At 49.0% G+C, this 56,748-nt stretch overlaps 2 protein-coding genes across 3 annotated transcripts; both read right to left on the bottom strand.

The window, feature by feature from the left end:
• Positions 1-3,681: 3,681 nt before the first annotated feature.
• TMEM95 (transmembrane protein 95) lies at positions 3,682-23,374 on the bottom strand. Of its 2 annotated transcripts, XM_053362246.1 has the most exons (7): positions 22,941-23,374; positions 21,826-21,882; positions 21,189-21,269; positions 17,856-17,876; positions 7,952-8,032; positions 6,946-7,033; positions 3,682-4,172 (listed from the first exon to the last, which is right to left on the bottom strand). In XM_053362246.1, exons 1-7 carry the CDS (start codon positions 23,194-23,196, stop codon positions 4,127-4,129), a joined length of 630 nt encoding a protein of 209 aa, XP_053218221.1. In that variant the 5' UTR covers positions 23,197-23,374; the 3' UTR covers positions 3,682-4,126. The 2 variants fall into 2 exon arrangements, with proteins under 2 accessions (XP_053218221.1, XP_053218222.1); XM_053362247.1 differs by lacking the exon at positions 7,952-8,032.
• Positions 23,375-30,893: 7,519 nt separating this feature from the next.
• KCTD11 (potassium channel tetramerization domain containing 11) lies at positions 30,894-47,310 on the bottom strand. The gene is made up of 3 exons (XM_053362228.1): positions 47,046-47,310; positions 39,734-40,831; positions 30,894-32,169 (listed from the first exon to the last, which is right to left on the bottom strand). The coding sequence occupies exon 2, from the start codon at positions 40,807-40,809 to the stop codon at positions 39,823-39,825; it is 987 nt and encodes a 328-aa protein (XP_053218203.1). The 5' UTR covers positions 40,810-40,831; positions 47,046-47,310; the 3' UTR covers positions 30,894-32,169; positions 39,734-39,822.
• Between the last annotated feature and the right edge of the window lie 9,438 nt (positions 47,311-56,748).

The following is a 56,748-nucleotide window of genomic DNA, read 5'->3' as shown; positions in this document are numbered from 1 at the left end:
TAACCACATTTTTGCACCATTGCAGCCCCAGGCAACAGTGGGTGCGTGATTTTTTTGGTGCAGGCTGTAGCCATGGACATGCTATGTGATCTGATGGTGAATTTGGGTGACCCAATGCAAATATCCTGAGGATCCTTGTGGATCCATGCTTTTTAACCACGTTTTTGCACCATTGCAGCCCCAGGCAACAGTGGGTGCGTGATTTTGGGGGGCAGGCTGTAGCCATGGACATGCTATGTGATCTGATGGTGAATTTGGGGTGACCCAATGCAAAGATCCTGAGGATCCATGTGGATCCATGCTTTTTAACCACATTTTTGCACCATTGCAGCCCCAGGCAACAGTGGGTGTGTGATTTTGGGGGGCAGGCTGTAGCCATGGACATGCTATGTGATCTGATGGTGAATTTGGGGTGACCCAATGCAAAGATCCTGAGGATCCATGTGGATCTATGCTTTGTAACCACATTTTAAGTGGGGAGGGAAGGAAAAACAAAGAAGGGAAAAGGAGCATGAGAGGGGTGTGCAGAGAAGCAGCTGGCTAAGAATGCAGGAGAGGGGTTTAACGGGAGGGAGGAAAGAAAGGCAAAAGTTTCCCCCCACCCAAGCACCCAAACCAGCCAGCGCGCTCTCTCTCTCTCTCTCTCTCTCTCCCACCTGCATGTTTTCAGCAGCACCGGAGCACAGAGAGGAATTAGAAGGAACGACGCTCTGCTTTCCCCTCTGCTTGCCTGGAGGGGAGGGGCTTTCCCTGCTCTTTGTTCCGTTTGAGCAAACACAGCAACGAAACAGAGGCGGGTGGGCAGTAAGACCCTGAGGCAGAATGCAGGAAAGCAGCCGCTTCCTCTTTTCAGATTTCCCTTCTCTGTGACTCGCGATTTGATTTTTGCCTGATTTTTTTGCTCCAGGGACCACACATTCGCTCAATAACACGCACAGACATTTCCCCTTCCTTTTTAGGAGAAAAAATCTGCGTGTTATAGAGGGGAAAATACGGTACTCTATTCCAAACTTTAAAATGGAAAGCGTAATGCTGGTGGTCAACAAAAGAGGTTTAAAGCCTGTCTCAAGGCAAATCTAAAAAAATGTAGTATAAACACCGACAATTGGGAAACACTGGCCTGTGAGCGCTGCAGTTGGAGAACAGCCTTTACCAACGATGTCATGGACTTTGAAGACACTCGAACTCAGGACGCAAGGGAGAAATGTGCTAAGAGGAAGGCTGTTAGTATTCCTGCTCCGTGATTGCAGTCATGGGATTGTTGTTTCTCACATATGTTTTGACTCTACAGAGTGGGAAGTGATGGAGACAGGATGTTTGTGTTCCTGTGTTCCGTGAAGTGGGACTATTGTCCTTTGTTCTTTTCCTCTTTGCTGTCTGATGCTAGAGAGAGAGGGAGCCATGTTGCAGTGCTCCGTGTGTGTTTATATGTAAATAAAGTAAAGGTAAAGGTAAAGGGGCCCCTGACCATTAGGTCCAGTCGTGGCCGACTCTGGGGTTGCGGCGCTCATCTTGCTTTACTGGCCGAGGGAGCCGGCGTACAGCTTCCGGGTCATGTGGCCAGCAGGACTAAGCCACTTCGGGCGAACCAGAGCAGCGCACGGAAACGCCCTTTACCTTCCCGCCAGAGTGGTATCTATTGATCTACTTGCACTTTGACGTGCTTTCGAACTGCTAGGTTGGCAGGAGCAGGGACCGAGCAACGGGAGCTCACCCCATCATTGTGGGGATCCGAACCACCGACCTTCTGATCAGCAAGTCCTAGGCTCTGTGGTTTAACCCACAGCGCCACCCGCGTCCCATAAAAAAAGTAGCTTAGCCGAAATGCTGAGTTGCTGAGGTCTGTCACGCGAACTGCGAAGACTCTGCGGATCCCTAAATGTGCCGGTGTCTGTTGGCATCGGTCGCTGTGATGTTCTGGCTGAAGAAAGCTTTTGAAGTCCTACTCAAGTGTAGGATGAGCTCCTGACAAATCCACACCGTGATCAACTCCCGCATGGGAACCAATGTCCCCACTGTGGAAGGACGTGTGGGTCCAGAATTGGCCTCCACAGTCACTTACGGACTCACTGTTAAAACTGTGTTCGTGGAAGACAATCTTACTCGGCTACGAGGGATCGCCAAAGAAGAAGAGGAGGAGGAAGAAGAAGAAGAAGAAGAAGAAGAAGAAGAAGAAGAAGGAGAAGGGGGTTTGGCTAGATGTGCCAGGAACCCAGAAAACCACACCGGTTTGCGTCTAAGAAAGTGCAGGAAAAAACCCCCAGAGGTTTTCAAATTGGTAAATTGAGCATTTAATTGGCGGAGGCAACACTAATTAACTGGGACCTGTTATGTAATGCATTGACGGCAAAGCATCTCAGCAGCACCCCTCTTTCCACCTGCCATGCGCTAGCAAGGCTCACAGCGTCTCTTTCTCTCCACCAGCCGCCGGGTGCCAGTCCATAAGCGCTTGGCTGTTTCCCAGAGCCCACGCACCAAACGCCGGCTGGGGTTGCGCAGCGGTGCTTCAGATGAGCTCTGAACGGTTTGCAAAACACGGGCGGCGAAGGAGCCCGAGAGCATGAGCCCCGGAAAAAGCCGAGCTCGGGCGAGCAGCCCTTTGCACATGCTAAGACACACCCTTTGCACATTCCGGAACTCGTATTTGCTGGGCAGTGGTTGGCAGGCTGGCATCCTCAGGGCGTTCTTGTTTTTGTCATTACAAAAGACTGGCCAGGCTCCGCAGGGTATCCAATCAAGTAAGCATTAACAGGTAACCTGCCAGACAGGAGATAAACAACGCGCTCAGATTTCTGCTGTAGACCGCCTCTTCTGTGATGTAGGTATGATGTGTCTGGGGGTGGTCTTGGACTCCAGGGTGGGGAATTTAAAATGTCTATATAAGGGCGGACACATCTGGGTTCTGGGTCCTCCTCCGTCCTCCTGCGTGAGAGAGGGGCACCTTGTTGCAACAGTTCAATAACTTACTAGCTGCTTTGCTTCTCAATATTCTCTGGCTGGCCTCTGTTATTTTCTCCGACCGATGGAGAACCTACAAAGGACTCTATAAGGGCTCTTGTGTCCCCCATAAGGGAATAAGGGCAGATGTTCATTTATTACAGTGTCATCTGCAAATTTGACAAGCATCCCCTCAACTCCTTCGTCCAAGTCATTTATAAAGACGTTGAATGACAACAGGCCCTTCACCTTATATTTGTGCACCTGGTTCTTCCAGAATAGGAGAAGAGGTTGCTGGATCAGGCCCGTCTAGGCCAGCATCCTGTTCTCACGGGGGGGGGGGGAGGACAACCAGATGCCCGTGGGAAACGGGTGAGCAGGATCCGACCTCAAAAGCCCTCTCAGAGCATTGGCATATTCGCTAGTAGCCACCAATCGACTTCTCTTCCTCCATGAATTTGTCCCATCCTCTTTTAAAGCCGTCCTCCTGTGGCAGGGAGTTCCACAGGTTAACGCACGAATAAGTATTTAAAAAACCAGGCAGATTCGTCAAGGCAGGGTTCGGTTTTATGACACAACATTTGTAACAAAGGCAATGAAATAAATTCCCCCCGCCCAACCCGATATGCTTCAATCTGGAACTCGTTAAATCGGGCGATAATTTAATGGATTGGGCATTTTAAACACAAACAGAGTTTGCTTTTTTTTTTTTAAGACCTCCACTTTCTGATTTCCTTACCCGTGGAGCTTTTTAATCAGCCTAGTAGTGCCTTTGTGGCTGATTGACCTGGAATATAAATAAATCTACATTTCATAACATGGGATAATTTTGCACCTCGGGAGTTATACCAGTGGAGAGGGGGGAATTATCGGTGCTTTCTAGTGTTCCTGTTTGCATCTCAATATGTGCTTTTTCCCCTATATATAACTGAATAAAAATGGTTTTTTGGAATTACATGCGGATCTGTGCATTTTTTTAAAAAGTGCAGTTATTTTGCACATGTGCTTATGGGACGCAGTCACAGCCAAGACCTTTGTGTCCTGAACATTGCTTGCACGATGTTGGGTGTCGCCAGCATCGCTTCTTCCAGCTCGTGCCTCACGTATTTTGACTCTTATACAGCGCCCCCCCCTTCATGTGCAAAGGAGGAGATTATGGAGGGGCCTGCAAGCATTTTGCTCCCCTTTCCTAACCCGGCCCCTCCTCTTCTCTCGTGTTCGCGCGGAGCCAAAACCTGCCAAAGAGGAAAGGAAAATATTCATCATCGGGGAAACCGGTTTGCACAGACTCCCTCCCACCCCCCTTCTCTTTTCGTTTCTTTGCAGAGTGATTCATTCAGAAACTATGCCGGGTGCGTGTGGTGCTGTGACGCTTCTGGTGTCGCGAAACAGGTGTGGAAAACACACACACACACACACACACACACACACACACACACACACGGCTGCATCCAGAGAGACTGGCTGGGAGATTCAAGGCAGAGAAAAGGAAGGATGTCTTCACACGGCACACGGTTAGACTGCGGAACTCCCTGCCACAGCAGGCATCATTGGCCAACAGCCTGGATGGCTTTAAAAAGGGGACAGAAAGATGTTAAACTGTTTTTGTATGCCACAAATGCGGCTCGAATTTTACTAGCTAAGAATTGGAAAACACAAGCAGTACCAACAATGGAAGAATAGCAGATGAAGATGATGGACTGGCCAACCTGACTGGAAGTGTCCCTGACTATTTACTTAAATATGTTAAACTAAACTAATTGGACTGCCTGCAAGTATCAGATAGGCTTAGGATTTAATTGCATAATGTGATGAATTAACATGTTTAAAGTTGAAATGTGAAGAAAAAAAGATGTTAAGTGAGTAAGTTAATTGTTTTAAGAATTTAAGGTAAAGGTAAAGGGACCCCTGACCATTAGATCCAGGCGTGGCCAACTCTGGGGTTGCAGTGCTCATCTCGCTTTATTGGCAAAGGGAGCCGGCGTACAGCTTCCGGGTCATGTGGTCGGCATGACTAAGCCGCTTCTGGCGAACCAGAGCAGTGCACGGAAACGCCGTTTACCTTCCCGCCGGAGTGGTATCTATTTATCTACTTGCACTGGTGTGCTTTCGAAATGCTAGGTTGGCAGGAGCAGGGGCTGAGCAACGGGAGCTCACTCCATCGCGGGGATTCGAACCGCTGACTTTCTGATTGGCAAGTCCTAGGCTCTGTGGTTTAACCCAGAGAAACCGTTAAAATGATTTACACTGAAATCCAACCCGAGGGATACGAGGAAGTCACTTAACAATGTTATGAAGCTTAGTTTAAATACAGTTGAGATGTATGTTTGTTTGTTTAATTTTTTTCTGGAAAATTAATTTTAAAAATTGGAAAAAATAAAAATAAAAAGGGGACAGGGCAAATTCACTGCGTTCTGCAGGCGGAGGCAGTGATGCTTCTGTATGCCAGCCTCTGGAAACCGCAGGAGGGGAGAGTGCTGCTCTTGAACTCAGGACCCGGTTGCGGAGTTCCCCTAATGGGCATCTGGTCAGCTGCTGTGAGGACAGAATGTTGGACTAGATGGGCCTGATCCAGCGGGCTGTTCTTCTATTCTTCTGTTCTGATGCGGAAATTTAAACCTAACTACATCTTGGGACATAGGTGACGCTGTGGGTTAAACCACAGAGCCTAGGACTTGCCGAACAGAAGGTTGGCGGTTCAAATCCCCGCAACTGGGTGAGCTCCCGTTGCTCGGTCCCTGCTCCTGCCCACCTAGCAGTTCGAAAGCACGTCAAAGTGCAAGTAGATAAATAGGTACTGCTCCGGCGGGAAGGTAAACGGCGTTTCCGTGTGCTGCTCTGCCAGAAGCGGCTTCGACCGGGAAGCTGTACGCCTGCTCCCTCGGCCAGTAAAGCGAGATGAGCGCTGCAACCCCAGAGTCGGTCACGACTGGACCTAACGGTCAGGGGTCCCTTTACCTTTACCTTTACAGTATATCTTGCCAGCCTGTGGAGGTCTGGCACGCAAGGCGTGTGAGCCCCAGGCCTCTCCCGCTCTCGTTCCCCAGGAAGCTGGTCTTCAAAGATAGACTGCCATTGAGAATGGAGGTTCATGTGGATTCTGTAGAGCTATCGTGACCCATAACCGCCGGCAGACCTCTCTCCTCCGCCATGACAATACCATTTCGGCACCCTCCCTGCCCGCTGTCTGTCTCGCCAGAGTGGCGCACGCTCTAGTTATCTCCCGCTTGGACTACTGCAATGCGCTCTACGTGGGGCTACCTTTGAAGGTGACCCAGAAACTGCAATTAATCCAGAATGCGGCAGCCAGACTGGGGACTGGGAGCGGCCGCTGAGACCACATAACACCAGTCCTGAGAGATCTGCATTGACTCCCAGGACGTTGTGAGGGTCAAAAGTGGATCATGTTCTTTGGAGGAAAGGCAGGACAGAAATGCAGTAGTGAATAAAGTGGTACCTTGGTTCTCAAACGCCTTGGTTCCTGAACACCAAAAACCCAGAAGTTAAGTGTTCCGATTTTCAAACGTTTTTCGGAAGCCAAACACCCAATGCGGCTGTTGGCTATTATTTCTGGGGCACCTGAGCCTATCAGAAGCTGCATCTTGGGTTTTGTATAATAATAATAATAATAATAATAATAATAATAATAATAATAATAATAATAATAGTTTATTTATTTATACGCCCCCATCTAGCTGAGTTTCCCCAGCCACTCTGCGAGGCTTCCAACAAAATATTAAAATACAGTAATGCATCAAACATTAAAAGCTTCCCTAAACAGGGCTGCCTTCAGATGTCTTCTAAAAGTCAGGTGGTCGTTTATTTCCTTGACATCTGGTGGGAGGGAGTTCCACAGGGCAGTTTTGTAACGGACTTCGGGAACAGATTAAAGTTCGAGAACCAAGGCACCACTGTACTGTCCATTATCCCATTAATTGAGGTTCTCTTATCAGCAATGCCCCTCCCCCTTTGCCCCCTCCATCCTCCTCCATGGGGCGCCCCACTTACTCAAGAGCGCAAGAGACGATGCCCAGGAAAAGGCAGGAAGCAGAGATGGAGCAGATTAACCAGGTGATTTTTTCCAGACCTCCGCCCTCTGTGGGGAGAAAGAGAGGGGGAGAAATGGGCAGGAGAGGAAGGTGTGCTTGGAAGAGGCCAGGAAGGTTTTGGGGTGGAGAGATGAGAGGATGGGGGCCGGGGAGAGACCCAGTGTCTGGAAGGGCAATGGGGTGGGGGATAAGCTACCGTGTTTTTCGCTCCGTAAGACACACTTTTTTCTTCCTAAAAAGTGGCCATCAACATCATCATCATCATCATCATCATCATCATCATCATCATCATAATTTATTTATACCTCGCCATCTGGCTGGGTTCCCCCAGCCACTCTGCGTGGCCCCCATCTTCATCATCATGTGATAAAACATCAAACACTAAAAGCTCCCCTGAACAGGGCTGCCTTCAGATGTCTTCTGAAAGTCAGCTAGTTGTTTATTTCCTTGACATCTGCTGGGAGGGCGTTCCACAGGGAGGGTGCCACCATTGAGAAGGCCCTGTGCCCGGTCATAAGGAAAAGCGGGACATACTGGGATCAAACCAGAAACCGGGATGGCGTCTGTCAATCCCTGGAAAATTGGGATGCGTGGAAGGTCTGCCAAAGGCCTTGGCAAGTAGGGTGGACCCTGGAAGATAAAAGGGGAGGGAGGGAGGGAGGGAGGGGGCAAAGACTGGCTGGGAGGGGGCAATTGCACACCTGGAGGGTTTGCATAAGAGACAGGGGGCTTTTTAATGTTTGAAGTTTTATTCTGTTTTTAGTGTTCTGTTGGGGACTGCCCAGAGTGGCTGGGAAACACAGCCAGATGGGCGGGGTATTATTATTTATTATTTATTATTTATTATTTATTATTTATTATTTATTATTTATTATTTATTATTTATTATTTATTATTTATTATTTATTTATTATTTATTATTTATTATTTCTATTATTGCAGCAAAGGAGAGAGAAGCTCCTCACCTGGGTAACAGGTCTTCATATCCCAGCAGCGCAGCTCAACTCTCCGGCAAGTGGTACAGTTCCACACCAAGGCTGATCCCTCTGGAAATGAGATGGGGGGTCAGGTGAGGGTGTGGGGCAGAGGCCTCAGAACCCCCCACCTCCTCTGACGGAGGGGAAGGACCATAGTTGTCAACCGTCCCTTATTTGGCGGGACAGTCCCTTATCCCAGCGCCGTGTCCCACTGCCGTCCTATTGATGATGTCCCTTAAATTTCCCGGGTTTCAAAGGAAGCAGCTCCTCTCCCTCCCTCCCTGCCGGCCAGGGAGGAGGGAGGTTCCAACTGGGTTGCTTGGCTGCGTTGCTCACCCAATAAGGAGTCTAAGAACGACTGGGGGGTGGAGCTTGCATGCCTTGTGCCAATCAAATCGGCCGTGTTGCCTGGGGACTCGCCTTTGCTCAGCGCTTCCCAGCAGAGAGGGGACGGTGGTTTTCCTTGCTGCATCCCCTTTGCCGGGTTGCTGCGCTGTGGGAACCACCGCTTGAGGCTTCGTTTGGCTGCTGGCTGGGCTTTCTGCCTTTGGCTCAGAAGCTGAACATACCTGTGCCCAGAAAATCCCTTATTTTGGCTGCTGATCCCCTATTTTCGAGGCTGCTGGTCCCTTATTTTCAAATCTGTAAGTTGACAGCTATGGGAAGGACCCCCTCAGAAGCTGAGGTCCATGAAACTCCATGCTGTCTACACACTGGCCGGCAGCAGCAGCGGCAGCAGCCATCCCCTGCTTTTCATTAAATAAGTTGGAGTTCTTGTTATTAAATATACCAAGAAAAAAGCACACCAAGAACTCAGGCCAATGTAAGTTTCAGCAGTGGGAGTGGTCCCTACTCGCAAATCAATAGTCAACTGTAACAAAAACTAATCCATTCAAAAGTATGTATTCCGACAAGGATTACAAAGTCAAACAGAGATTACAAACTCAAACTCATACGCATATGTATAACACAATAATTCGTTACAGTATTAAAAATAACAGTTTATGAGTAATAATAATAATAATAATAATAATAATAATAATAATAATAATAATTTATTTACACCCCGCCCATCTGGCTGAGTTTCCCCAGCCACTCTGGGTGGCTGGAGTAGAGATGTTGTTGTTGTTGTTGTTGAGTCGTTGAGTCGTGTCCGCCTCTTCGTGGCCCCCTGGACCAGAGCACCCCAGGCCCTCCTGTCTTCCACTGCCTCCCGCAGTTTGGTCAGACTCATGCTGGTAGCTTCGAGAACACTGTCCCACCATCTCGTCCTCCATCGTCCCCTCCTCCTTGTGCCCTCCATCTTTCCCAACATCAGGGTCTTTTCCAGGGAGTCTTCTCTTCTCATGAGGTGGCCAAAGTATTGGAGCCTCAGCTTCAGGATCTGTCCTTCCAGTGAGCACTCAGGGCTGATTTCCTTCAGAATGGAGAGGTTTGATCTTCTTGCAGTCCATGGGACTCTCCAGAGTCTCCTCCAGCACCAGAATTCAAAAGCATCCTTACCTAATTTTTAAAGGGTTGTGTAAATTTGAAGACTTTCAGATAAATATACAGTGGTCCCTTGGGTTACATATGCTTCAGGTTACAGACTCCGCTAACCCAGCAATAGTGCTTCAGGTTAAGAACTTTGCTTCAGGATGAGAACAGAAATTGTGCTCCAGCGGCGCTGAGGCAGCAGGAGGCACCATTAGCTAAAGTGGTGCTTCAGGTTAAGAACAGTTTCAGGTTAAGAACAAACCTCCGGAATGAATTAAGTTTGCGGAAATAAAACCCCTGCGTCCAGTCACGCTTCCCTTGCGTGGCTCTGCTTGGGAGCTGACCTGGCAGGAGAGCAGAGTAGCAGCGGTCCTGTGTCCGTGTGAGATGAGGGATAAATCAAGTCCGGAGTCAGTTCGGTTCTTATCTCTAGAAGCGTTTATTTACAAGCCATAAATCAGTCTCATTCCATCGGAACTTGGAGGCATTCTCAGCCGTGCTCCAAAAGCACACACGCAGCCTCTGAGCTGAGCTGCGTCTCAGTCAGAATCGAACGCAAGTCTGAAAGCAGACACACGCTGTGACTCACTTCTCTGCGACAAGCTCCTCCTCCCAGATACAGGACACCACGGAGTTTTAACCCTGCCAGTTCCAAACTCCACACCCCCTCTTGTCCTGCATCTGGGGACAGTAGCTAACAATGCTTTCCCCATACACAGACCCTCACAGAACTCGTGCTTCTGGAAGGTTTTGTGAAACCATCAGCGAGGTTCTTGGTTGAGGGACAGTATTTCAGAGCAACTAGCCCCTCATGAACGCTCTGACATACATTCCGGAAACGTATGTCCAAATGTTTGGTCCTCGCCTTGAATTGCCCCGTCTCGGCCAATTTGAGGCATGGTTGATTGTCTTCATGCACCACAACGGGCAGACAATTCTCTCCACAGATTTCCTCGACCAAACACACATAGAACTCCAGTTCTCTGCAAACCTCTGATAGCGCACTGAACTCAGCTTCAGTAGATGAAAGCGCTATGAGACTTTGCTTCCGGGACCTCCACCCAATCACTGAGTCCCCAAACTTCACCACTAGGCCTGACACTGATTTGCGGTCCTCAAGGTTAGCCCAATCCGAATCCACCCAGGCGGTCAGCTTGACATCGCCCTCAGCTGACATCTTGAGGCAAAAGTCTTTGGTATCTTGCAGGTAACGTAGCACCCGCTTAATACCATTCCAGGCCTGCACACTAGGACTTGAAGCCTCTCTACTGAGCAGATTGACAGCAAACGCTATGTCTGGTCTGCTCCACTGCGACAGATACAACAGACTACCCAGAGCTGACTGAAAGAGTTCAGTATTTTCGAACACCACGCGTTCTACTTGCTGACACTCCTTCACGTATCCAGCCTCCATGGGTGATCTGGCACCTGCACAATCAGACATCCTGAACTTCTCAAGCAACTGTTCAATCTTACCTTTCTGGCGAAGCAAAAAGCTTCCATCACTTGCTCTTGAGATCTCTACGCCTAGATAGGACTTGACATCTCCAAGTTGCTTCAGCTTGAACCGCTTTCCAAGCTCCTTAGCAAACTTCTCCACCTGTTCACCTGTCCGTGCCATGATTAAGATATCATCAACAAACACCTGAACCACTTGCTGTTGCAAGCCTGAATCTCTAATGTAAAGACAACTGTCTGCAAGAGATCTCTTAAAACCTAGCTCTTCTAAGGCTTCATGTAGGCACATATTCCAATTCCTGGCAGATTGGCGTAATCCATAGATGGATTTGTGCAACCGCCACACGACGCCTGGCTCACTGACTTCAAACCCTGGAGGAGGAAGCATGTACAACTCCTCCTGGAGATCTGAGTTCAGGTAGGCGACATCTACATCAAAATGGTTCACCTCCCAACCTCTCTGTGCTGCTATCGCCAAAAGCGTTCTCAAAGTCTCCGCCCTTGAGGTCGGCGAATATACCTCTGTGAAGTGGACACCCCTTCTCTGTGTGAATCCACGGGCCACTAATCTTGCTTTGTACTGTGGTTCTCCTGCTTCTGTGGGTTTAAGTCGGTAAACCCATCTGCAGCCTACAGCTTGCTTATTGACCGGCAGCTGTGTGAGTGAGAACACTCCAAGAGACTCCATTGAGTTCATCTCCTTCTGCATCGCCTCATGCCATTTGCTGGCTTCTTCCCGAGGCAACTTCTGAACATCCTCAAAGGATTCAGGTTCACATCTAGCCACACCAACCCAGACACTGGTGGCTTCATACCTTTCAGGTGGCTTCCCTTTGGTTGATCTTGCTGACCTCCTCAGCGTGAATTCTGGAACTGCGCCTGAATCACCTGGATCAACCCTACTATCCTCTGTGGCAGAAACATCCCCCTCTGACCTGCTGCGCCGTTTAGGGCGAACAGCTGGTTCTGCTGGCGAGGATGGTTCACTCCTTAGCTCAGACTTGACAGAGACCTGTGGAGGGGTCCTGGGACTCCCTTTTGGAGAGATACGGAGCCTCTCCCTTGGAGATCCCGGCTCTGGACTCTGTGGCTGTGGACTGTGCACCTCAGCAACAGGTTCAGCCTCGTCCTCCTCCTCTTCCTCATCTGAGTCTAACAGAACGTCCGGATTCCCGTGAAGACGCTTCCACCCACTCTGCTCGCAAAACTCAGCACTGCCGCTAATAAGCAGCTTGGACTGGTTGCCAGTAGGGTATGCGAAACGCCACGCCTTTGAACCCGGCTCATAGCCTACAAAGATCATCTTCCTAGACCTTGGCTCACCCTTTCTGCGCATGGCCTTTGGAATGAGAACCCAAGCCGTAGACCCAAAAGTGCGCAGGAAATGCACCTTTGGCGGCTTCCCATGAAGCAGAAAGTATGGTGTGTCCCCTACACTTGAATTGAACACCCTGTTCTGCAGAAAACATGCTGTCTTATAACTCTCAGCCCAAAAGCGCTGTGGCAAACCCGAGTCTGCCAACATAGCATTCGCTGATTCCTGTAGCGTGCGAAATTTTCTCTCTGCAACCCCATTCTGTTGTGGAGAGTGGGGGGCCGTCAGTCGATGACTGATACCCTTCTGCCTGAAAAACGATTGCAGCGCAGAACCTGTGAACTCCCCCCCCCCCGATCAGATTGAAAGGAAATCACCTTGGTAGAGAACTGTAGCTCTACCGCTGTGATCCAATCCCTGATCAGTGCAGCTGCCTCTGATTTCTGTTGCAGCGCAAAAACCCAAGAATGTCTAGAAAAATCGTCAACCAGAAGCAAAACCCATTTAGATCCAGCTAAAGAAGGTGTCGGCATGGGGCCCGACAAATCTGCATGGACAAGTTCAAAGGGTTTACTGGTTCTCCTCTCAGACCTGGGGTATGTGCATGTTGTGACCTTTGATTGCTTACAGGCTTGACAATCTAGGTATTTGTCACATGCTTTGAACCTACATCCAATTGTGTTGCCTGTGGCTTTCCTCACATATGACCACCCAACGTGCCCAAATCTCCTGTGCCATAAGTGTATACAATCATGGTGTGGTGGGACATTAGCACACTGCCCTTGGGCGTCTTCAATGGACTCTCCACTAGCCCCATTTTCCACCAGCCCCATTTTCCCACCAGTCCCATTTTCAATGGGCATCTCCACCAGAAAGAGCCTGTCTGTTCTCTCGACACTGTAGATCTTCTTCCCATCCCTGTAGAAGGAACACAAATTGTTAGAGAACAGAACATCGAACCCAGCAGCCATAAGAGCTGGCACACTTAAAAGAGAGTGGGCAAGCTCTGGAACCACATAAGCTTGCACCCAATGATCTATAAAAGAACAGTAAAGAAACCCAGATTCAGTCAGTGGTCTTTGAGACCCATCTGCTAAGGTGACATAACGTCCAGTTTTAACTGACTTGCAGTTCCTCAGGAGCCCTCTAGAGGTCACTAGGCAATGTGAAGCTCCTGAATCGACAACAAGAGATAAAGTGTGTCTCTGGCTGTTTCCCAAAGATGCCGTGGCGTTGCTCGCACTCCCATCGGTTGCCATGGCCACAGCCTCCCCCCGACTGAGGCTTTTGCCTTTTCCCAGAGACACCATCGCAGCTGTGAGGTGATAAGACGCCTTGTCTTTGTTTTTCTCCTGGCCTGCTGCTTTCCCACGTCTTTGCTGGGAACCGGCCCTGGGAACCTGCTTTGTTGACATTCCACGCCGGCCGGTGTCCTTGGCAGCCTGGGTCTCTAGCGGATGCTTCCCAGCGCTGTTGGACGTCGTCTCAAAGCACAAACAACTTTCAGAGCCTTTTGCTTTCTCAGAGCTGTTGGAATGGCCTGCCTGGCCTGCCCCCCCACTCCTTCTTGGGGTGCAGCATGTGCCCTCTTTCACAGCTCTCAGCCTCTCTCCAGCACACAGTCCATCACACAGACGTGTCGAAGCATTGAAACAGCTTCCCGGAACAGCCCCCTCTGGTCTGGCTCTCACTTCGGCCTGAGGCTTGCTCCCTTGGCCCTCGGCTTCCTCCCGGCCCTTGGCTCCTGCTGAGCTTTCGCACAGACTCCTCAGCACCTGCCAGGCGGCCTGAGCCGATTTAACGCCCTCCAGGTGGGGCAACAGCAAAGCGTCCACACTTGCTTTCAGCATGCAAAGCTCTCTCTGCTCTCTCTCACTCAGCAGAGCAGTAGCATGCATGGGTGGGGCCGGCTCCTTCTGGACTGGACTCCAGAGCCCTGTGGCCACAAACCACCCCCTTGCTCTTCTTGACCAGGCCTCCCAGTTGGCCCCATTCAGCCTCTCACCGGGGTAGCTGTCTTGGCTCTGCTGTGCCTGTGCAGCAGCCATTCTTCCTCCCCCCGGGGCTTTAGCGTACTCACACTGCCAGCAAGCTGGACTCTCGAAGCAGCCGTCCCTCTTGGCTCTTTGCTCCGCTCTCCAGCATCTCCCACTGCCCTTCCTGGCAGGAGATCACAGCAACTCACCGCTGGCAGCCTTCCTCCCTTCTCACACTTGTCAGGAAACACGTACGACCATAACCTTTGCGGAAATAAAACCCCTGCGTCCAGTCACGCTTCCCTTGCGTGGCTCTGCTTGGGAGCTGACCTGGCAGGAGAGCAGAGTAGCAGCGGTCCTGTGTCCGTGTGAGATGAGGGATAAATCAAGTCCGGAGTCAGTTCGGTTCTTATCTCTAGAAGCGTTTATTTACAAGCCATAAATCAGTCTCATTCCATCGGAACTTGGAGGCATTCTCAGCCGTGCTCCAAAAGCACACACGCAGCCTCTGAGCTGAGCTGCGTCTCAGTCAGAATCGAACGCAAGTCTGAAAGCAGACACACGCTGTGACTCACTTCTCTGCGACAAGCTCCTCCTCCCAGATACAGGACACCACGGAGTTTTAACCCTGCCAGTTCCAAACTCCACATTAAGTGCTTAACCCGAGGTACCACTGTATCCTGTTAGCTCTAATTCTTATCTCTAAACTATCTCTAATTATGTAATGAATTATTGTGTTATACATATTTTTAAGAGTTTGAGTTTGTAATCTCTGTTTGAGTTTGTAATCTCTATTTGAGTTTGCAATCCTTGCCAAAATACATACTTTTGAATGGATTAGTTTTTGTTACAATTGACTAGTGATTTGCGAGTAGGGACCATCCTCTGTTTCTCAGGCAGTGGGTTCTCCGGGTCCTTCTGCCAGCCAGAGTTTGCGCAACTGTTTTTTGGGACTACAACTCCCATCTGAACCTCACCGCCGGTCCTGCTAGCTGGGGACGATGGGAGTTGTAGTCCAAAACAGATGGAGACCCAAATTTTTGGAAACCCGGCTTAGCCACAAGCTCCTCTCGCTTTGCACAGAGAAGAGGAGGCCTCGGTTCGGTCCATAGCTGTCAACTTACAGATTTGAAAATACAGTGGTGCCCCGCAAGACGAACGCCTCGCAAGACGGAAAACCCGCTAGACGAAAGGGTTTTCCATTTTGGAGGCGCTTCGCAAAACGAATTTCCCTATGGGGTTGCTTCGCAAGACGAAAAAATTTTGCAAGTCCCCGCGGTTTTTTTCCGCTTTCCCCCCCTTTTCCTAAGCCGCTAAGCCACTTATCAGCTGTTCCGCTGATAAGCCGCTTAACAGCTGATCGCGAAAAGCCGCTAGACCGCTGTAGCGCTAATCCGCTAAGCTGTCAATGGGTTTGCTTCGCAAAACGAAAAAACCGCTAGACGAAGAGAATCGCGGAACGGATTCTTTTTGTCTTGTGAGGCACCACTGTAAGGGACCAGCAGCCTCGAAAATAAGGGGTCAGTAGCCAAAATAAGGGATTTTCAGAGCACAGGTATGTTCAGCTTCTGAGCCAAAGGCAGAAAGCCCAGCCAGCAGCCAAACGAAGCCTCAAGCGGTGGTTCCCACAGCGCAGCAACCGGCAAAGGGGATGCAGCAAGGAAAAACACCCTCACCTCTCCGCTGGGAAGCGCTGAGCAAAGGCGAGTCCCCAGGCAACGCGGCCGATTTGATCAGCACAAGGCATGCAAGCTCCACCCCCCAGTCGTTCTCAGACTCCTTATTGGGTGAGCAACGCAGCCAAGCAACACAGTTGGAGCCTCCCTCCTCCCTGGCCGGCAGGGAGGGAGGGAGAGGAGCTGCTTCCTTTGAAACCCGGGAAATTTAAGGGACATCATCAATAAGGGACAGCAGCGGGACACAGCGCTGGGATAAGGGACTTTCCCGCCAAATAAGGGACGGTTGACAGCTATGGTTTGGTCCCTGGCCGGCAGCATCTTTGATTCAAAGGCTCAGGAGATGAAAAGTGCCTTTTGGGGGAGCCACTCCCAGTGGGAGCAGATCAGACTTCCCCAAGCAGGCACCCTCCTGGACTTTGGGCTGCGCTGCAAGAGCCCAGATGGCAGGCACCTTATACTGAATCGGAAACCCTTCTTCCACCTAGCTTAGTGCTGTTGACACAGGCTTTCAGCAGCGATTCTCCAATACAGGAATCGCCACTCAGGGAGGCTGCAGTTGTTGCCTGCAGTTTTTAATACAAGCTTAAAAAAACAACAACACTCAATTTTTTAAAACCACGTCACCCAAATAACCAGGGATTCTATTCCCGGTGGCTGCTAACAGTCTTTAATTGATTCATCTAACCAACTACAGTGGTTCCTTGGTTCTCAAATGCCTTGGTAGTCAAATAACTTGGAACCCAAACACTGCAAACCCGGAAGTAAGTGTTCCAGTTTGCGAACTTTTTTCGGAAGCCGAATGTGCTCCACTGTGAGTGTTACGCTGAGGTCTGTCTGTTTTTGCTATTTATTTTGCTTTTTTGTTTTTGCGGCTTTTTGTTTCGTTTTTGTGACTGTGTGGAAACCCAGTTCAGCTACTGATTGATTGTGTGACTGCAGGACATTTTTTTATCGCTTTCATTTTATGGATCCATGGTCTCGTCAGACAGTAAAATTCACGTTCAATTGCTGTTTTAGGGGTTGTTTTATAACGTCTGGAACGGATTAATCCGTTTTGCATTACTTTCTATGGGAAAGTGCGCCTCGGTTTTGGAACGCTTTGGTTTTGGAACGGATTTCCGGAACGGATTAATTTTGAGAACCAAGGTGACCACTGTAATTGCTTACAGACCCAAGGCACAATTATTATTATTATTATTAGTTATTATTAATAATGTTAATCTTGACCCCATGCATGGGCTATAGTGATATTTCCACAGATAATTGAGTAATAGACCAAAATTCTTTAAAGCAATGTGGACATCTGTCAGGGATGTTTTAGCTGAGATTCCTGAATTGCAGGGGGTTGGAATAGATGACCCCTGGGTCCCTCCCAACTCTACAATTCTATGGATGTAGCCAGGGGTGGGTGGGCGGGCAATGTAATAATAATAATAATAATAATAATAATAATAATAATAATAATAACTATTATTATTATTATTATTATTATTATTATTATTATTATTATTATTTATACCCTGCCCTTCCCGGTTCAAAAACCAGGCTCAGGGCGGCTAACAACAAATTTAAAACACTTTAAAACACTTAATTATAAAAGCAGCATAAAATACAGTATAAAAACATGAATAACAATTAAAAAATAAAAAATCAATTAGATAATCCCCAGCGCTAGCTGGCTGAATTGGTCCTACTTGGGCCAGCGAGGAGACCAGGGGAGAATTAGCTGTGGAGTCTCAGAGCAGGTGAGGGAAGGGAAATAAAAGATCAGGCTGAATTCAAATTAAAGGCCAGGCGGAATAGCTCTGTCTTACAGGCCCAGCGGAGGGAGGTTAAATCCTGCAGGGCCCTGGTCTCCTGGGACAGAGCATTCCACCAGGTGGGAGCCATCACTGAGGAGGGATGTAATAAGTGTTTTTCCATCTTTTATAAAGGTGGGGCTCTTTACCCAAAATTTCTCGTTCTGCTATCCCGTCCCTGGAACTTACGGCAAGCCGGAGGGCACAGCGCTGGAAGAGAAAAGAGAAAAGAGGTTTATTGCAAGACGCTCAGTCATCTAGCAAGCTAGTTTTTCCAGACTTCTATCAGGGACTGGGGCTGGTCCCTGCCTTGGAAATTGTGAGGCATAGCTGTCAACTTACAGATTTGAAAATAAGGGACCAGCAGCCTCGAAAATAAGGGATCAGCGGCCAAAATAAGGGATTTTCCAAGCACAGGTATGTTCGACTTCTGAGCCCCTCCTAGCCAAAGGCAGAAAGCCCAGCCAGCAGCCAAACGAAGCCTCAAGCGGTGGTTCCCACAGCGCAGCAACCCGGCAAAGGGGATCATAGAATCATAGAATAGAATCATAGAATCCTAGAGTTGGAAGAGACCACAAGGGCCATCGAGTCCAACCCCCTGCCAAGCAGGAAACACCGTCAGAGCACTCCTGACATATGGTTGTCAAGCCTCTGCTTAAAGACCTCCAAAGAAGGAGACTCCACCACACTCCTTGGCAGCAAATTCCACTGTCAAACAGCTCTTACTGTCAGGAAGTTCTTCCTAATGTTTAGGTGGAATCTTCTTTCTTGTAGTTTGGATCCATTGCTCCCTGTCCGCTTCTCTGGAGCAGCAGAAAACAACCTTTCTCCCTGCTCTATGTGACATCCTTTTATATATTTGAACATGGCTATCATATCACCCCTTAACCTCCTCTTCTCCAGGCTAAACATGCCCAGCTCCCTTAGCCGTTCCTCATAAGGCATCGTTTCCAGGCCTTTGACCATTTTGGTTGCCCTCCTCTGGACACGTTCCAGTTTGTCAGTGTCCTTCTTGAACTGTGGCGCCCAGAACTGGACACAGGACTCCAGGTGAGGTCTGACCAGAGCAGAATACAGTGGCACTATTACTTCCCTTGATCTAGATGCTATACTCCTATTGATGCAGCCCAGAATTGCATTGGCTTTTTTAGCTGCCGCGTCACACTGTTGGCTCATGTCAAGTTTGTGGTCAACCAAGACTCCTAGATCCTTTTCACATGTACTGCTCTCAAGCCAGGTGTCACCCATCTTGTATTTGTGCCTCTCATTTTTTTTTGCCCAAGTGCAATACTTTACATTTCTCCCTGTTAAAATTCATCTTGTTTGTTTTGGCCCAGTTCTCTAATCTGTCAAGGTCGTTTTGAAGTGTGATCCTGTCCTCTGGGGTGTTAGCCACCCCTCCCAGTTTGGTGTCATCTGCAAATTTGATCAGGATGCCCTTGAGTCCATCATCCAAGTCGTTGATAAAGATGTTGAATAAGACCGGGCCCAAGACAGAACCCTGTGGCACCCCACTAGTCACTCTTCTGCAGCAAGGAAAACCACCGTCACCTCTCTGCTGGGAAGCGCTGAGCAAAGGCGAGTCCCCAGGCAACGCGGCCAATTTGATCAGCACAAGGCATGCAAGCTCCACCCCCCAGTCGTTCTTAGACTCCTTATTGGGTGAGCAACGCAGCCAAGCAACCCAGTTGGAGCCTCCCTCCTCCCTGGCCGGCAGGGAGGGAGGGAGGGAGAGGAGCTGCTTCCTTTGAAACCCGGGAAAATTTAAGGGACATCATCAATAAGGGACAGCAGCGGGACACGGCGCTAGGATAAGGGACTTTCCCGCCAAATAAGGGACGGTTGACAGGTATGTTGTGAGGTCAGGATAGGACCCTGGAAGTTTCTGGAGCAAAGGATGCTTTTCAATCTGGGGAGTGCTGTTTCTAGTCACCCACACGCATGATTCAGATTATTTCTTCTTTGCCCTGGGGGCAGATTCTGAGAGGAAAAATTACCCTCTTCCCTCTCATCCCTGATGAGTGAGATTATGATTCATTCATTTATTCATTTCATAAAATCTACACACTAAAAAAAAATGCTCTCAAAGCAGGTCGCAAAGAGAACAAAACAATGAAATGATCAGTGAAAACGGTTTTTTAAAAACCAACCGAAAAACTGGCAATAAACTAAAGAGCAGATTGAAACATACACCCACGTTCTACATGTCTGAGCAGGCTTGTCTAAGCAGCAGTGGTTTTAGCAGGCGCCAAGAGGAGGACAGTTGAAGGGCGTCTGCCTGGTGTCAAGTGGCAGGGAGTTCCAAAGGTGTCGGCGCTGCCACAGTAAAAGATCTGGTTCCTAGCAAGGCAGAACGGATAGCGTGTGGAAACAGCGAAAGTTCTGGCAATCCAAGCGGTCAGGTGGGGTATTTATGGGGCGAGGCGATCTCACAGGTGAATCCGGTCCCAGGTTGTTAAGGGCTTTAGATACTGAGAGCAACACCCCGTAGCAAATCGGCAAGTCTCTGAGCAGAGGTGCGATATGGCAACAAAGCCTCCCTCCTTTCAGCAGCCGGGCTGCAGCAATGGGGTGCAGTGAAGTTTTTAATAGGGGAACGTTTAGGGGCAGGGGCGCTAGATTGCAAGGGGCATTGGGGGGGTCGATGTCATGCGTGTGATATTGTGACGTCCTGGTGTCACGCACGCGAGCATAAGCAAAACCCCACATTTAAGGTGCTGGTTTTGACCTTTAAAGCCCTATGTGGCCTAGGACCCACATACCTATGGGACCGCCTCTCCTGGTATGCCCCACGGAGGACCTTAAGGTCCACAAATGACAACATCTTGGAGGTCCCAGGTCGCAAGGTGGTTAGATTGGTCTCAACTAGGGCCAGGGCCTTTTCAGTACTGGCCCCGACGTGGGGGAACGCTCTGTCCCAAGAGACCAGGGCCCTGCGGGACTTGACATCTTTCCACAGGGCCTGCAAGACGGAGCTGTTCCGCCTGGCCTTCGGCTTAGACTCACTCTGACCCCTTATATGGGATTTGGTATATAAATTTTCCCCTGGCTTTTTTGCTGACCCACGTAGGACCAGCATGGATAGCTGGCTCGGGTGAATATCTGATGTTTCCTCCCTTTATGGTCTTGATTTATGGGCTACTACTAAAATGAGGCTGCATTTTAAGCTGCATTTTAAGCCATATTTTAATTAACTGTTTGGTGGTGGTGGTGGTTGTTTTTCTATTATGTTTTATTGTAACACGTTTTTGGTGTTAGCCGCCTTGAGCCCTGCCCTGCCGGCGAGGGAGGGGTATAAATAAACATTTATTTACTTATTATTTATGCGTGTGATATTTTGACGTCCTGATGTCGCGCACGTGAGCATAAGTGAAACCCCACGTTTGAGGGAAAACACACTTTGCACATGCCCAGAAGCATACTCTGTTTTTCCAGCACGTTCTGTGACTGAGATGTATTTTAAAAATGTCAGAGCCGGTCCCAATACATACTGGGTCTCAGACTGAACATCCTCTCACATACCTTCTCTGCTCTGCTCTGGTATCTTAACTTCATGAAGCCAGTTCCAAAACTTTGGGAAGTCAGCGAGGCTCTGGTTTATTTCTGGTGAGGAGAAGGGACGAGAGGATTATAATCCCACTGCTACCACCAACAGCAGCTTCTCTAAAGCTAAAGGTAAAGGGACCCCTGACCATTAGGTCCAGTCGTGGCCGACTCTGGGGTTGTGGTGCTCATCTCGCTTTACTGGCCGAGAGAGCCGGCGTACAGCTTCCGGGTCATGTGGCCATGTGGCCATGTGGCCATGACTAAGCCTCTTCTCGCGAACCAGAGCAGCGCACGGAAATGCCGTTTACCCTCCCGCCGGAGTGGTACCTATTTATCTACTTGCACTGGTGTGCTTTCGAACTGCTAAGTTGGCAGGAGCAGGGACCGAGCAACGGGAGCTCACCCCGTCATTGCGGGGATTCGAACCGCCGACCTTCTGATCGGCAAGCCCTAGGCTCTGTGGTTTAACCTACAGCGCCACTGCTACCACCAACAGCAGCTTCTCTAGACTGATGCAAAAGCAAGTTTTCATCCCCCCCTTCCTTCATTTTACGCCCATTGTCCCAAGAGGGTGCCACCCTCTGAAATCTGCACAATCCAAACTGCTCCTTACCTATAACCCGGAAGACTCGGTGCGTTTTTTCCAGCAACAGATCCAAGGACATGTCATCTGCAGGTGGGATGGAAGAAAGGGGAGCCGTGCATGAGCCACGCTGGTATGCAACACCTGCCACCCCCAACCTGGTGCCCTCCAGAGTGGCACATGCTATGTCCTGCTTGGACTACTGCCATGCGCTCTACGTGGGGCTACCTTTGAAGGTGACCCGGAAAATGCAATTAATCCAGAATGCAGCAGCCAGACTGGTGATTGGGAGCGGCCGCCGAGACCATATAACACCGGTCCTAAGAGACCTCCATTGGCTCCCAGGACGTTTCCGAGCACAATTCAAAGTGTTGGTGCTGACCTTGAAAGCCCTAAACGGCCTCAAAGGCCCTGCATACCTGAAGGAGCGTCTCCACCCCCATCATTCAGCCCAGACACTGAGGTCCAGCTCTGAGGAATAACGAGCTTACGAAAGTACTTCAGTGGATTCTGAAAAACGCAAACCGTCCGAAGAACTGTGGTGATCTCTCCCCTTAGTTTGTCTAATTTTTAACAGCTCTCTCTACTTCTTGTGGGACTGAGTTCCACAGGTCAGCTATGAAGGGAGAAGCACATTTGTTTGTCCTGAACCTTCCAGCATTATATACGAGTGATTGTGTGCAGGTAGAAACCTAGAAATAATTCTTCTTCTTCTTCTTCTTCTTCTTCTTCTTCTTCTTCTTCTTCTTCTTCTTCTTCTCTCTTGCTCTGCCCCCTTTCCCCCTCTGGCTCCACCCACCACCAGCATGTGGAGACCTGCCCCCCAAAGAGATAACCCACAGGGAAATATAGGGGGAGCCCCACCCCTGTTGCCACCCATAAGACTATATTGTTATTATTACCGCTAATAATATTGATCTGAGCGACTATGCTAATGGGATGCATACAGAAATAATAACAGTGGCATTCTGGTCACGCATACCAAACTAATAATAGTGATGTTGCACGATGCAGACAGAAATACTAACAGTGACGTTCCATCAATGTGTACAGAAATAATAACAGTGATGTTCTAATCATTGCCATTAAATAATAATAAATCCTGCCCTTTTCCAGACACCCCCGAAGAGCCCCGTTTTCTCTACCTAAGGCCAAGCCCAGGGAGGACTCTCTACCCCAGGGATAACTGGTACAGTTTGCCTGGCTGTAACGCTCTCGGTATTGGGCACAGAGGTGGGCAAAGCGGGTCTTCAGGTTCTTGGAATGGAGTCCGCAGTGGATGCACCCCTCCGTCTCGGGGCTCTCACTGGCGAGGAGGAGGAGGAGGAGAGCCAGAGTCGCGGGCAACCGAGAGGCAGGTCCCAGAGCCCTCGGAGCGGAGAACGCTTTAGAAAGGGCCATTGGTGGGCCCACCAGGAAAGCTGTAGGCGTGGCTGGCAGAACACGTTCCAGAACCCTTTTGGTTCTTTGGGTCGGGGTTCTAAGCTGCCGCCAGGGCAACCGGTTCCAGAGTCCCGGGGGTGGGGGTTCCGTTCATAAAGGGACAACTCTGGCCTCGGTCCTGTATACCTGAAGGAGCGTCTCCACCCCCATCGTCCAGCCCGGACACTGAGGTCCAGCTCCGAGGGCCTTCTGGCGGTTGTCTGCCTGTAAGAAGCAAGGTCACAGGGAACCAGGCACAGAGCCTTCTTGGTGGTGGCGCCCGCCCTGTGGAACGCCCTCCCACCAGATGTCAAGGAAATAAACAACTATTTTACTTTTAAAAGACAACTGAAGGCGGCCCTGTTTAGGGAAGTTTTTAATGTCTGACGCTGTATTGATTTTAATATTCGGTTGGAAGCCGCCCAGAGTGGCTGGGGAAACCCAGCCAGATGGACGGGGTATAAATTATTATTATTATTATTGTTATTGTTATTGTTATTGTTATTATTTTATGGAAATTACAGGGGGGCACATCTTTAAAGTTAAATGTTACAAATATTATGCCTGAATGTATCCTTTCAACTTGACAGCACAGGGAAGTTACCTAGCTTTAAAAATAATATAAAATCATCTCCTTTGCCAGTTTCCTCCATTCCAAAGCTATTTCCCCCTTGAAAGGGACTCCAGGAAGTTCCCAGAGGTGACAATTGCTGAGCTGATTGTTGCCCAAGGGAAGCCAAATCCCATCACCAGACTTGCCAAGGGGCCAGACATGCAAAGGAAGTTCTCTTGTACTTTGGGTGGTGGGACTTCAGAGGTGTTTACCTCTGCTCATCTTATACCTGGGTCTTGCCCTGCCATGTCTGCTTATGCTAATCTTGCACCAAGGACTTGTCTGGACGTGTTTGCCAAGGTTAAACTAGTGTAACCCCTGTCTACCCCTCCCCTTTTGTGACATGTCAGTGATGTAGCAATGATGCTGTACGAACTGTATTCTGGGATATGGTGGGAAAGTTTTAAAAGTCCTTGTCACCCCATCCTTGGGGTTCAAAATTCCTCTTTGAACCTGTTGCGCAATAAACTTTGGTCTACAGCTGTTTGCTCCGGTTGGTGGCTGGGCTCCTTCCTTTATTCCGCAGGGACCCGCGGGCTCTGCCCGACCAGCTGGGTGACTGAGCAGCCTCGCACCTAGATTCTTCCATAGCAATTATATTATGTGATCCAATGGGAGCAGTCAAGTACAACATTCCTTGTTTTCCTAGAATGGACAAGCGAGGGAATGTTTGGTCCAACCCGTCTAAAATTCCTGTTCCTCCTGGCCTGGAGCATCCATTTGCATGTGACTAGTGGGTAGTCATGACCTTTCCAGACCTAGTCAAAGGCCAAGGCATGTTTCCCCTCTCCCTCTTCTCCATCTTCCTTTCGTCCTGTGAACTGCTGGACTGCTAGCCTGCGGTCACTAGGCAAATCTCCCTTATGGGGTAAACCTGTTTGTATATGTTTGAAACTTTAAGCCTAAAGCAATGACAGCCAAACTTGGCCCTCCAGCTGTTTGGGGACTACAATTCCCATCATCCCTGACCTCTGGTCCTGTTAGCTAGGGATGATGGGAGTTGTAGTCCAAAAACAGCTGGAGGGCCAAGTTTGGCCATCACTGGCCTCAAGCCTGCCTTCAGGGATCACACTGTGCTCTGCCTGATCGTGAGTAAACTTTCTTTTTATTGCTTATGAATAAGACTGTGGTGTCTTTATTCTTTTAGGAGGGATTCAAGGGGAAATATTAAAACGCATTTCAACCTGGACAAGCCAGATTGAATTGTGCATTGTCTTCAGAAACTCACACGAGTTTGCAACAGGTTTTCTGCTGTGTAAAGGAGAATGCACTCTATTAAGTAAAGGAACTTGCTAGCAGAAGCTAGGAAGGATATGAATAAACAATATATCCTCTCTTGCCACCCTGAACACTCCCACAACAACATCCTGCAAGATTAAGGACAAAGAAAAGAAAATCATCTCTGCCTTGAAAAGGTCAGCTGCGGAACTCCCTCCCACAAGACGGCCACCATCTTGAACGGCTTTAAAAAAAGGAGTGGGCAAATTTGTGGAGGAGGAAAAGGTTATTGATGGCTACTATCCAGTTTCCCAGTAGTGATGTATGGAAATGAGAGCTGGACCATCAAGAAGGCTGATCGCCGAAGAATGGATGCTTTTGAATTATGGTGCTGGAGGAGACTCTTGAGAGTCCCATGGACTGCAAGAAGAACAAACCTCTCCATTCTGAAGGAAATCAGCCCTGAGTGCTCACTGGAAGGACAGATCCTGAAGCTGAGGCTCCAAGACTTTGGCCACCTCATGAGAAGAGAAGACTCCCTGGAAAAGACCCTGATGTTGGGAAAGATGGAGGGCCCAAGGAGAAGGGGACGACGGAGGACGAGATGGTGGGACAGTGTTCTCAAAGGTACCAGCATGAGTTTGACCAAACTGCGGGAGGCAGTGGAAGACAGGAGTGCCTGGCGTGCTCTGGTCCAGGGGGTCACGAAGAGGCGGACACGACTAAACGACTAAAGAACAACAATCCAGTTTCTTGGTAGATCTTGCCTCTAGGAGGCGGTTGTGGGCCTTTCCACAGCTCCCTCAGGCTCCTCCTTGGCCAGGTCCTTCCGAAGCAATCTGAGACTTCACTAACACCTTGTCTCTCAACGCTCTGTCCTCTTCACGCCTCTTCTAGTTCTGGGATACCAGGCAGGGTTTTTTTGTCACAGCAGGAGAGGGAGACAGCCTGGGGTCTTCGCCAGCCAGACTCATCTCTGCCCCTTGGTCACCGCACTCTCCTCCTTCCACTTCTGCTTCTGGACGTAGACTCACTTAGCCCTGTTGCCTCTTCAGCTCCGAATCTCCTCTTCCCTCTCTGACCACTCATCACCATCTCACTCAGGGCCAGATTTAGGTTTGACGAGGCCTTAAGCTACTGAAGGTAATGGGGCTCTTTATATGCCCAGCTGTCGTTTGTCAACAAGAAAATTGTCCCTGTTTCTTTTGTGTTTTGCTTTTGTGATTGATTGTGTGACTGCAGTACATTGTTTATTGCTTCCATTTTATGGATCGATGGGTCTCATTAGATAGTAAAATTCATGTTCAACTGCTGTTTTTTAAGGGGTTGTTTTTAAAAGTCTGGAACGGATTACAGTGGTACCTCGGGTTACATACGCTTCAGGTTACATACGCTTCAGGTTACAGACTCCGCTAACCCAGAAATAGTGCTTCAGGTAAATAACTTTGCTTCAGGATGAGAACAGAAATTGTGCTCCGGCGGCGCAGCAGCAGCAGCAGGAGGCACCATTAGCTAAAGTGGTGCTTCAGGTTAAGAACAGTTTCAGGTTAAGTACAAACCTCCGGAACGAGTTAAGTACTTAACCCGAGGTACCACTGTATTCCATTTCGCGTTACTTTCTATGGGAAAGCGCACCTTGGTTTTGGAACGCTTTGGTTTTGGAACGGACTTCTGGAACGGATTAAGTTCGAGAACCAAGGTCCCACTGTAATACTTTAGCTGCAGTTCATTCCTTTTCAGCTTTGCAATCTTATTTAAAAAGTGCGCCTGGACATTCTGTTGTTGCGCCCGTAACCATGGTTTAAGGTGCTCTTTAGCTCCTAGTGTTCATATCTCAGTTTCTAACACTGCATGACGGAGAGTGAGAACATGTGATTGTGAGAGCCTCTTCGTTCCCACGCGGCGTCAGATTCAGAAGACAAGCATTTCAGGGAGAGCGGCAGAGCCTCCTGCCCCTTCTCGAGCCTGCAAATCTCGTACTTTCAAACACCCAAGACACCGGTTCTTAGGCCATGTGGCTAGCCAAGAAGAGAGTACCTCTGCGCATGTGCGGACGGCATTCCCCACCACCACCTCCAACTTAGAGCCAGCCCGGGGAAGCTTTGATCTGTGTTACGCATTAAAAGTGTGCCGGCTTTACAGGCCTGCTTTGAAGAAGATTCAATATTTAAGCAGTGCGTGTTGGGGCCTGTTGCCGAGTGCTTAAGATGGGCCACATCAGAGCTTGCGCATAGATCCACAGAGGAGGAGGGGGAATGTGTGGGCGTTGTGAGCCTGAACAGGTTTAGCAGGTACACAATGACGACGCAGGTCTGTAAATAAGCCTAATGTAATGCCTCTTTTGTGCTTCGACCTGTCGAGAGAGAGAGAGAGAGAGAGAGAGAGAGAGAGAGAGAGAGAGAGAGAGATTTTTCTCCCTCTACCGGTCAGTTCCCAGAGCTGCAAGCAACTGCTAAAGGACACAGCAATTCAAAAAGCCGGCCAGGAGGAGAGCCCTTTGCTGGTCATGATCTAGCCCAGTGCAGCGGTACCTTGGTTCTCAAACTTAATCCATTCCAAAACCAAAGCATTCCAAAACCAAGACGTGCTTTCCCATAGAAAGTACAGTGGTACCTCGGGTTAAGAACTTAATTCGTTCTGGAGGTCCGTTCTTAACCTGAAATTGTTCTTTGCTTGAGGTACCACTTTAGCTAATGGGGCCTCCCGCTGACGCCACGCGATTTCTGTTCTCATCCTGAAGCAAAGCTCTTAACCGAGGTACTATTTCTGGTTTAGCAGAGTCTGTAACCTGAAGCGTCTATAACCTGAAGCATCTGTAAAACATGAGGTACCACTGTAATGTGAAACGGATTGATCCGTTCCAGACTTTTAAAAACAATCCCCTGAAACAGCAAATGAACATGAATTTTACTCTCTAACGAGACCATCGATCCATAAAATGAAAGCAATAAACACAACGTGCTGCAGTCGCACAAGCAATCAATCAGTAGTTGAACTGGGTTCCACATAGTCGCAAAAACAAAAAAAGAGCCGCAAAAACGCAAAATAAATAGCAAAAACAGGCAGACCTCTGCGTAACACTCAAAACGGAAGTGTGGCACTCAAATCGGAAGCGTAACCCTCAAAATGGAATACGTTCGGCTTCTGAAAAATGTTCGCAAACCGGAACACTTATTTCTGGGCTTGCAGTATTTGGGTTCCAAGTTGTTTGAGTACCAAGGCGTTTGAGAACCAAGGGACCGCTGTATACTGCTCCTGAGAGGGGACAGCCGCATTCCTCTGGGAAGCTGCGAAGATGGCTTAAAAGGAAACACATGAGCTCCTGGAAGAGCTGTGGGATTATAAATAAGCACAGCCTTCACAATGAGATTTCAGCTTTTCATAGAATCATAGAATCCTAGAGTTGGAAGAGACCACAAGGGCCATTGAGTCCAACCCCCTGCCAAGCAGGAAACACCATCAGAGCACTCCTGACATATGGTTGTCAAGCCTCTGCTTAAAGACCTCCAAAGAAGGAGACTCCACCACACTCCTTGGCAGCAAATTCCACTGTCAAACAGCTCTTACTGTCAGGAAGTTCTTCCTAATGTTTAGGTGGAATCTTCTTTCCTGCAGTTTGGATCCATTGCTCAGTGTCCGCTTCTCTGGAGCAGCAGAAAACAACCTTTCTCCCTCCTCAGCCCAGAATTGCATTGGCTTTTTTAGCTGCTGTGTCACACTGTTGGCTCATGTCAAGTTTGTGGTCAACCAAGACTCCTAGATCCTTTTCACATGTACTGCTCTCAAGCCAGGTGTCACCCATCTTGTATTTGTGCCTCTCATTTTTTTTGCCCAAGTGCAATACTTTACATTTCTCCCTGTTAAAGTTCATCTTGTTTGTTTTGGCCCAGTTCTCTAATCTGTCAAGGTCGTTTTGAAGTGTGATCCTGTCCTCTGGGGTGTTAGCCACCCCTCCCAGTTTGGTGTCATCTGCAAATTTGATCAGGATGCCCTTGAGTCCATCATCCAAGTCGTTGATGAAGATGTTGAATAAGACCGGGCCCAAGACAGAACCCTGTGGCACCCCACTAGTCACTCTTCTCCAAGATGAAGAGGAACCATTGATGAGCACCCTTTGGGTTCGGTCAGTCAGCCAGTTACAAATCCACTGAGTGGTAGCAAAGTCAAGACCGCATTTTACCAGCTTCTTTACAAGAATATCTTTCACTTGAAGATTTTTTTAAAACACGCAGGTTGCCAAACGGGGAGGACGAAATGGGTATATTGAGGAACACGTGCATTTCTGGGAGGCAGAGAAAGGGAAGCAGGGCTTCCCACTAGGCCAGGATGATGGCCTAGGTGAGCCCCTTGGCCTGATCCTGTACAGGGGTCTTCTCATCTCATTTGACCAGTCCCCTTTCATCTATGAGGGTGGCGCTCTGCATTCTAGTCAACTGCGCCAAACCTTGGCTATTGGGGGAACCTCTAAAGCAGGCATAGGCAAACTCCGGCCCTCCAATGTTTTTGAGACTACAATTCCCATCATCCCTGACCACTGGTCCTGCTAGCTAGGGATGATGGGAATTGTAGTTCCAAAACACCTGAAGGGCCGGAGCTTGCCTATGCCTGCTCTAAAACTACTCAATAAACACACAAGACGTAACCGGCTGTAAGGTAAAGGTAAAGGGACCCCTGACCATTAGGTCCAGTCGTGGCCGACTCCGGGGTTGCAGCGCTCATCTCGCTTTACTGGCCGAGGGAGCCGGCGTACAGCTTCCGGGTCATGTGGCCAGCATGACCAAGCCGCTTCTGGCGAACCAGAGCAGCACACGGAAACGCCGTTTACCTTCCCGTCGGAGCGGTACCTATTGATCTACTTGCACTTTGACGTGCTTTCAAACTGCTGGGTTGGCAGGAGCAGGGACCGAGCAACGGGAGCTCACCCCGTCATTGCGGGGATTCGAACCGCCGACCTTCTGATCGGCAAGTCCTAGGCTCTGTGGTTTAACCCACAGCGCCACCCGCGTCCCTATACTTTTGAATAAATAAAGCATACTATTCATAGTATCAAATTGTAGATTTCAACAGAAGTCTCATAAAGTTCAACGAAAAAAGCAGAAGACCCTGTGGATCAGTACATTCTCTAGTCAGTTTATGCATAAGGTCCATACATGTATAAGTGTCTTTTCCACCTGTCTGTTCATAAGAGTCCAATAATGCACCTGAAGGGTTGTTACAGTTCCACAGAGTCTAAGACAAAGATTTCCGGAATATTAGCCTTGTTTCGCCATCCTAGGCTTCATGAGTAGAACAGGCTCATATGTAATATTACAGGATAGTGGATCTTATAGCATAGTAATGGTTACATACAGGTGGAATAGATACTTATACATGTATGGACCTTATGCATGAATTGACTAGAGAATGTACTGATCCGCTGGGTCTGCTTTTTTCATTGAACTTTATGAGACTTTAGTTGAAATCTACAATTTGATTTCAAATTGGGGGGATGCGGGTGGCGCTGTGGGTAAAACCTCAGCGCCTAGGTCGGCAGTTCGAATCCCCGCAACGGGGTGGGCTCCCGTCGTTCGGTCCCAGCTCCTGCCCACCTAGCAGTTCAAAAGCACGTCAAAGTGCAAGTAGATAAATAGGTACCGCTTTATAGCGGCGTTTCCGTGTGCTGCGCTGGTGCAGGCTCGCCAGAGGAGCTTCGTCACGCTGGCCACGTGACCCGGAAGTGTCTCCAGACAGCGCTGGCCCCCGGCCTCTTAAGCGAGATGGGCACGCAACCCCCGAGTCAGACACGACTGGCCTGTACGGGCAGGGGTACCTTTACCTTTACAATTGGATGCTATGAATAGTATACCTTATTTATTCAAAAGTACAGCCTGTTACGTCTTGTGTGTTTATTATGTTTCACGTAACCATCGGTTTGTTGTTGTTGTTTTGCTCTAAAGCTACTGCAAGGATGCTGTGCTACATTGCCTGATATGGCAGGAATTTATTTTTATGTTTGCTTCTCCGCACATCCACAAACAAAGGTGTCCATTTTCTGGGAATTCCCAATTTCCTCCATTCCCACCCCCCAATATCCTCACCAAAGTCTGTATATTTTTATTAAAAAGCAAGCTTTATTGTACTGCAACACCGCGGTCAACCTCTGAGGCTGACACACCTGCTCACCGTCAGCGGCGGAAGGAGGATGGTAGTGACCCTTCTCCCAAAACAGATGTTTGGCTCTCTAACCGACGAGAATACAGGCCACACAGAGGGCACTAACAGGGCATCTCCAGGTGCCCTGAGAACCACCGTGGCAAATGCAATATTTTTTCTTCCAACAGGCCCAGGCCGTTTCCGAAGGAGGGGGTGTGCGTCTCCACCAAAACACAGCTTCAAAAAGCAACTATCCAGATGTTCGAGGGAATGATGCGAGAGGAAAATGTAAAGTTTATACCCACTTAGCGACCAGGAAGTCTGCTAGACCAGCCTTTGCCAACATGGCGGCCTGCCGATGGGACTACAACTCCCATCATGCCCCGCCAGCACGGCGCTGAGGATGATGGGAGTTGTAGTCCGGAGGTCACCAGTTTGACAAAGGTTAGCCTAGGCAGTGGACACATTCCCACCACCTGAGAAGTGTTTATGTGCCTAAAAATAAATAAATCTACAAGGCAGTCAGAAACAAGACAAGAGGTCTAAATTTCAAAAAGCCACAGTGCTCCTTGCAAAACCAAACCGGATTGAAACCGGTTTCATCATTAAGACTCCAGACCCACCTCCTAAAAACCCCTCAAAGGTTCAATTTGTGAGTGTTAAAAAAATGCTTTTTGGGTTTTCCAAAAGGCACACAATTGCTAAAGCCAGGAGGCAGCCCATTTCACCCTAACGTCAAACAAAGTGTCCTCAGTGAAAAGCGTTAACAAATGTCTGTTTGCATGGCGATGATTCTCCCCCCAAAATGCACTTGTATGTTTCGAAACCCATCCAGCCGTCTTCAGCCCAGTCTCCCCTTTGTAGGGTATTTGGTTGCTGTGGTTCTAAGGTGGAAGATTTGGGCGAGGTGAGGCAGGACGGAGAACCCCAGAAATTCAGCTCAGCTGTGGGAACTGGAAGCCGAAGGCACAGGAGACTTTAATAAAAACCTAGAAGAAGAATAAAAAAGAGACTGTTAAACTTTGGGAATCACAGAGCTGTAGAGCTGATCTAGCCCAGTGATGGCCAAGCTTGGCCTTCCAGATGTTTTGGGACTACAATTCCCATCAGCCCCAACCACTGGTCCTGTTAGCTAGGGATGATGGGAGTTGTAGTCCAAAAACAGCGGGATGCAACAACGATGCTTTAAAATCCGTTTCCAGTTGCCTTAGGAAAAACTCCTTGAAATTACAACACAGATGGTATTTATTGCACTCCTTTGCAAAAGTAAAATTTTTTTTCTTCCATTGCTGCTGGAGGGGTTACAATAAACTTGGCACATATCATCACTTTAATTTTGACAGATATGGTCAATATTACAGTGGTACCTCGGGTTACATACGCTTCAGGTTACATACGCTTCAGGTTACAGACTCCGCTAACCCAGAAATACAGTAGTGCTTCAGGTTAAGAACTTTGCTTCAGGATGAGAACAGAAATCGTGCTCCAGCGGCAGCAGGAGGCCCCATTAGCTAAAGTGGTGCTTCAGGTTAAGAACAGTTTCAGATTAAGAACAGACCTCCGGAACGAATTAAGTACTTAACCTGAGGTACCACTGTACTAAAGAAAAAGATTGTTTGCTGCCCAAAATTAACATTACTGACGATTTTTTGATGACACAGATGTAGATATGTTGTCAAAAATATATATAATGGTCTTATGTGCGACCTGGGCAGCACAAATAGGAATTGCAACTCAACAGAAAACAGTCCCAAATCTTATCCCAGAGACTTGGTAACACTCCCTCTGGAATATGGCTATCATAACAGGAAAAAAACAGGGATAATTTGAGATTTCAGAAAGGACTGGAGCATGTCTCTCAGGTCTCCAGATGTTCTGGGACTACAACTGCCATCATCTCTGGCTAGGAATGATAGGATTTGTAGTCTGTCTGGGAACCCAAAGCTGAGGCTGGCACTTTTCATATAACTGAATTTGATCATTGGACAACACGGATATTCTTTGTTATTCAAACCCACGCGCCACGATACTCATTCCGCGTGCCTATTTTATAGCTGGAACGCTTTTCACCTTTCAATTTCCATCTGTTGTCATGGCTGTTACAAAATGAAATAAATCTCAAGCAGAACAGAAGCGAGAGAGACTGTGAGCCCCATTGAACTGAGCTCCCCACAGCACAGACCCATAACAAAGGCTGCCATTCTGGGAGCAGGGAACCCATAATACAATAGCCTGCTTGTCAGCCCAGAAAGACAAAGATCAACCTCCCGACCAGCCATCTGGCCTGTCCGAGGTACCACTCTGCAACAACCCCAGATCTCAGATGCCGATAGGAGAGTCAGAATAGCTCAGTGTTTGCCTTGACACACCTCAACCCATCTCTCCCCCTGTTTGGAACAAGACATGCACAGTTCTGGTCGCCTCGCCTCAAAACGGAGATTGTTAAGAGTTGGAAAAGGTCCATCCCAAACGGTCAAGGGGATGGAGCAACTCCGATGAAGAAAGGCAGTTTCCCTGTTGTTGTTGCTTAGTCGTTTAGTCGTGTCCGACTCTTCGTGACTCCCTGGACCAGAGCACGCCAGGCACTCCTGTCTTCCCCTGTCTCCTGCCAGTTTGGTCAAACTCATGGTGGTAGCTTCGAGAACACTGTCCCACCATCTCAAAATCAATGACAAACCTAGACAGCATCTTAAAAAGCAGAGACATCACCTTGCCAACAAAGGTCCCTATAGTTAAAGCTCTGGTTTTCCCAGTAGTGATGTATGGAAGTGAGAGCAGGACCATAAAGAAGGCTGATCGCCGAAGAATGGATGCTTTTGAATTCTGGTGCTGGAGGAGACTCTTGAGAGTCCCATGGACTGCAAGAAGATCCAACCTCTCCATTCTGAAGGAAATCAGCCCTGAGTGCTCACTGGAAGGACAGATCCTGAAGCTGAGGCTCCAAGACTTTGGCCTCCTCAGGAGAAGAGAAGACTCCCTGGAAAAGACCCTGATGCTGGGAAAGATGGAGGGCACAAGGAGAAGGGGACGACGGAGGACGAGATGGTGGGACAGTGTTCTTGAAGCTACAAACATGAGTTTGACCAAACTGCAGGAGGCAGTGGAAGACAGGAGGGCCTGGCCTGCTCTGGTCCAGGGGGCCACGAAGAGGCGGACACGACTAAACAACAACAACAAACAAGCTATAGCTCAGGGCCTCACTCTCTTGGGGGCCCCCAAAAACTTTAAAGCGAAAAAACCTGGATGTACATTTCCCAAATATAAGATAAAAAGCAAATAAAATAAAACCTGCCTATAGCAACAGGGTTTTGTGTTGTATAGGCTCCTATGATGTAAGTCATGGGCCCCGCCTGCTAGCCTCTCCCTAAAATATCCCTGGTTTGCTCCTTTCTATATATAGGGTGCCTACATTCTGCATGGACTGGTTGCAGGGCAACATGGGCAAATGGCTTGAGATACCTATGAGGTCCATCAATTACCATAGAGCGTATAGTCCAACACAAAAAAACAGTGACAATTTGTTGTTGACAAAGGACAGCTGGACGTATAAAGGGTCCCGTTACCTTCAGTAGCTTAAGGCCTCATCAAACCTAAATCTGGCCCTGTGGGTGGGGTATAAATTTATTATTATTATTATTATTATTATTATTGAGAAGAGGCATGTTTGAACAACCATGGCAGGAGTTTATAAGATTTTGCCTGGTGCGGGAAAAGAGAAAAGTTCTCCTCCCTCTCTCTCATAATGCTAGATCTCGCGGACATCGCACGAGGCTGAAGGCTGGAAGACGCAGGGCAGATAAAAGGAAGTCCTCCTCCACAGTTGACCTGCGGAACTCCCTGCCACAGGAAGCTGCGATGGACAGCTTTCAAAAACAATCAGAGAAATTCACAGAGGAGAGGACTCTCGTTTGGGAGGCAGCAAATGCTTCTGAATGAGAGTCATGGGGAATCGCAAGAGGGGAGAGGGATCTTGGGTTCAAATCCTGCGTGTGAGTTTCCCTATTGGTTGACCACTCTGAGAACAGGAGCCTGGACTAGATGGGCCTTGGCCTGACCTGGCAGGCTCTCCCTATGTAATTAAAATTAATTAATAAAATAATAATAATAATAATAATAATAATAATGGAACCACAATTCAGGTGGAAGTCCTACTCTATCGCCCAGACTCCCACCTCCATCCTTGCAGCTAAACCCACTAACCAGCTCATCTTGCTTGGGCTTGGGAGGGGCCAGGTGACCGGCCCCCTCCTTCCCTTTTGTAAAGACAGGTTGGCAGACTTTGGAAGAAGCGACGCCCAGATCCTAGCAACACTCTCGCCCAGGTGAGTCAGCGCTCCCTGGTACCTGGCCTCTGAGACAAGCCAGAAATTTATCTCGAGCACTTTCAGGGCAGCAGGAACAACAAGGGTACCACTGCACACGTGCAAAGTTCCTTTCCCTCTTAAGGGAAGAGCCGTGTCGACAACACTAAGCTCAATTGGTGTGACTCCATATGAGGTCGCTTTGAGCATTCCAACCCAGCCAAATGGGCAGGGTATAAATAAATTTATTATAATTATTATTATTCCTTTCATTCCCTTACTATACTTATACTATCTGAAAAAGTGTGCATGCACACGAAAGCTTATACAGTGGCACCTCGCGTTAAGTACTTAATTCGTTCCGGAGGTCCGTTCTTATCCTGAAACTGTTCTTAACCTGAAGCACCACTTTAGCTAATGGGGCCTCCTGCTGCCGCCGCGCTGCCGGAGCACAATTTCTGTTCTCATCCTGAAGCAAAGTTCTTAACCTGAAGCACTATTTCTGGGTTAGCGGAGTCTGTAACCTGAAGCGTATGTAACCTGAGGTACCACTGTACCAAGAACAAACTTAGTTGGTCTCTAAGGTGGGACGCGGGTGGCGCTGTGGTCTAAACCACAGAGCCTAGGACTTGCTGATCAAAAGGTCGGCGGTTCGAATCCCCGCGACGGGGTGAGCTCCCGTTGCTCGGTCCCTGCTCCTGCCAACCTAGCAGTTTGAAAGCACGTCAAAGTGCAAGTAGATAAATAGGTACCGCTCCGGCAGGAAGGTAAACGGCATTTCCGTGCGCTGCTCTGGTTCGCCAGAAGCGGCTTAGTCCTGCTGGCCACATGACCCGGAAACTGTATGCCGGCTCCCTCGGCCAATAAAACGAGATGAGTGCCGCAACCCCGGAGTCGGCCACGACTGGACCTAATGGTCAGGGGTCCCTTTACTTTTAAGGTGCTACTGGACAATTTTTAATTTTTGAAAATATATTTACAGTCATACCTTGGGTTACAGACGCTTCAGGTTGCGTTTTTTCAGGTTGCGGACTGCCGAAACCCAGAAGTACCGAAATGGGTTACTTATGGGTTTCGGCGGTCGCACATGCGCAAAAGCGCTAAATCGTGCTTTGCGCAAGCACAGAAGCCCCAAATCGCAACCCGCACATGCGTAGACGCAGCGCTGCAGGTTGTGGGCGCTGCGGGTTGCGAACGTGCATCCTGCATGGATCACGTTCGCAACCCGAGTGTCCACAGTATTCTTATGCAAACATTGTTCAGCAGGGAGAACGCTTGGCTTGCTGCTCTGACTTTTGACTGCCGATATTTTGAACTCTGAACCTAGATCCAAGTCCTGCCGAAAGTTACTGATTTGCCGCATGGCCTCTTAGGTTTTCTGTCCAAATTTGCCTCCGTCTCTCTTCCGTCTAACTGTTCTGAAACATCCGCCACAGGTTGAGGAACTGGGATGTTGGCGTCCAAATTCAGAAATATTTTCCCCAGACTTGAGAGGACCCTGCCTTGCAGAGACCATCTCTGATTTAAGAGGAAGGAAATATTATATACGGTATACCCATAGAGGGACCACGGACAGTTCTTAAAAAACAATTAGCATTCTTTATATATTTTGCCTTTCTCACACACACACCGCCGAGACCGCGACTCAAGTTGGCCAAGTAGGGAGCAAGTCTTTCTTCTCTCGGAAGGGAGTTCCAAAGTTCTTTGGGGGCAGCCACCACCGAGAAGGCCCTGTCCCACGTCCCTGGGAGGGTCGAGAGACTGAAAAAAGGGTATCCAACAAGGATCTCAAGAATCCAGGCAGGTTCACTGGGGAGAATGGCAAAAAGTTCATTTGGCATTTCATAAACCGCTTTGAGGTTTGTTTGGAAAAAATAAAAATAAATGGTGCGTACATTTTATTTCATGAATTTTAATTTATTTCATAAAACCTATACACCACTTGATTGGTTGTTGTTGTGGTTTTCTTTTTACAAACACACTTCTAGGCAGTTTATGAAATGCAAAATACAGTGGAACCTCAGTTGTCTAACACTTCAGAAAGCAAACAATTTGGAACCCAAACGCCAACAACCCGGAAGTGAATGCTTCCTTTTTCAAACAATTTTTGGAAGCCAAAAGCTGCGTTTTTCATTCCCCCCCCCCCATTGACTTTGCAGCCAGCCCATTGATCCTTGGTTTCCGAACTTTTTGGAAGCTGAACGGTCTTCTGGAACAAATTAAGTTCAAAAACCGAGGTTCCACTGTACGTTTATAATTTCATAAGGTTTAGGATTTTAAATCCACCTCATTCCTCCTTAAGCCGCCCAGGGTGGCTGGGGAGGCCCAGCCAAATGCGCAGGGTATAAGGAATATTATTATTAGTAGTAGTAACTCGTCAGGACTTTGAGGTCAGGACTTTCCATTTCCGAGTTCAGAACAGAATTTTACACCGCTGGCTTTGCTGGGTGAAGGTTGACAAGCGTCTGAACATTGAAAAAGTCCTGCCAATGGCCTACTTAGTCCAGAATCCTCTTCTCAACAGATGCCTCCATGGGAAACCTGCAAGCAGGATTCGAACACAGGCCTCTCCCCTCGTGCGGTGTTGAGAAGCACCACTGCTTCCTGCAGAAGAGAGTTTGACCATTCAGCGCTATGGAACTCGCCCAGCGGATGAAACTGACGGACTATGCAGAATTAGATAAACTAACAGGAAGGATTCGAAACCGGCTTCTCAGAGGACTGGAGTAAATTTACGGACTATTTGAAAAGTGACTGTGATGAGCAGATTATGCTAGTAGGTTTGCAAGAAGTTTTGTAAGGTGACTTATTAGAAATATTGCAAAAAAAAAACAGATAATGAGGAGAATTATTAGTTAAAGATATTTAAAGTTAATATGAAATGCATATTAAGTGATAAGTATGGAAAATCTTCAGAGTTGTTGACGGAAGTCCCCCCAAAAATATTGTATAAGATGAGAAGTTCTGTTGCATGAATGTTAATTAATATGGGACCCCTGACCATTAGGTCCAGTTGTGGCCAACTCTGGGGTTGCGGCGCTCATCTCGCTTTATTGGCCAAGGGAGCCGGCGTACAGCTTCCGGATCATGTGGCCAGCATGACGAAGCCGCTTCTGGCGAACTAGAGCAGCGCACGGAAACGCCGTTTACTTTCTCGCTGGAGTGCTATCTATTTATCTACTTGCACTTTGACGTGCTTTCAAACTGCTAGGTTGGCAGGAGCAGGGACTGAATAACGAGAGCTCACCCCGTCGTGGGGATTTGAACCGCTAACCTTCTGATCGGCAAGCCTTAGGCTCTGTGGTTTAACCCACAGCGCCACCCACGTCCCTTGCAAATGGCTTTAGATACCTCTTAAAAAGGTAAAGGTAAAGGGACCCCTGACCGTTAAGTCCAGTCGTGGCCGACTCTGGGGTTGTGGCGCTCATCTCGCTTTATTGGCCGAGGGAGCCGGCGTACAGCTTCTGGGTCATATGGCCAGCAGGACTAAGCCGCTGCTGGCGAACCAGAGCAGCGCATGGAAACGCCGTTTACCTTCCCGCCGGAGCGGTACCTATTTATCTACTTGCACTGGTGTGCTTTCGAACTGCTAGGTTGGCAGGAGCAGGGACCAAGCAATGGGAGCTCACCCCGTCGTGGGGATTCGAACCGCTAACCTTCTGATCGGCAAGCCTTAGGCTCTGTGGTTTAACCCATAGCGCCACCCACGTCCCTTGCAAATGGCTTTAGATACCTCTTAAAAAGGTAAAGGTAAAGGGACCCCTGACGGTTATGTCCAGTCGTGGCCGACTCTGGGGTTGTGGCGCTCATCTCGCTTTATTGGCCGAGGGAGCCGGCGTACAGCTTCCAGGTCATGTAGCCAGCATGACTAAGCCGCTTCTGGCGAACCAGAGCAGCGCACGGAAACGCCGTTTACCTTCCCGCCGGAGCGGTACCTATTTATCTACTTGCACTTTGACGTGCTTTCGAACTGCTAGGTTGGCAGGATCAGGGACCGAGCAACGGGAGCTCACCCCGTCGCGGGGATTCGAACCACCGACCTTCTGATCAGCAAGTCCTAGGCTCTGTGGTTTAACCCACAGCGCCACCCGCGTCCCAATAAAAATGTGTGTGTGTGTGTGTATGTGTATATATATATATATATATATATATATATATATATATATATATATATAGGAACTTGCCCATCAAGCTGAACTCAACAAGCACCAACCTTCCCTCCTCTTCCATCATGTCCCCTCCAGTTTCTTACCATCTCCATCTTCCTTTAAGACGGCGCTGATCCTTGCGCGGCGCTGCTACTCTCCCCCTTCCCGCCCCCGGCATTTGGTCACATAAGGCTCAGTGCCGGACGAACCGCAAAGAGCGGGCATTCAGGATATCCGCCGGGTCGGGGAAGACGGAATCCACGCGGAAGCCTTGCGCCAGCGCCACCTTCAGCACCTCCTCCAGGAACTCGTGGCCCGTACGGACCTCCCGCCCGCCAACCGCCAGAGGTTGCAACTTCTGTTTGGCGTACTCAGCCACCGGAAGTTCGGCTGGGCGCGGCGCCCACTCCAGGCAAAGGTGGTGGCACGTCTTGGTGCCCACAGGGGAGTAGTCCCACGCCTCCTCGTCCGATTCGTCGTCGTCCGTGGAGTCGCCCGGCCAAATCCCCAGCTCGCCGCCGGTCCCCGAACCACCCTGCCGCCCTCCGAAATCTCCATTGCCGACGACGGAATCCTTCGCCATGCCAGTGCCCGTATTCCTCGAAAACTGTCCCACAGCCTTCCCAGAATGCCCCTCTTCCACGCCACCCCCCGACTGGCCCAGCCGCCTCCGCAGCAAAGCCAAGAAGTGTTTATCGGTGCAGAAGACGTTGGCCGTGAAGATTTGCAGGCAGCTGGAGCTCAGCTCGTAGTTCTGCGGCCCGCGGCGGACGTTGAAGTGCACCAGGCGCTTCCGCACGTCCACGTCGGCGTGTAGCACTGCGTTCCTCCTCTGCCGCCAGCGCTCCGCTTCCACCCGCCGGAGCTCCTCCAGGAGTGGCCGGATCTGGTAGAAGTCCGCCTCGGCCCGCAGGAGGGAGAGCTCAGCGTAGCCCTCAGGCAGGTCCAGTCGGCCAAAACGGAGGAAGTTGAGGATGTGGCGGAAGGCTTTGCCATCGCGGTCGATGAAGTAGTTGCCGCAGCTGTCGGTGAGGGCCGGCTGGGGGCCACGGAACATGGCGCCCAGCATGGAGTCGGGGAAGCGGGTCAGCGTGTCCAGGGTGGTGCTGTAGAGCTTGCCGCCGACGTTCAAGGTCACCAGGCTGGGCGTCCGCCCCGGGGCGTCGCAGGTGCCCGGCATTGTTGTGAAGGAGGGATTTCACCTGGCGAAAGAAGCATTTGTGATCAAGGTGTCTCACCTGCCAGGTACCGTATTTTTTTGCTCTATAAGACTCTCTTTCTCCCTCCTAAAAAATAAGGGGAAATGTGTGTGCGTCTTATGGAGCGAATGCAGGCTGCACAGCTATCCCAGAAGCCAGAACAGCAAGAGGGATAGCTGCTTTCACTGCGCAGCGATCCCTCTTGCTGTTCTGGCTTCTGAGATTCAGAATATTTTTTTTCTTGTTTTCCTCCTCCAAAAACTAGGTGCGTCTTGTGGTCTGGTGCGTCTTATAGAGCGAAAAATACGGTGCGTATGTCAGCTGCCATAACGCTTGTAGCCCAGAAATTGAAAGACGCCCAGGTCCCTACCAGAGAGGAATGGCAGACCAAACTGATGGACTATTCCAGGCTTCCTCGTCCTTCCAAATGTTTTGAGACTACAATTCCCATCATCCCTGACCACTGGTCCTGCTAGCAAGGGATCATGGGAGTTGTAGTCCCAAAACATCTGGAGGGCCGTGGTTGAGGGAGCCTGGACTATTCAGAATCGGAGAAAAAGCCCACAAAAAAAATCAGAAATCAGGAAGGGCAAAACTTTAATAAAGAATAGGGGGAAATTATATCGTACTTGGAAGAACACTGTAAACAACTGAGCTCTTTAACTCAAATAACACTTGCAATATAACAAAGACTTTGGATGTACAGTAATGGATAATAACCAACTGGATGATGGAACCCAGGGAAGGGTGGAGGGAAGTTTATAGATTTGAAAGAATCTTGCATTTGTTTTTATCTATACAGTGGACGCACGGGTTGCAAACGTGATCTGTGCGGGAGGCACGTTCGCAACCCGCAGCGCTGTGTCTGCCCATGCGCGGGTTGCGATTTGGCGCTTCTGCACATGTGCAAAGCGCGATTTAGCGCTTCTGTGCATGCTCAACCGCCCAAACCCGGAAGTAACCCATTCTGGTACTTCCATGTTTCGGCGGTCTGCAACCCGAAGAAACTCAACCTGAAGCGTCTGTAGCCCGAGGTATGACTGCATGTGAGTTTGAATGTAAACATTAATTGGAAAAACCGAATAAAAACAATTTAAAACAAGAAAGAATGAAGAATTTGTGGATTGAGTTGTACGCATCGGAGCGGAACAACAGCCTGCTGCGATCAGGCCAGTGGTCCACCGTCCTGTTCACAGGGGGCAACCACACGCCCGGAAGGGAAACCGTCAATCAGGATTCGAACACGAGGGCAACTCTTCCCTCCTACAGGAATCTAGAAGCAGGAAGAACCTTCTGACAGCAAGAGGCGTTTGACAGTGGAACAGACACCCTCGCGAGGCGTTGGAGTCTCCTTCCTTGGAAGTTTTGACGCAGAGGTCGGATGTCCATCTGCCATGGATGCTTTAGCTGAGATTCCTGCATTGAAGGGGGTTGGGATGGATGACCTTTGGGTGTCCCTTCCAACTCTATGATTCTACCTGCAACTGTGAAGTCAGAGCACAGCCATCACGTCAAGCAGCCATAAATAGCCACGGCTGGCTGGCGACAGGAGCAGAGACTGTTTGCCCACAAACGCCGAAGGATGTGGAGACAGCAGGAGACTTTGGGTTTAGTAAACAGGGAGTTGTCTTTGTCCATGGAGTTTTCTTGGCAGGGATACTGGAGTGGCTTGCCGGTTCCTGCTCCAGGTGGATCACGTTTGGTCAAAACTCTCCACTATGACCTGTCCATCTTGGGTGGCCCTGCATGGCATACCTCATAGCTTCTCTGAGTTATTCAAGACCTAGACAGCATCTTGAAAAGCAGAGACATCACCTTGCCAACAAAGGTCCATATAGTTAAAGCTGTGGTTTTCCCAGTAGTGATGTATGGAAGTGAGAGCTGGACCATAAAGAAGGCTGATCGCCAAAGAATGGATGCTTTTGAATTCTGGTGCTGGAGGAGACTCTGGAGAGTCCCATGGACTGCAAGAAGATCCAACCTCTCCATTCTGAAGGAAATCAGCCCTGAGTGCTTACTGGAAGGTCAGATCCTGAAGCTGAGGCTCCAAGACTTTGGCCACCTCATGAGAAGAGAAGACTCCCTGGAAAAGACCCTGATGTTGGGAAAGATGGAGGGCGCAAGGAGAAGGGGACGACGGAGAACGAGATGGTGGGACAGTGTTCTCGAAGCTACGGACATGAGTCTGACCAAACTGCGGGAGGCAGTGGAAGACAGGAGTGCCTGGCCTGCTCTGGTCCAGGGGGTCACAAAGACGAGGACACGACTAAACAACAACAACAACAAAACAGGGAGTCTGGTGGCACCCAAAACAACCCCCGGTGCATTGGGTGGGTCTCAGTCTTGTGCCCGTGACCACCTCTCTGGGAGAGGCCGAGGACGGGTCGAGGGGCAGAGGGAGGAGAAGGAACCGATTCTATATCAAGGAGAGGCGCTGCTGGAACAGAGCGCCAAGCAACATGTTGACTTGTGTGCGCACACCATCTCCCAGGAAGGAAGAGGGAGAAAGACGCAGAGGTTTGGGCACATGGATGCGTACAGGATTTCTGGAGCAGGGCCTGGAGCCTTGTTCCCTCGCTGCCTTTGCTTTTCCCGTCTGTCTGAGCACATCAACGCACCACCAAGCAGCCGTCCCCAAGGAGCTGCCCTCCAGGCGCCGCTGAGCTACAACTCCCAATGGCCCTTGACTCTCCCCTCCTGCGGTTTCCAACAACTGGGATCCAGAAGCACTGCTGCCTCTATTCATAGAGGCACAGAACAGCCATCGTGGTTGACAGCCACCCATCACCTTCTCCTCCTTCGTGAATTTCTCCAATCCTCTTTTAAAGCCATCTAATTTGGTGGGACGCGGGTGGTGCTGTGGGTTAAACCACAGAGCCTAGGGCTTGTCGATCAGAAGGTCGGCGGTTCGAATCCCCACGACGGGGTGAGCTCCCGTTGCTCGGTCCCTGCTCCTGCCCACCTAGCAGTTCGAAAGCACATCAAAGTGCAAGTAGATAAATAGGTACCGCTCCGGCAGGAAGGTAAACGGCGTTTCCGTGCGCTGCTCTGGTTCGCCAGAAGCGGCTTAGTCATGCTGGCCACATGACCCGGAAGCTGTACGCCGGCTCCCTCGGCCAATAAAGCGAGATGAGCGCCGCAACCCCAGAGTCGGCCACGACTGGACCTAATGGTCAGGGGTCCTTTTACCTTTAATTTGGTCTCTGCCTGCTGTGGCAGGGAGTTCCACAGTTTAAACCATGCGCCGTGTGAAGAAGGACTTTGTTGTATCTGACCCGGCTTTGCCGACGTTCACGTTCCTCAGATGTCCGCATATTCTATTGTTATGAGGGAGGGGAAAAGCTTTCCTCTATTCTCTTGTTCCCCATCATTCGTTTTATCAACTTCCATCCCGCTGCCTATGACCTTTTCTCTAAACTCTCAAACGCTGCAAACTTTCTATCCAGTCAGTAGTTTTGCTTGCCTTCTTCTGAACCTTTGCGTATGAGTAAGCAACTATTCTGACGCATTAAACATGTTGTTAAAGGAGGGGGTGGGAGCCTGTCTGGGGCCCTCCCAATGTTATTGGACTACAACTCCCATAATCCCTGGCTCCCGCCTGTCTGGGGCTGATGGGAGTTGGAGTCCAACAACATCTTGAGTTCCCAGCCCTGCCCCGCAGATTCTTTTCTACAAATAGACCAGAAGAAGCTGAGGTCAAGGCAGTGATTAAGAGCTGAATGCATTTATTTTCCCCGTCCTTTTTGACACCTCGCTATGACACATGTGTGTTTCATCTCAAGACAGGTAATTACTTTTTGCGGCTCGGGCCTCCGAGCAGCAAACATTTAAAAACATAAATACATTACACAGTTGAAAATTCACAGGAAACTTTTCGCATTCCTCACACAAACACTGACAATGTCCAGGCCTCAGAAATAGGCTTCCGGAAAAGTTTGCTTGGTTGTTTTGCTGCTGTTGTTTTCTCTCTTTTTTTTCAGAGGAGGAAAATGTTTCTAGACATCAAGGTTGCAAATATGTGACTGGAAGTTGCACAGGCAATCTCAGAGCCCAGGCAGGGGTGGAATCACTGCCCCAGAGAACTTGCCATTTAATTTAATTCAATTTCAATAAAGGGAAAGGGGGAAACTGAAGCAAGTGTGTAAGGAAAAGATAATAATAGGGCATTCAATAGAGCTACACACTGGAGGGTTTTTAATCTTCACTGGAAGTTTTAAAACAGAGGTTGGATAGCCATCTGTCAGATTCTTTAGCTCAGGGTTGAACTAGAAGACCCTACAATTCTATTTTATAGATAATAATAATATATTTATACCCTGCCCATCTGGCTGGGCTTCCCCCGCCACTCTGGGCGGCTTCCAACAAAATATTAAAATACTGTAATACATCAAACAATAGATAGATAGATAGATAGATAGATAGATAGATAGATAGATGATAGATAGATAGATAGATGATAGATAGATAGATAGATAGATAGATATGTATATATACACACTTTGTATCATTTTAACACTGTCAATTTTGGCTTCTCCTTTTTAAAATAAATTTTACATCTCCTTGTTTGTAAAGTTTTGATTTTACCAGCATTTTCTTGTGCACATATTACGGGATTTCATGTACAGATTTTCATCGATTAAGTGGCATGTATAAATACCGTAAAATAACAAGAAGGGGGTTCCTTTGTGTGACTTCCTTCCCAGAGAGCCCTTACAGTTGACTAATCAACTTTCCCCCAAAATAAATGGACTTTCCCTTCTCAAAGATTTCAAAGTTTTGAAGACAATTCATCTAGGCAACCGACCAATTTAAATGTTGAAGCTCTGTAAGGCCGGAGGAATCCTATTTTCAGTCCCTCTGCTATGAATATGTTTTTTTATTTGGACAGGAGGCGGAGCGAAATATGGGTTCCAATACAATACACCTAGCTTGGGGTCCGAGCAGGAAACCTGCAATAAAATTGGGAGTTTTGACAAGGAACTCAGGGTGTAACTTCCGTGGGGCAGTTCCACAACAACTGGGCCACGCTGACTCAGGGTATTGGATGCTGTGGTCCAAAACATCTGGGGAGAGGCGGCAGGTTGGCAAAAGCTGCACTCAGCTGAGGAAGGGGAAGAAGGTCTGATCAGTTTAGTATTGGGATTGTGGGTTCGAGTCCCGTGTTTGGCATTGCAGGGGGTTGGACTAGATGACCCATGAGTCCCCCTTCCTAACTCTACCCAGTAGACCTGAAGGAGCATCTCCACCCCCATCGTTCTGCCCGGACACTGAGGTCCAGCTCCAAGGGCCTTCTGGCGGTTCCCTCATTGTGAGAAGCAAAGCTACAGGGAACCAGGCAGAGGGCCTTCTCGGTAGTGGCGCCCGCCCTGTGGAACGCCCTCCCACCAGATGTCAGGGAAATAAACAACTACCATACCTGACATTCAGAAGACATCTTAAGGCAGCCCTGTTCAGGGAAGTTTTTAATGTGTGACATTTTAGTGTATTTTTGGTCTCTATGGAAGCCGCCCAGAGTGGCTGGGGAAACCCAGCCAGATGGGCGGGGTACAAATAATAAATTATTATTATTATTACAAACTTGTGAACCTTCTTTTTTTAAAAAAAAAATTCCCCAAGCCAGGAGAGACCCCCCCAAATGTACAGTCAAAAACAACCTTTTCAAAAAGGGATTTTTTTCATGGCATACTCTGTAAGCTTTGTGTATAGCTTTTACATGAGTTGAACTTCTAAAGGTCGCTTGTAACGACAGGAACAGGGTTTTGAAATTGGATTAAGATATAAGATTATAAGGACGTGAATAAGTATAAAATAATGGAACCAGGAGGGAGAGTGGAGGGAAGCCAATTAAGATATATGATGTGGATTTTTGAATGTGTGTGGTTTTGTTTTGGTTATATAAAATGAATAAATTGTATCTAAAACGACAACAACAACCCGAAGGGAATGAGATCAAAGCACAATAAGTTGTTAAAACAGAATTAAAAACCTGATCTTCCAGAAAGAGGCTGGCTGTACCAGGAAAAGACTTCAGGGATGGCTGGTGGACTAGAAATATTTCAGCCCAGGAAACGGCCCCCACCTACCCAACCCAAAAGGGCCTGGGAGTGCCTGGGGGGCGGGATCCTTTGGAGGGGGGTGTCCTAAGGGGGGGGGGAAGGACCACCCAAGAGGAAAACAGGACAGGGGGGCCCGATCCTGCCGGAGGGGGTCGCTGTACCTGGAGCAGAGGCGAGGTCTCTGGGCGGCTCCCGGTGCCGGCGCAGGAAGTGGAGCGCAGCGCTGCGCGCAGCTGAGCTTATCTCGGCGCCGGCCGCGCTTTATAAGGGAGGGACCGGCCCGGGGGGGCGGGCAGGCGCCGGTCTCCGCCCCGACGGACGCCCGGGAAGGAGGGAGGGAAGGGACCCAGGCGTCCGGGGCGGGAGCTGTCTCCGCCCCCGCCCCGCGGGTCGCGTCTCGCGCGTCTCCCTAGAACAGGTATGGGGGATCCGTGAGCGAGGAAGGGGACCCAGAGCGAGGAAGGGGACCCAGCGCAAGGAAAGGGGAAAAGGTCTTGTTTTTTCCTCTGCCCTCCGTGAGCCCCACTCCTCTCCTGCTGACGCCGCCCAATATGACCTCTTTCTCGCCTAAGATGCCAGAAGATTAAAGGAGGCCACTCTTCCCGCAGGCTGCTTGGGATTAAAAGACTGCAGCAAAGCATCGTTTGCAGAATCTAATTATATCTTCTCCCACATTCCTCCCTTATCTTCTGTTGCATCACTTTGGGAGCCCAGAATATGAATAATTCCCTTCGCAGCAAAACCTGAAGGGAAGCGGTGTCAGGAGTGAGCCAACCTGAGATTTCTGAGTCCTGTTTCTTGGCTATCAAAAATATTCTTCTGGATAGGAAAAAAAGGGGAAGATCCCTTTTCGTCAGCTTGAGGGAGGAGGCTGTGAATCATGTCCTGTGCAAACTCAGGAAGGCCCATTTACTCCCTGAGTAAACAGGCGGCGTCAGATAGCCCTGCAAATCCAGGCGCAGAACAACGGGGGCGGGGATTATTTTTAAATGATCCTCAATGCTTTAGTTAATTTTCCTTCTAAATTGAGACGCCTGCTTCTTGGGAGAAAAGCAATGACAAACCTAGACAGCATCTTAAAAAGCAGAGACACCACCTTGCCGACAAAGGTCCGTATAGTGAAAGCCATGGATTTCCCAGTATGGAAGTGAGAGCTGGACCATAAAGGCAGCTGATTGCCGAAGAATGGATGCTTTTGAATTCTGGTGCTGGAGGAGACTCTTGAGAGTCCCATGGACTGCAAGAAGATCAAACCTCTCCATTCTTAAGGAAATCAGACCTGAGTGCTCACTGGAAGGGCAGATCCTGAAGCTGAGGCTCCAGTACTTTGGCCACCTCATGAGAAGAGAAGACTCCCTGGAAAAGACCCTGATGTTGGGAAAGATGGAGGGCACAAGGAGAAGGGGACGACGGAGGATGAGATGGTGGGACAGTGTTCTGGAAGCTACCAGCATGAGTTTGACCAAACTGTGGGAGGCAGTGGAAGACAGGAGTGCCTGGCCTGCTCTGGTCCAGGGGGTCACGAAGAGGCGGACACGACTAAAAGACTAAACAACAACAACAATAGTGGTTAGAGCAGTGGTTCTCAAACTCTTTTTTTTTCCTGGGCCGCACTTTCAGAATAAAAATTTGCTCGCTCCACGCTCAATTTTTTGATTGATAAGGAATACAAAAATAAACATCTCCAAGTAGTGCTTGATTTGTAACATCCAACACAACTCCTTTATAATATGATCAGAAAATATAAGACAAGGCAGCTACATGGTAACATTAACCGTTCCAAAAATATAATTATAAACGAGTCTTCTCTAGCACTCTGTTCGAATGGTGATTCTGGATCACAACTAGAATTGTCCTCATTATCACTTAGAATCACAGAATCGTAGAACTGTAGAGCTGGAAGGGATCCCAGCGGTCATCTAGTCCAACCCCTGAGATGCAGGAATCTCAACGAAAGCATCCATGACAGATGGCCACCCAACCTCTGCTTAAAAACCTCCAAGGAAGGAGAGTTCACAACCTCCTGCAACTCTTGCTCTCATTTTGAAAAGCTCTCCATCCATATTCTGCAAATAAATAAAATTATTTTGATACGATGCTCTGCTAAGCTGAAATCTTTAAATGTTCCTTTGGTTGTCCTCGAACCTTTCCGCCACCCTTGCCGTCCTCTCCTGACACACCAGGGCGGAACTTCCCTCACGCCATTTGAGATCCGTTGGGTTGGAGCGTCGGACTAGGACCTGGGAGAGGTCTGGGTTCAAATCCCGACTCGGCAGTGAAGCTCACCGGGTGACCTCACTGAGCCAGTCGTTCACTCTGGCCTGACCTGTCTCACAGGGTTGTTGTTGTTGTGGGAATTAAATGAGAATCATATAAGCTGCCTTGAGCTCCGTGGAGGAAAAAAGGTGAAATATTTATGCAATAAATAAATAAATAGAGGATGCAGGCCTTGTTCTGGCTTGTGTTTATCTTGTACGCCAGGGATGGGGGACATTTTTCAGAGCCCAGGGACTGCGCCGCCTTCTTCTGGGTGTCTACAGGGCAGAAGCAAAAGGCTGCGGCGTAACAAATGCAGATGTTTGCCTCTGGACGGAAGCCTAGTTTCTCCACCCACACTCTCACCCAACCCTCCCTGCCCTACATCCGAGGGAGCAAGCACAGAGGTGTTATCGGAATTCAATGTCACACTCAAAGCAGGCCCAAAATAAAAAACGCTCAAGGAATGTTTGGAGGAGGGGTGGCATTTGGGTGTGTGGCTGTGCAAGAGGAAGGGTTGTGTGATGAAAGTTTTAAGGGCCACGTAGAAAAACCTGTGGGGGCCGCATTGAGCTCCTGGAAGTAGGGTCCCCCTCATTCTAAGCAAGGCCATTGTGGGTTTGCTGTGGGGTCAGTCTGGTTTTTATATATATATATAAATGCTTTATTGAAATTAAAAAGAAATAACAAACAAAGGGCTTATCCAGAAAAAAGAGAAGTAAATGGTAATATTTGTTATTTCACATCACAATACCTAAGTAGGCATGCCAGCCATAACAGTTGTCACATCCTTCCAGGTCTAGGTGGTCTGTATTTTGTAGTGTACACCATTCCCTGATCCAGGAGAGACGGGCCGCCTCGTAATATAGTTTCAAATCTGACAGTGAAAATCCCCCTCTTTCTTTGATATCAATTAATAGTTTGTGTTAATTGGGCTTTTCTCCTGCCAGATATATTTAGAGATGCCTCGTTGCCAATTTTTGGGGCAGCCTGTCCCTCCAATCACAGGGATTGTCTGAAACAGGAAAAGCATTTTTGGTAAAAAGGTGGTTTTAGAATCATAGAATCATAGAGCTGGAATAGACCACAAGGGCCATCGAGTCCAACCCCCTGCCAAGCAGGAAACACCATCAGAGCACTCCTGACATATGGTTGTCAAGCCTCTGCTTAAAGACCTCCAAAGAAGGAGACTCCACCACACTCCTTGGCAGCAAATTCCGCTGTCGAACAGCTCTTACTGTCAGGAAGTTCTTCCTAATGTTTAGGTGGAATCTTCTTTCTTGTAGTTTGGAACCATTGCTCCGTGTCCGCTTCTCTGGAGCAGCAGAAAACAACCTTTCTCCCTCCTCTATGTGACATCCTTTTATATATTTGAACATGGCTATCATATCACCCCTTAACCTGCTCTTCTCCAGGCTAAACATGCCCAGCTCCCTTAGCCGTTCCTCATAAGGCATCGTTTCCAGGCCTTTGACCATTTGGGTTGCTCTCCTCTGGACACGTTCCAGTTTGTCAGTGTCCTTCTTGAACTGTGGTGCCCAGAACTGGACACAGTACTCCAGGTGAGGTCTGACCAGAGCAGAATACAGTGGCACTCTTACTTCCCTTGATCTAGATGCTATACTCCTATTGATGCAGCCCAGAATTGCATTGGCTTTTTTAGCTGCCGCGTCACACTGTTGGCTCATGTCAAGTTTGTGGTCCACCAAGACTCCTAGATCCTTTTCACATTTACTGCTCTCAAGCCAGGTGTCACCCATCTTGTATTTGTGCCTCTCATTTTTTTTGCCCAAGTGCAATACTTTACATTTCTCCCTGTTAAAATTCATCTTGTTTGTTTTGGCCCAGTTCTCTAATCTGTCCAGGTCGTTTTGAAGTGTGATCCTGTCCTCTGGGGTGTTAGCCACCCCTCCCAGTTTGGTGTCATCTGCAAATTTGATCAGGATGCCCTTGAGTCCATCATCCAAGTCGTTGATAAAGATGTTGAATAAGACCGGGTCCAAGACAGAACCCTGTGGTACCCCACTAGTCACTCTGCTCCAGGATGAAGAGGAACCATTGATGAGCACCCTTTGGGTTCGGTCAGTCAGCCAGTTACAAATCCACTGAGTGGTAGCGTAGTCAAGACTGCATTTTACCAGTTTTAATGGTGGGTATTCTCTGCTGAGCCTAGAACGCTTGGGGTTTATCGTCGGTGGTTGGGCTGGCAGGAAACACTATCAATGGCTCCCAGCCACGGTGGCTTGGCCCGGTCTCCACACTTGCGAGGCATCAATGCTTCTGAATGCCAGTGGCTGGGCGCCGCAAGAGGGTAGAAGGCTCTCGCACTTGGGTCCCGCTTGCAGGTTTCCCATCTGGTTGGCCCCTGTGGGAAGAGTATGCTGGACTCGATGGCCCACTGGCCTGATCCTGCAGGCTCTTCCTTGCGTGCTTCAAGGGAGTGCCATTCCATCTTTGCCCACTGACTTCCTTCGAGCGGTTTCGCCAAACTGCCATGTGTTTGCCATGACAAGTCCGGGCAAAGCCAGGGCTGTGGCGTCGTGGGTGGAGCCCAGCTTCCGAAAGACCTCGCTTTCCATTCGGTAATAACAACAACAGATATTCCATTTAATAGTGCACTGGTACCTCAGGTTACAGACGCTTCAGGTTACATACACTTCAGGTTACAGACTCCGCTAACCCAGAAATAGTGCTTCAGGTTAAGAACTTTGCTTCAGGATGAGAACAGAAATTGGGCTCCGGCGGCACAGCAGCAGCGGGAGGCCCCATTAGCTAAAGTGGTGCTTCAGGTTAAGAACAATTTCAGGTTAAGAACGGACCTCCGGAATGGATTAAGTTCTTAACCTGAGGTACACTGTAATAATAAAAAAACCAAGTTTCTGGGTGCAAGAGTGGGTAGTCCGTGCCTGGTGAGGATGGGGTGGGGGTAGTGCCGGATGTACGTATAAGCTAAACAAGCTATAGCTTAGGGCCCCACTCTCTTGAATGTAAAGGTAAAGGGACCCCTGACCGTTAGGTCCAGTTGCGGATGACTCTGGGGTTGCGGCGCTCCTCTCGCTTTACTGGCTGAGGGAGCCGGCGTACAGCTTCCAGGTCATATGGCCAGCAGGACTAAGCCGCTTCTGGAGAAGAAGAAGAAGAAGAAGAGTTTGGATTTGATATCCCGCCTTTCACTCCCCTTCAGGAGTCTCAAAGCGGCTAACATTCTCCTTTCCCTTCCTCCCCCACAACAAACACTCTGTGAGGTAAGTGGGGCTGAGAGACTTCAGAGAAGTGTGACTGGCCCAAGGTCACCCAGCAGCTGCATGTGGAGGAGCGGAGACACGAACCCGGTTCCCCAGATTAGGTGACTACCGTTCTTAACCACTACACCACACTGGCTCCAGAGCAGTGTTCCCCAGATTAGGTGACTACCGTTCTTAACCACTACACCACACTGGCTCCAGAGCAGTGCACAGAAACGCTGTTTACCTTCCCGCCAGAGCGGTACCTATTTATCTACTTGCACTTTGAGGTGCTTTCGAACTGCTAGGTTGGCAGGAGCAGGGACCGAGCAACGGGAGCTCACCCCGTCGCGGGGATTCGAACTGCCAATCTTCTGATCGGCAAGCCCTAGGCTCTGTGGTTTAAACCACAGGCCACTCACAACCCTCCCACTCTCTTGGGGACCCCCCCCAAAAAATTAAAGGGGAAAAAATTGGATGTACATTTCCAAAATATAAGATAAAAAACAAGTAAAATAAAACCTACCTACAGCAACAGGGTTTTGTGTTGTGTGGGCTCCTAGGGTGTAAGTCGTGGGCCCCGCCTGCTCACCTGCTCCCTAAAATATCCCTGGTTTGCTCCTTTCTATATAGAGGGTGCCTACATTCTGCATGGACTGGTTGCAGGGCAACATGGGCAAACGGCTTGAGATACCTATGAGGTCCATTAATTACCATATAGCATATATTCAACAGAAAAATCAGGGACAATTTGTTGTTGACAAAGGACAGCTGGACATATAAAGGCCCCGTTACCTTCAGTAGCTTAGGGACTCATCAAACCTAAATCTGGCCCTGTTTTTATCACATTTGGTGGTCTTGTAGTAAGTTTAAAGTTTACTGGGAAATAAACAAGTATCTGACTTTTAGAAGACATCTGAAGGCAGCCATGTTTAGGAAAGTTTTTAATGACTGATGTTTTAATATATTTTTAATATTTTGTTGGAAGCTGCCCAGAGTGGCTGGGGAAACCCAGCCAGATGGGTGGGGTATAAATATATTGATGATGATGATGATGATGATGATGATGATGATGATGAATTGGAAAGGATTATTCAATTGAAAAGGATGTTTTTCTCCCTCTCTTGTAACACTGGAACTCAAGGAAGCTGAATGTCGGGAGGTTCAGGAGGGATAAAAGGAAGTCTTTCTTCCTGCAGTGCAGAGTTTAAACTGCGGAACTCCCAGCCACAGGGATGGCCCCCGACTTGGATGGCTTTAAAAGAGGATTGGACAGATTGGTGGAGAAGGAGAGGGCTTTTGATGGCTCTCCTCTGCCTCTCCTATCAGAGGAACAGGCGATGGAGAAGGGACACGATAGCCATCTTCAAATATCACTTGAGAGGACCCAAACCAATGGGTTTGAGTGAAAGGAAATGAGATTGCAACACCTGGAAGAACTTTCTGAGGGTAAGAGCTGTTTGACAGTGGAACGGAGGCCCTTGTGAGGTAATAATAATAATAATAATAATAATAATAATAATAATTTTATTTATACCCCACCCTCCCCAGCCAGAGCCAGGCTCAGGGCGGCTAAAACCAGTAAAAAAACATAATGGGGGGGAACCAATTTAAAATACAGGTTACTTTCCTTCCTTGGAGGTTTTTAACCTGTTGGGGACGACTGGCTTGTGCTTCCTGCGCAAGTCCCTCCCGGATATACCATCCTATGATTCTAAGCAATGCACCTGAATGCCAATTGCCAGAAGGATGGGCGAATGGTCTTGTGTTCGAATCCTGCTCACTGGTTTCCCACTGGGGCACCTGGTTGGCGACTGTGGGAACAGGATTCTGGCTCAGAGGGGCCCTTGGCCTGATCCACAGGGCTTTTCTAATGTTCATCATCATCATCATCATCATCAACATCATCATAATTTATTATTTGTACCCCGCCCAATGACAAACCTAGACAGCATCTTAAAAAGCAGAGACATCACCTTGCCAACAAAGGTCCGTCTAGTTCAAGCTATGGTTTTCCCAGTAGTGATGTATGGAAGTGAGAGCTGGACCATAAAGAAGGCTGATTGCCGAAGAATGGATGCTTTTGAATTCTGGTGCTGGAGGAGACTCTGGAGAGTCCCATGGACTGCAAGAAGATCAAACATCTCCATTCTGAAGGAAATCAGCCCTGAGTGCTCACTGGAAGGACAGATCCTGAAGCGGAGGCTCCAAGACTTTGGCCACCTCATGAGAAGAGGAGACTCCCTGGAAAAGACCCTGATGTTGGGAAAGATGGAGGGCACAAGGAGAAGGGGACGACGGAGGACGAGATGGTGGGACAGTGTTCTCGAAGCTACCAGCATGAGTTTGACCAACTGCGGGAGGCAGTGGAGGACAGAAGTGCCTGGCGTGCTCTGGTCCAGGGGGTCACGAAGAGGCGGACACGACTAAACGACTCAACAACAACAACAACAACAATTTATTATTTGTACCCCGCCCATCTGACTGGGTTTCCCCAGCCACTCTGGGCGGCTTCCAACAAAGACCAAAAATACACTAAGGACCAAGGCCTTCACGTCCTACTTTGTAGCTCCAAACCAGCCTTCCCAAAAGCACTGATGAGGAAGATTACTCTCCTACGTGCCCCTTTGTGCAAACTCCACCGAAACCAATGCCAGGAGCTGCCTCGTTTGGCTGTGTCTCCGCCTCCTCCCAAGGCGGCATTCCACACTCCTTGCTGTTATTAAACAACACAAGCCAATTACTCACCAACCTGGTTTCCCAGGCAGGAGACAAAACATAACAAACTGGATCGAGGGTGGAAACAAGTCCACGTGAGCAGAAAAACAGGATCGGGGTGGCGGTGGAGGGAAAAGTTGTCTCTTCCATCATCACAGCTTCGTTTCCTGCAGCACGTACTCAGGATTTGAACTTGTAGCCGCAGATTTGCCGCCACTTGCCACGGCCCAGGTTGATCTGGGCAGGTTTGCTCACACCCACGACGTGAGTTATCATTTTGCGGCTTGGCAGCAGGTAAAATCTGAGGCTGTTGCCTTGCGGCTATTTTTAAGATGTCGGCCAACTGTGGCACTTGAATTTCCAGATCTGCACACTCAAGGTGGAGGCGAACGCAAAATGCACAGCCCTAAATACTGCTGCGATTACTAAGACAGACATCATTTTCCAGCCCACGATCCCTCAGACATTCGTGGGACCGTCCTTTTTGAAAATAATAATCAATAATAATAATAATAATAAGGGACGCGGGTGGCGCTGTGGGTTAAAGCCTCAGCGCCTAGGACTTGCCGATCGAAAGGTCGGCGGTTCGAATCCCCGCGGCGGGGTGCGCTCCCGTTGCTCGGTCCCAGCGCCTGCCAACCTAGCAGTTCGAAAGCACCCCCGGGTGCAAGTAGATAAATAGGGACCGCTTACTAGCGGGAAGGTAAACGGCGTTTCCGTGTGCTGCGCTGGCTCGCCAGATGCAGCTTGTCACGCTGGCCACGTGACCCGGAAGTGTCTCCGGACAGCGCTGGCTCCCGGCCTCTAGAGTGAGATGGGCGCACAACCCTAGAGTCTGGCAAGACTGGCCCGTACGGGCAGGGGTACCTTTACCTTTACCTTTAATAATAATAATACCCTGCCCATCATCTGGGCTTCCCCAGCCACTCTGGGCGGCTTCCAACAAAGTATTAAAATACCGTAATACATCAAACATTAAAATCTTCCCTAAACAGGCCCGCCTTCAGATGTCTTCTAAAAGTCTGGTAGTTGTTGTTCTCTTTGACATCTGATGGGAGGGAGTTCCACAGGGCGGCTGCCACCACCGAGAAGGCCCTCTGCCTGGTTCCCTGTAACTTGGCTTCTCGCAGGGATGGAACCGCCAGAAGGCCCTTGGTGCTGGACCTCAGTGTCTGGACTGAATGATGGGGGTGGAGACGCTCCTTCAGGTCTACTGGGCCTTTGAGGCCGTTTAGGGCTTTCAAAGTCAGCACCAACACTTTGAATTGTGCTCGGAAACGTATTGGGAGCCAATGGAGGTCTTTCAAGACTGGTGTTATATGGTCTTGGCGGCCGCTCCCAGTCCCCAGTCCAGCTGCCGCATTCTGGATTAGTTGTAGTTTCTGAGTTACCTTCAAAGGTAGCCCCATGTAGAGCGCATTGCAGTAGTCCAAGAGGGAGATAACCAGAGCATGCACACTCTGGCAAGACAGTCCGCGGGCAGGGAGGGTCTCATCCTGTGTACCAGATGGAGCTGGCAGACAGCTGCCCTGGACACAGAATTGACCTGCGCCTCCATGGACAGCTGTGAGTCCACAATGACTCCCAGGCTGCGCCCCTGGTCCTTCAGGGGCACAGTTACCCCATTCAGGACCAGGGAGTCCCCCACACCTGCCCACCTCCTGTC

The sequence above is a fragment of the Podarcis raffonei genome, chromosome 13, assembly GCF_027172205.1.
Source record: "Podarcis raffonei isolate rPodRaf1 chromosome 13, rPodRaf1.pri, whole genome shotgun sequence".
In the NCBI taxonomy this organism is placed as follows: domain Eukaryota; kingdom Metazoa; phylum Chordata; class Lepidosauria; order Squamata; family Lacertidae; genus Podarcis; species Podarcis raffonei.
Note: the sequence above shows the minus strand (reverse complement) of the source record. Positions and strands in the feature narration are given on the sequence as shown.

Excerpts from the sequence above, each read along its gene's own strand:
- TMEM95 (XM_053362246.1), bottom strand. The coding sequence starts at position 23,196 with ATGGCCCTTTCTAAAGCGTTCTCCGCTCCGAGGGCTCTGGGACCTGCC. Across the intron at positions 17,877-21,188 it reads ACCAGAGCAGAGCAGAGAAG|CGCTGTGCCCTCCGGCTTGC; the intron begins GTATGTGAGAGG and ends TTTCTCTTCCAG. Across the intron at positions 4,173-6,945 it reads ATCGTCTCTTGCGCTCTTGA|GTTTTGGCTCCGCGCGAACA; the intron begins GTAAGTGGGGCG and ends CCTCTTTGGCAG.
- KCTD11 (XM_053362228.1), bottom strand. The coding sequence starts at position 40,809 with ATGCCGGGCACCTGCGACGCCCCGGGGCGGACGCCCAGCCTGGTGACC.